The sequence below is a fragment of the Lycium ferocissimum genome, chromosome 2 (genome assembly GCF_029784015.1).
Source record: "Lycium ferocissimum isolate CSIRO_LF1 chromosome 2, AGI_CSIRO_Lferr_CH_V1, whole genome shotgun sequence".
Lineage (NCBI taxonomy): Eukaryota > Viridiplantae > Streptophyta > Magnoliopsida > Solanales > Solanaceae > Lycium > Lycium ferocissimum.
Window position 1 is genome coordinate 49,679,483 of NC_081343.1, and position 71,672 is coordinate 49,751,154.

The following is a 71,672-nucleotide window of genomic DNA, read 5'->3' on the forward strand; positions in this document are numbered from 1 at the left end:
ACATATATAATATAAAACATGAGTAAAACATGGTAAGTAGGGAGAGTATTTCATAAACCGACAACATGATATCACCACGTGGGTACGTGGGTACGGTACCTCGCGGGACCGGCGAGCCCTATACCTTGCCGGGGTATAGGGTGGTAACGTGCCTGATGGATCCATTCAGTGTAAATTAAGGAATCATCCTAACTGGGCGGAGCGATCCTTGTCCTACGGTGGCTACGTAGTTTCAGGCTATCTGAGCCTTCTCGGTAACTTGTGCAACTCCCAAAAACATGAACATGATATAGTTGGCTAAGAAGGCCGTGACTTTCGTGACATAACTTGTAAATAACTTGTAATCATGATTTCACGAAATAACTTGTAAACATGATTTCATGAAATAACTTGTATTTAGCATGTATGTATCTTGAATCATGGCATGAAGATAATTATATAATACAACTGCATGAAAACTTGTAGACATGTAGAGTATTCATGAAATAAGCATTTTTATTTAAAAAACATGCATGCAAGAACTCATGGAATACGAGATATGGGTGTTCATGGATTACGAACAAATTCTCAATAATCATATGGAGTTATTTAGAACACAATGATAGAATAATAGCAATTCATACACAATATATTCATGGACATTGACATAGGGTTGTTATGAGCATGGTGTAGAAACCCTAGTTTTTGTAAAGATTCATACTTTATGGATTAAGAGGCGTGGGGAAGAACAATGATGTTGCCACACGTAGATAGCAACTCTATATACCTGGTAATACTCCAAAACTTGAATTAAAGACTTGAACTTTGAATAAGATTTCCAAAATCTTGAATCTTGAACCTTGAGATGGGTTTTCTTGAAAACCCTAGGTTAGGAATGATGATTTCTTGTTTAGATTACAAGGATACATATTAGAATTAACTTGGAATGATTAGAATAGGCTTACCTTGGTGTTCTTGATGATGGGAGAGAATAGAAGGTCATTCTATGGCTTGGGGGTGTGAAGAATGAAGTGAAAAACCCTTAAAACGAAGTTTTAAAACTGCTGTCGGACCTATTTTACGCCCTATTTTACGGCCTGTAAAAGTTTTACGGACCTTAGATCCCACCGTAAATCAATTACAGTGATTTGGGCTTTCTTGACCAGTTTTACGGCCCAAATATAAGGCCCGTATAATTTTTACGACCCGTAGATTCCGCCGTAAATCAGCAGAATACTTTTTCAGTAAAACGGGCATAACTTTTTGTGCAAGTGTCTGTTTGACCTCCATAATATACCGTTGGAAAGTTATTCCAAAGATCTACAACTTTCAAGAAGGAAATTTTCCCAAATTCTTCACAGATTTTTTCGTATACTCATTTTAAGTGAGACATAGTGCAAGCTCACTTGAAAACACGCTCCGTAGGGTAGCTTCCAACTTTCCTTTGCTCAAGGACTCTTCCCATGTCTTGATTGGGTTTCAAACACCATTTATACACTACTCAAATTGGGTTCATTATACCCCCGTCTTACGAGTCAAATCTTAGCCCGAATGCACGAGGTGTGACACCTAATGTCAAAAGGATTACTACTTGTGCATGCTCTAATCAAGAAGAAAAAATAATTTATTTTTATTATATAGGGGTAATTTATTTTTATTAATTTAGTAGACTTCACATTGCATTATTTGGTTTCTTAATATGCGTGTTTTTTTTAATTAAGGTGACACTTATTGTGGAACGGAGGGAATAATTCAATTTAGCTCTGAAGATTAGTCAACTTGACTCTCGAAAAGCGAACAAGATAACTAATATGGGACAGAGGGAGTACTTTATTATATCTTGTAGATTCTACTCCATCGGGATAAAAAAAAGTGTCCACTTAATCTTTTTTTCTTCAGTCAAAAAAAGTATCTACTTATCAAATAAAGAAAGAATTAACCTTATTTTTTCGAATTTGCCCCTATTAAGTGCTATGTGATCAAATTCAATATCTATTTAATTAGGGGTAGTTTAGTCAAATTATCTATTTATTTTTTGTGTTGTAGGAGTTAGTATTTTCTAAGGGGTGTGCAAATAACTAAGTAGACATTCTGTTTTATGCAGAACGAGTAATATTTACAAAAAGGTCAAACGTTGTCTTATGCCATGAATAACATAAAATGATCAATATGTAAATTTAAAAGGTAAAACGTTGTCTTATGCCATGAATAACATAAAATGATCAATATGTAAATTTAATTCAGCTTTTACATTTAATCTCCTTAACCGAAAACAGAAGAGAAAAGCATCCAAGACAAAAAGAAAAAATATTTTTTCCATGTTGGTTTTGTTTTGAGATCCTACGGATATTAGACAAAGATATAGTGTGCAGCTGTCTTCATTAGAAAAAGGGGAAATATACATATTTTCCTAGTGACGGCACTTGATTCGTCACGATTATAAACAAAACAAAATATCTGTATATTGAAAAGACAACTAAAGATAGACCTTGTTATGAGAGCTTCCGAAGGGAAAATTAAATAAGAAAATAGATACTCTGAAACGAAGAGTTCTTGGAAAAGCCACAAGTTGATATCATTTACTTTCGAATTTTAGAAATTGAAATTTCCAAATGCTCATTTCTTATGATTCTTGTAATAGTCACTTTGATATGCTTATTTTCTTACTCATGCTTAGCATTTTTCAGACATGATGCATCCCCTGTTTTACCTATTTATCAAGATTCTCTATGATTCATTTTATCTGATACATTACCCTTTTTTTTTTTAGTCTTTTCTCCAAAAGACATTTCCCTTTGTAGAAACTATATATAAGTTACCATTAATAATTTGACTTATTAGGATCCACTTGATATAAAGTTTTCTTTATAAGGCGAAAAAAAGTAAAAAGACATATAAAACTCTTATCACCACTTATTTAAAAGGATAATTTTAATACTTTGCACATATTTGACTTAGGTAAAAACTTATTCGCACGCGGTGTTCACAATTCTTGTCATATTCGAGAAAACTTACCTGACCGCCTAAAGGTTTATATGTTAAATTCTTCTTTGATTTTTTAAATTCTAAATCTAATCAGACACATTCACATAAAATTAATACATTTTTTTTATATATATATTATAAGCCTTTACAGTTTAAGTAGAAGAAAATAACTCTTTATATGTAAAAGATTTTTCGGGAGATTTAACGACTAAAAACAATTTGTGTAAAAGGCTAAAAATAAGTTGACTTAAACTTTTGTAGTTGTTGTAGCACTTGATTGTCGAGAAGATAATTAAAAGTTGGAGTAACTGATTTAATCACTCCGATTTTACATTTTGACAGCTACGACCAATGATGCTTCAAAAGAAAAGCTCCATAAATGGCTATTGTTAATCACGCTAGATTAAATCAAAGTGCCCGCTAGCATTATGTGATTTTCTGTGAATTTATCTGCTCAGATTGAGGAGAAACTAAAACTTGCAAACAAGATAGACTAGCATGATCATTATAAAGTATATTATATATTTATATTTATTAACTAGTACTTAATTTTGTATTATTTTTTGCTTTTTATAAAATTGTGATAATTAAATGAAACGAATTAAATTATATCCAAACGGGAAAAGGTCTAAATTTACTTATTTATTATACAAAATATTTTAATTTTACAATTCGTTATACTTTGAGATATTTCATACTTTTGCCATTTTTTAATCATCATGTATTTCTCTTCTACTCCAACAGAGCTTTTAATATGACTTGACCAGATTCCACGTGTCAAAATATTTTCAGGAAATATGTTCAAATTCAACCCTCTAATTTAAATTGTCCCTTTAAATTACCCAATGTTAAACTTCAAGTTAGAGCTATGTTGAGGTCAATGACAAATACTAAAACAACAACAACATACATTCTGTAATTTCATAAGTGAAGTTTAATGAGATTAGTGTACGTAGGCCTTATCCCTACCTCATAGAGATAGAAAGGCGTCAATGATAAATATGATTACAATTTGCTAACAACAAAAGTATAAATAACTCAAAGTATAACTAAAAATAAATTAAAATATTGCTTATAGCAAATGAGTATCTTTGACCTTTTCCATTGCAAAAAGATGCAAGAGCAAACTCCAAAATGGAAAAATAAAAAAATAAAATACAAAAAACACATAAAGTTGATTGGGCCCCTAGTAGTTAAAAAGAGCAAAACAAAAAAAGAAAAAGAAAAATACATTTAAGACCCATTTGGATCTGCTTCCATCGTGCCTACCCCTCAAAAAATACTTTTCATTTATGTTACAGAGAGTTTTTTTCAGCCATGAGAATAAGGAAGCATGCCAAAATTTCCCCGCTCCACTATGCTTCTTCTATATTTCTCAAACAACACGGTACCGTTTTACAGACCCACGTTAATTGTCAGCTCAACCAGTCACCATGGGATGTTATTACATTTCCCTTAGATGAACAACATATTAACCAGCAAACTTTACTTGTTCCTCATCAGGTCAGTCTAATAAATCTCATTTTCTCATTATTATTCTTCCCCTTTTACCAGATCTATACAATACTCGTTTCGTTTCTTCAAAGTTCTTTCATTTTTTTGTGGCTCAGCTTTGTGGTTTAGGGTTTTAAGGAGAGTGTCTGTTAGGGTTGCTTAATGAATCTCAATCTCACCATTTTTGTCGTGTATTTAAGCTTCTTTGTTCAATTTGTTTCGTGGGTTTTCACTGTTTTGCCCTATTATCCACTTCACAGCTTGTATTCTTTTAAGAACTTTCTCGATAAAATTTCTTTTTTATTTTAATTTACTTTGCTGCAGTTGGATGGATATGATAACTACGCCGTAAATGGGACCTTTTATGATTCAGAGCAGAGGTAACTTTCGACTATTACATCAATTTTAAATACTAGTAGAATCTTTTATTTCTTTTTATATTTCAAAAAACGATAATTAGGAGATTTGAAATTTTGGCGTACCAGTTGGGTATATTATATAGATAGCTGGATTATCTGAAATGCAATTGGTTGTAATGTTGAGTTAGCATTATATTGTTTTTATGTAGCATCACGTCAATGAAGCTCGATGATAATACAGAAATGAAAGAGATGAATTATTTTAACAGTAATAATGTCGCTGATGTACCTGCTGATATCGACGATTTTAAGAAAGAGCAAGACGAAGAGATGGGGGAGCTAGGGTTGGAGAAAAATGAAGATAATAATAATGTTACAACTATGTGTTGCAAGAATGACGGGAAAGGATGGCAATGCAGTAGAGAAGCAAAAAAAGGGCATACTTTATGTGAGCACCATTTGGCTCAAGTCAAAAAGAATTACAGTAGTAGCAACTCAGCTCATTCTACTATTACTACTGCTAACAACTCCGATGCCAAAATTAACAGTACTCCAAGTTCTCGTGGCCGCCCCCATCGTCCTAAGAAATCGTCGTCTTCGGAATTCTACTATTATTCGGGTTTTGGTCCTTTATGGGGCAAGAAAAGAGGTCCATCGACCGGGAAGAATATTAATGCAGGTGAAATATACTCTAATGATAGTTACGGGGCACAATCTTCATCTTCTCAAATGGATAATGAAAGTAATTTTGACTATATTGAAGACGAGGATGATGATGATGATGAAGTTGAAAACTGTCAGACTAAAAGAGCTCGTAAGCCCATCAAAGCTAGGTCACTCAAATCTTTAATGTGAAATTCTAACAGCAATTTCTAGCTAGCTGACTAGTGTATTACCGCTTTTTGGTCGACAAGTGTTGTGATTATTTTCGTAGAAGGGTGTTAGTTTTTTTAATTAGGGTATGATAGATTATTTTGATTTCTTGTTTACTTATAAAAAAACAAAAAAAAAAAATGATTTTGGTTTGATGGTTGTAGTGTTCTACTCTAGGTGACATTAGCTTTAATTTGCTTCAGTGTAGCCTTGGCATGTGTGGCGACCGCGATGTTGATATGTAGACATCCCCTTGTGGTGAACAAATCTTTATAAGGATAGAAATGTAATTTCATATGCTCACTTGTTGTTGCAACGGATATTTCTTTTGAGTTGTATCCTTGTCAGTCTCAAAGTGTGCGGCGGTAAAATGGTAAGTATGGGTCTTCTTCGTCACGTGTATCAGGTTAATTAATACTTTACTAATAACATTTACTCCACTACTATTAAGTTACTAGAACTATTAGTTAGTACATAAAATGCTAAATGTAAAACAAAATTTTCTCGAACAATCAACTTTGCCTAACTATATAAGGTACAAGAGTTCAAAAGAATATTTTGTTTGAATTGTATGAACTAAGTTTAATTTAATTTATGTGTCCCGCCTTTTATATACCACTATAGTACTATTTGGAGTCGAGCTACATTTTTATTCTTTGACCACAGCTTTTTTCAAATATTTCTGATTATTGTATTAATGAAAACATTTGATTTGTTTGTTATTACAGTTTACTGCAAAATATAAAACCTTAAGGAATCAATGCCCAAATTCACATAATTTTTTAATAAATAATTAGACTTGTACCCGAGAACTGTAATTCCATGGAATTTAAAAATATTTTGTAATTTCTTTAGTCTAATTACATTTGAAATGATTGAGAATACTTGTGTGTAATTGGATAGACCTCGCTACGTGGACTAAATAAAAGTAAGGATAAAAATGTAATTTCAATTCAACGAAGATTTAACGTGAAGATTTAACCCTGCTCATCCACTAGTGCCGCCTCGGCATGAATCACAGAGTCAGTACAAATTAATTATAATTTCTCCATCACTTTATAGTTATAATGAATATTACATAGTACTAATTACTTAGTACTAAAGACTAAACCGAAAATTTGAGTAGGTTAATCTTTGAAATGGATATAATATTGAAAATGAATTTTAGTGGAGAAACATGATCAATAAGGAGTTCATATAGCTCGGCAAGTTCATGCATTTTTGTTTTTATTTTATTTATTTGTTTATCTATTTGATACTCATTTGGTAGGGGAAGGATATTAACAGAAAAGGGAAGCGATTGACATTAGCATTAATTAAACTGGAGTTAATATCGTTGGTAAATTTGTTCCATAATGATGAAGCCATGCAGAACCTAAATAGCAGAGATACAAAACAATCATTGTGAGCCTTTTGATTTATGATTTTCATGCAGTTAATTGACTTGCGCCTGTGATCTTTTTATGCATGTTGGCAATTGATATTATAACTGAAAGTGATCACTTACTTATAAATAAGCCCATAAGGTATCCTTGTATTCTAGCCTTATTATTTCTTCGTATAAGGAGAGTGTTCCGTTTCTATTAAATGACCTTAGAAGTTAGAACAAGAGGAAGAATAGAATTAAGTAGTATATTAGTATATGCTCCCATAGCAGGGAAATACTTACCCGACCCGTACAGGTGCTTACACCATGTAAATTTACTACTCCCTCCGTCCCAAAAAGATTGTTTTTTTTTTTACTTGACACAAACTTTAAGAAATCAAAGAAGACTTTTGAAATGTGTGGTCCAAAATAAACCTTAGATATTTGTGTGGCTGTAAAACCATCTCATAAAGTTAAATTGTTTCTAAATATAGAAAGATGACAATCTTTCTAGGACAGACTAAAAAGGAAAGGAGGACAATCTTTTTGGGACAGAGGGAGTATATTTAAGTGATTTAATGAGGTGAGATGTATGTTAATTAAATATGATTAATTAAATGCTAAAAGTCAATACACAAATACATGTCATGCATTTAATTTTTTGATTTAATGTAAACACTAGATGTGAGTAAGTTTTTGCCCCAGAGCGGGCCTTAGCACGCTTTTGACGCCTGTGATGTTGCATCTTCAAATGTAAAAGAGGTGTCGCTTTATACCAAGTTGAGCATCTTAAACAACACAATCTCACTGGGAGAAAATAAAAATATAAATCGATAAACGTCCATTGATGTATATCATATGGCGCTATCTGTTCATATATTCTGTCTGAAAGTTTTTAATAAAGACAAAAATATTAATCCTAAAAGAAAAGATAAATACTGGTAGCTTCTACGTACGTACTATCCTATATATGTTGTGTACTAGGACTATCCTTTCAAAGAAACGGAACATTGGTTTGTAATAACACAAAAATCGAAGGTGGATATGTAGTAGTATGAGATTGAAAGTAAACACTACTATTATTAATAAGTCTAGGGAAAGGATGCAGGGTAAACCATGTTTTTGTTGACATTTTCTGAATTTTCTGTTTTGACAAAAGTACGTCTTCAAAGAGTTTGAAAGTTGCGGTAGCCTAGCTCTTGTAGCTCAGTTGGTTAGAGCACCCGTTTAGTAAGCGGGAGGTCTTGAGTTCGACTCTCAACAAGAGCAAGTCCTCTTCATCCTTTACTTTTTTTTCCTTTAATATCCTTTTTCATCTACCTTCTCATTGTGGTGCATCCAGTGCATCGCGGACATGAAATTTTTAATTGCACACTAAATGATCAATAGACGCAAGAAAGTGTTTGGTTTGTGTTCTCAGCTTAGGGATGGCAACAAGGCGAGGCATGCAAGCCGGGTTCACTTAAACATATTATGCGAGCCAAAAACATGCATATTGTGGCTGCAGGCTAGTTCATGCATATGATCAATAGTAAATGTTTAATAAAATTCACAACGGTTGGGAGCGGCTGCAGGTTAGTTCATTCATCTTCTCCTCTTTTCTCTTGCCCCTTCAAGCTTAAATTGTGGATCATATTCTAGCTATGAAAATTGTACACGTTCAGATGTTACCAAACAACTCAAGCTCTTCTCTTCTTTTTGTTTTCCTCAGGTTTCTTTTAAAATAAGTGGTGATTCTAGTGAAAGACATAATTGCTCGAATTGTATTTGGAAACTGATTGCTGAATTTGGCACGTTTTGGCATTTATACAGTCTACTAGTAATGGAGCAATTAACTGATAACATCTGTTTATATACTTTGGACAAGTACTCCATTATTAGTGGTTCAACTAGAACACTAGCCTTTGTTCTGTCTCAGCAAAGTTTTAAGCACATTAATATTTAGCTTTTTAGTATTAGTGTAATACTTGCATATATGATGATGTATGTACGTTTAGTGCCAACATAATTTATAAAAAAGAAAAGGAAGGGGAGAACGAGAAGAGCAAGAAAACTTACTATTTCTTTCATAATACTTAAAAGAGGACGTCTACTTTTCATGAAATATTTCTCTTTATTACTCCCTCCGTTTCATAATAAGTGTCACCTTAATAAAAAAAAAATTGTCCCATAATAAGTGTCACCTTTTTTTTTTTTTTTTTTTGGGTAATTAAAGGAACTTTTATTAATTACCTGTATGATTTACAAAACCAGAGGAAGACAACACCATACCTGCCTCTCTCTAGAAAGAAACCTCAAAACTAGTTACCTCACTTCCATACATGGCCATACAAACACTACAAACTATAAAGAGCTAACAAAATTAAACAAAGACTGGTTTCCTCTAACTCTGATGCACAAGTTTGTCTTCAAAGAATGGAGGAGCACCTCCTCGGCTTTGCTCTTATTATGGTAGACTTTTTGGTTTCTCTCAATCCAGAGATCATAGACAGCAGCTGCAGATCCGGCTTTAAGCATTTTATGTCTCCCTTGTTTGCCCCTAGACTGATGATTAACCCATTGCCATTCTTCTCCCCAGTTAAGGATCACTCTCTGCCAGTTCAACCATTGAAGAACATCCTGCCAAACAGCTCTTGTGCAGTCACATTTGAAGAACAGGTGCTCAGCTGTTTCATCATGCACCCCACAGAAAACACACTTGCTATTTACATTCAGTCCCCATTTGATTAGTCTATCCTTGATTCTGAGCTTCTGATGTAGAGCAATCCACAGTATAAAGATCTGTTTTGGACATGCTACATTGTGACATTAAATTCCTCCACTGCACCCTGTCCACACTTTCTCTAAGCTCCTTATATGCACTAGCTATGAGAAATTTACCATTATGAATGAGATGTTGGCCAGTGCTGATACTAGTCCAATGCTTTCTCACAGTTAGAATTTTCCTGATCATCCAGCAAGCTTGTTGAGGAATCTCCATAATGCCAATGTTTTGTTGTTGTTATATAGTATGTATGGACCCACGTGATCCAGAGTTTCGCTTTGCTTTGACTGAGGGCCCAGAAAAACTTACAGATAGCTGCCTGGCTCCATATTTTAAGTTTGAGCACATTTTGCCCGCCTGCACTTTTTGGGAGACATACTTTCTCCCATGCTACTAATGCTAGTCCTCAAATATTTAAAACCAAGACATAAATTGACATACTTTCTCCAACCTATGACAAAAAATAACAAGTTAAAGTAACATCTAAATGATCTTGAAAAACCACATAGCAACTGATTCCTGTCAAAAGGATTACTACTTGTACATGCTCTAATCAAGAAAAAAAAGTAGTTTATTTTTATTATACAGGGATAATTTAATAAACTGCACATTACATTATTGGTTTCTTAATATGCATGTTTTTGGCTAATGTGATACTTATTATGGAACGAAGGGAGTACTTATTAAGCAAAAGCAGAGGAAAATGTAATAAAAAGAGGAGAAAATAACTTGCTTCATTATCTATTAGATCTGTACAATATACTCAATGAAGCAGCTGCCATCCAACTTCAGAAACATCTAAATCAATCAAAAACAATAAAATACTATATTATATAAGAGCAAATGTGAGGACTTTTGTAGTCCTCACAATAATTTCCCAATTTTTTAAAAAAAATTTAATTAATTACTTTTATGTCCTAATCTTATTTATTTAAGTCAATTTTTTTGTTTTTTGTTTTTAAAGTCTACTTTTCAAAAGCTATCGAACTAGTTGATTTTTATTCACAATAGTTTTCAAATTTTTTTAAAACTTTTTAATTAATTACTTTTAGGTTCTAATCTTATTTATTTAAGTCAATTTTTTTGTTTTTGTTTTTAAAGTCTACTTTTCAAAAGCTATCGAACCTCCCACCTCATTTTTCACGTTCTTTGAATGTGATACTTCGATATCCGCAATGGAGCCCATTAAGTACTTATTCGCACCGCAAAGCAGGGGAGCGCTTCCTCCAAAGATTTTTTTCCATATCCATATTCGAACCCCTAATCCCCGATTAAGAGAGATCCGCCGCACAAGTTAAATTATGTATTTGTCTTAAAAGTTCATTAATCGTATAGATTATTTATTTAGAACTAAATGTAAAATTAGGATACATAAGTTATAATGTCAAATTCTCGGTTCCAAATTTGATTTGAATTAAATAATTTCATCAAAATGGAAGTTAAAATATTAAAGGAGAATGAAAATTTTGCCATATAACTACCCACTTCAGAAACACTTGTACTAACACAAATTATATCTTAAAATATCTACTTTTATAATAAAAAGTACTAAGATATGCAAGAAACTTCCAATTACCCCCATCCCACTCCACAACAAATTTTAAAAAAATAGACAAGAAAGAAATGAAAACTTTTAACAAACAAAAAGATAACAATGCATCATCAATTTCGTTCTTGATTTTCAACTTGCTGTTGCTGCTGCTCATAACCTTGCCGTGTCCAAACAATATCTTTAAGAGATTCAAGCCCTGATCAAAGAATATCTTGTCGTGTCCCCTGATCTTTTTGTCACAGTTCCATCTTTTTTCTTCACATTAAAACTCTCGTTTGAAACCACTTCCTCCAGCTTTGATACTATAATAGACACTGAAGAGCGTATGCTTCTCTGCAAAGATGGAATTCTATCAGATGAAGGCCACATTTGCAATGCCCGTTTCAATACAATCAAAAAGAATTTAACCAAATATAAAAAATTTAAATACTATTTCAAGTTTTTGATCCTTGGTATCAGCCTTGATGTTAAGGGCCAATCTCAAAGAAACATCAAAGAATTCAGCCACTTTAACAAAATCATTCTCAACAGATCCCTAGATGTGAGAGCTGGGGTACCATCACCAGGAGGGGTTAGCAAATCAATCATAAAATGAGAAATTGTGTCTTCAATTTAATGATTATACTTTGTGCCCTGTAAATTTATTTACAAAAATTGTTCTTGTAAGATAATCGAAGAATCGAAAAGAAATTCACTGTGGCTAGTAATCCAAAAACACTTGACGCATGGAGAGAAAGAGAGAGAGACAAAACCTAAGCACAGCACATGTACTTGTGAGATGCTTAACACCAAAAGGCATCCAAAATCTGTTCCCCAGAATACATGTACAAGATACGTATTGCTATTGACACGGCAACTTGTTGAACAAAGTTAAATTACTCAAAACTGGTTTTAGAGATACTGGGCTCATTATTGTCAACTGTTCATGCGCTTAGCTGTATATCTGAAATAAACAACCAAGTCTAACCATTATTATTAAAAGATCAGTAGTGGGAACATAAATTCATGCCAAGAGCTCCACCATGCATTTTTCGCTAAGGAGAACATTTTACTCTCAAGAAAATTGCAACTAAGTGTTCTTTCCCCCAAGTGTGCAGATGAAAGGAATAATGAAAAGAGAGATCCCAAAGAAACGGAATGAAATACCACAGCATAAGAAAATTCACAACCGAGAGACTTGTTATTCAAAGCTTCAATTTTTTCACTGATTACCCCCAGAGTATTTTCGACATCTCCAAGACTTCAATGAATCAAATCAACATATCTACCCTAGATAAACAGATTTTGCTTTTCCAGCCAATATTGGTCTCTCCACGACCCTTTCACCTATTCATACTGCTATCACTTTTCTAAAACTTCAGACGAGATGAACACAAAGGATTTGACAAGTGCAATTGTTGTGCCCGGTACATATCAAGACCTACAACAGAAGCAGGAAATGCAAAACATCCGGGAGGGATGTTCGGTTCATGAGGAAACCGTCAGATTAATGGTGAAGTAAACCTCCTTTGGTAAGGAAAAATTGAACAACATTTGTATTCTACAAAAAGAGGCACATCAGTTAAAATCTTGACTTTGAGGACAAAAAGGAATTGCTGGTTTCTCTGCAATCAATGCAGATTATCCATATTTAAGGTTATCTCTACTTCTACACAACATGTTACAAATCATAATGAAACCGGTAGTGTTCGCATTTAGCACACATGCCGGTACATCAAAAAGGTTATTTCTGCTTCTATACAACATGTCACCAGTGGCGGAGCCAGGATTTTCATTTAGGGGGTTCAAAAATTCTAAAAGGTAAATATACGAAGAATGTCAACATCACTATAAATACATAATAAAATAATTTTAAGAAATCGAGGGTTCGAATGAACCCCCTGGAGCTAACCTGGCTCCGCCCCTGCATGTCACACATCAAAAGAAATCGACAGTGATTGGAACGAGAAGGATATCACAACTCACAAAATGAGATGAACTCACTCCAATATAAGGTAGTACAACCATGACAAAGATCACGAGCAACATGAAGCATGAAGTTCTGAAACTTCACAAATACACTTCCATAGCCCAGGTATTATCATGCCTGTTGCTTGCCATGCTCTGCTCAACTGCTTTCTCAAATCAAATATCTGCATCCAGTAGATATGACAAAATTGAGACAAGTATAAACTACGGGACCAAGTAAAAGAATGAAATTAAAGGAAGAGAATGCTGCTGGACGAGACGAATCAGAAATTATTTCAGTCTAAATTGGTAAGTGCCTCAAATAGTAAGAACACTGGCATTGAAGCATATCTGAAGAATAAATCCGAATAAAGCAATCAACTAGAGGATAGCCCCAACCAAATTAATATTATTTCTGTGCAGAGGGATTGGATAGTATAAGGGCATATGAATTATCAGATTTTGGAAGAACATATGAACAGAGTGATTCAAACTATTAAAGGAATTTAGTCAAGATCTTACAGGAACATTTAACGGTAGAAGTAACTCTTTTGACAGTGGCTTGATAAATTTACAGAACAAATTCTCGAAATCACTGTGAAATTTTAATGAATCCAAGGTATTTTCCATAAGCGCATAGTCGCAAACAAAACTATCCACTAGGCTCATTGTGCCAAAAATATCAACCTGAATGAATAAAACAATGATAGGATACACATTAGCTGAATTTCACCATAATCAAAATTCAAGAAAAGAATGAGTGCTAAGTTGCGCGGACTCTTCGTTTTGGATGCCGCACCTGTCTCGATACGGGACAGGTGCGGGAGTGGGATACGTCTCGGATACGGTCAACCAACTTCGGATAGTTTGACTGGAGTCCATGGACAAATTTGGGGGGGAAATTGAGATTTTGATTTCTCAAAATGAAAGATAAACAGTTTTAAGACATGGGTAATGGCATACCTTCAATATTATAGCCCTTTTGTCTCATATTCGTTGCTTCACATTTCAGGCCAAACAGAGAGAAACCAAGAATTCAATTGGTCGTGTTCTTTATAGCTTTATTTTTATAATTTGGAATGTTCTTAGCCGAATCCCCGCACCCGTATCCATCCCTGGATCCACACCCCCGAATCTTAAAATTTAGATTTTGCAGAATCCGACACTCCGATATGTACCCGTATCGGATACCCGCACCCGAGTCCAAACAACTGAGTGAGGGCCACAGCTGAAAAGAAAAGTTATAGAACATCGGCATGTGAACATGGATAATGCTAATGAAGGTCATGTAACACCTTCTTCTATTCCTTTCTTTTTTTTTTTTGGACAAGGAACACTTCTTCTATTTCGTTGACATAAGACATGAAAATGAATGCCATAATAGCTACTATTATGCCTCAATCACAAGCAAGGTGGGGAGATTCGGCAATGCAACCCCGTTTAATATCACTTTAGCTTCACTTTTCTTACGCATAAAAAAATGAAAATGAATACCACCAAAATTTCTGACGACAAAGATCCAGAAAGAAGAAAGATGAGTGGTGCCTGATCATTGGGATACCTAGGTTATTGGGAACAAAACAATAGCATGACCAGATGTTGAGCTATCAGCAAATCAGAGAACTGAAAGCTGAAATACACTTGAGTGGTACCTGTTGGAGCATTTCTCTGAATAGAATTGCCAAGCACCGTATTTATTTCTTCAACTAATGCTTCTAGATCCCAAGTTAAAGCTAAAAAGGGTAGAGCTAAGAACTGATACAGTAATCTCTGCTTCAACTTAACTCCAGAAAGAAGCTCCAGAGTGAAAGTCCCAAGAATGGCCTGTCAAATTCACTAACTTTAGATATTGGAGACATATATAAAACCTCGATGACACGATATCCACTGTAGTTAATGGATGGGGAAGTAATGCATTAAGTTTCATGGTGTTTTTGTTATGGTTGTCCTAAGAATCTTTCTAAAATCTGCAGATAAGTAAACAAGAAGTTGAAAAGGAAACAATAAATTAGAAAGTAGGAGAATAAAACGATGCATTCAAGATGTTCACTCCACATGCAAATATCCTCTTTTCTTCCATTAAACTACATGATGAAGATAAATATCTTGATGCCAGACGACGTTACACACTACTGAAAAATTGAGCCTAAAGCTTTATGAGTTTGAATTACTCGCAACTACCTCGTGCTTGGCTAAAAGACCAAAGAGGAGGTGTAATAGAGTAAATAAGAGGAGCAAACAAATAAAACATTAAGTACTACCAACCGACATAACAACTGTTATCATCAAGAGGGATACTTGCTTGATTGCCAGTTCATTTAAGCGACAAAATTGAACTCCAGTTGCTATTAGGTTGGACACTCTTTTAAATTTTCCTTTTCTGGTCACTGAAAAACTTCTAAGATTATGAGGTCTCTCCAAAAGACCATGTATGCCATTAATTACTTATCAGAAAAAAGACCATGTATGCCATATAAAATTCACCAAAATGTTCTTGCAGATTCATACTTGCCAGCGCTCTACCACTGTAAGTTTGAAGCTAATAAGACTAAAATTTCAGTACTGAAACCTTAACAAGACGTCGCATTGCACAAACATGAAACTGAAACTGCTAGCAAGCCTATCACAAAATCATCTCACATTGCTGATCATCAAGATCGGGTGTAAAGGATCTGTAAAAGACTTGCGGATTGAAGTTGACTAACCTTCCAAGATTCCAACAATTTCCATGAAGTCTCTGTAGCACATATTACCACATCAGAATCATCACCAATGGCGTCAGAGAGTTTAGCTGATTCCTCTGTCAAATCGGCTTTCACCTGAGAACAATCAGAACAATATTGTAGATGTATTTCAACTTTTCATAGCCCATAACAAAATAGCTAAACTGGGAATGTTGCAGTGTTCAAGTAGAACCAAATACAAATGTTGAGAATGAAATTTAGACTATTTTTTTAAAATGTAGTGTCCGGGCCAGCTTGTGCGCACCTTGAGAGAGTCCACGAGGTACCTGCTACAATAACTTAGACTTGATGTAGGCTAAAATTAGAAGGTTAAAGATATAGCTACAGCAAAAATTGAAATTTCTTATAGAAAAGGTATAAGGTTTTCATTTTATCACCAAAACTAAATCACAGATTCGACAGCTTGAGTAAAAATGACAAGACAAGACATGTAAGAAGCATAAGCAATTAAGCGGGTAAAACGTATACCTATTCATAGCTTCATTGCATCATCACTGCACGCTGAAACTATAATTACCAAAACATACTTTCAAAAAGTCCAGGTAGTATGAAGCATTACTAGGAAGATCTGGATCATTTTCATGTATCAGCCAGTAGGAAGAAGTGCTACCATATCATTGCCAGAATGAAAAAGGCTGTAACCAGGATCTTTTAGTAACCTTCTCGTTTGAATGACATCTTGTGCATTCCAAGCGCTATCCCATAAGCCAGCTGCAGAATACATACTTGCTAGAACCACATAGCTAACAGCATTCATAGGTTCGATATTGCATAAATGTCCGGCGGCTACCTTTCCAAGGTCCATATTGCCGTATATCTATATGCCCCAAGAACTGAACCCCAAAGAGAGGCACTAGGCTTTATATTCATCCTGCAAATCAAATCATATGATTCATCCAAACAGCTGCCGCGTGCAAAAATGTCTACAAGGCACGAGTAATGCTCATCTCTTGGAACAAGTTTATATTTTCTAACCATCTTACTGAAACATTCCCATCCTTCTGCAGTCAACCCATTATGGCTACAAGCAAACAGGAGAGACAAGAATGTTATATCATTTGGCTCAAAACCTTCACACTCCGTCTTCTTAAAATATGAAACTGCATCGACTCCTCGACCGTGCACACCATATGCAGAGATCATTGACGTCCATGATATTACATTTTTCTCTGTCATGTGCTGAAAAACATTGTTGGCATCTTCAATTTCTCCTGTTTTTGCGTACATCTCAACCAAAGCATTACTCATCGCCACATCAAGATTGCTCTGATATTTGATCGCAGTAGCATGTAGTTGTCTTCCCAAAGACAGTGACGCTGTATTGGCACATATGTTGATCATAGAGCATAAAATAATGCTATCAATTTCCTTATGCATCTGATGTAATTGACAAAAAAGTTCCAGGCACTCACTGCTATTTTTACCTTCACGTGCGTATCCAGTAGTAATCAATGCAGTGCATGAAATCCTGTCTTTGTTCTGCATCTTCTTGTATAGATAATTTGCATTGGCCAGGTTTCCATATTTCACATAGGCATCAACCAATGCTCCACTAATAATACTATACGACTCATAACCAAGTCGAATGATACATCCATGTATCATACTGATTTTCGCTAGTCCACCACACTTGCCACCTCCTACAGATGCTTTGAGAACACTTCCCAATGTGAAGCAATCGGGGAGTATACCTTGTCTGAACATCCAACGGAACAACAGAAATGCATCAATATTATAACCACGAAAAGCATATCCAGAAATCATGACATTCCAAGAAACCAAATCCCTCTTTGCCATTGACTCAAAAACACAAAAAGCATCCTCCATTTCTCCACACTTAGAATTAAAATCAACTAATGCACTCTGTACATACAAATTATCCACAAACCTACTTTTCTGAATGCATCCTTGTATTTGCTTTCCTAAATTCATACACGACACACTAGTGCACGCTCTCAAGACGCTTCCATAAGTAAATACGCATAGCAACAAACAAATTAAGTGCTTCTTGTGAATACCCATTCTGAGAGTACCCAGATATAAGTGCAGTCCATGAGACCACATTTCTTTCAGGCAATTTATCAAACACCTTGCGGGCAGACACCATGTCATCAGACATTGTACAGAAAATGATGAACTTGGTTCCCAAATGAACATTTGAAGGAAACCCAGCAGTTATAAGATGGGAGTGAACCAAACGACCCTGTTTACGAGCCTTTAAGTCAATGCAAAGCTGAATTATATTTGAGTAAATAATATAGTCTGCTTCGATGGGGTTGTCAAAAGCAAGTATTAGAGCTTCCCTAAGCCTTTTGGCATTGCAGAGCGACTGAATGGCTGATTTTAGAGTGGATTGAGATGTTGGGTAAAGCCAGTTTACTACATTTGTGTACGCTCTATTCATAATTCTTTTGCATGGATAGTTTTTTGAAAATTACACTGCATGTTAATTGGGGTAACAATACTACTAAAATTGATCTATATTTTCACTTCTTACAAAAAATGACCCAATTTTTTTTTCTCTCTTTCCTCCTCTGTCTCACTCTCTCTCTCGGCCTCCCTTATGTAACATGATTTTTTTCTGTTTATTTACTCGATATATGCAACAATTTCTGACTTTTTTCTGTTTGTGTTGATCCATGGCACTTGTTTTTCTCGCGGTTATAATGCTGGAAAAAAGCGAGCAAAATCCTTTTTCCTGCTTTTTAATTTTTTGGGGCTTCTTTTCAGAAATTTTATTTGATGAAACTAGGGTTCTGTTGCGGAATCCAATGTGGTTCTTTTGAGTTTTCTTTTGTTCTCCTTGATTTATTTGTTCGTTTTTGTCTGGGTTTCCGTTTGCGTGTATTATATAGAATATTTAATTTCAGCTTGTGTTTAAAGCTATATGCTTGAATTGGGAAAGATTTTTCAATGTATATGATTGTATATGTTTGTAGATGTTGGTATAAGTCATTGTATATGTTGGTAGTAATAATCTGAATATGTTTGTAATTTTTTGGTATAATTTTGTATATTGCTCTTTTGTGTATAAGTGTGTATTTTCGTGTATAATATTATATAATTATATGTACCTGTTTTTTGTATATAAGTGTATAACATTGTATAAAAATATTTTTTAGCTATATTTTTGCAATGTAAGTTTTGGATTATATTTTTGCAAGGTAAGTCAACCAAGTGTACCTTTATGAAATTTTCCCTAGTTTTTTCCTTTCCCTGCAAAAAAAATGCTGGCAGAGCAGGAAGAGATAATCGTGTGTAAGGGTAGTCCTGTAAACTTCCTGAATCTTGGTGGGTGATTTGGGTTTTCCTCCCAGGGGAAGGAAGCTATAGAAAATCCGATTTATTTTTCTCTTTATTGGCTTTCTTGTTCTTTATAATTTCGTGTAGGGATTTGGAACAGTTCTACTCTGTACTGATATGTCATTCTAGTTACGAGAAATTAGAGTTTATGCCCTGAAAAAAAAAAATTAAAAAAATAAAAGCCCAAGAACTTAGGGTTTCAACTTTAAGAGAAGCCATCTCTAGTGAGATCCGAGTAGTTCGACACTTGGGCTTAAGTTTTCCACCAAATCGAAGTAAGTAATTGTACTATTGCAGTGTCTTTTTTTTTTTAATGTTTTTCCTGATATATGATAAATTTACTTATTATTCTTATTAAAAAAAATGTAAGTTTTTGTTCATTCTTATATAATTAAGCATGCCAACTGCAAAGGCGTTAAGTTGAATGTTTAAAAGGTTCTTTGGTTGGAATGAAAATACTAATATGATTAAGAAAAATTATCAAACAGGTCGCGTGTATGAATCGAGATCATTCAGTTGCTTGAGATAGAGAACAAGAAAGAAAAAAATCATCACCAGAGAGCGAACAGTGGTAGAAGAAGAAGCGGAAGGAAGAAGAAAAGCTATAACATTTGGAATAAGTACTGGCCTTGATTGTTACTGCTAGTAGGTGGACGATTGATTAGTTGAATTGCAGCTTATGGTGCAGAAGAAGCTTCTCCAGGTGAACGAAGACGGAATCTTAGCATGTTAGGATCAAGTCGCAATCTTGACTGTAAACGCTGAAGTTTTGCAGCGATGGTTATTGCAATATCTTGTTCCATAATATTCTTTTGTGTTGAATTCTTGCATTCTTTGTTGCATCCTCTCTTTCATTTCCTCCTTTTTTTGCTGCATTATTTCATCAGTAGCATTTAAAGAGGGTCTAGAATCTCCCATTTTCCCTTTCAAGACAGTCTTGGTACCCTATGTCCATACAATCTTACACGACCTGCGCTCAGGTCGTGTCAACGGGTTGATTGCAATCTTCACGTTCTTGAGTTCCTATTCTCTCCATTTCAGCCCACAAATCAGATTTAAGGAAGAAAGCTCAAATAAATTAAACTGACTTAAAATTTAAGAACAAACAAATGACCACAACAAACTTCAGATAAGTAATTTTGTACAATTTTGCAAATCATATCTTCATATGAGGCCTTGTATACTTGACCAAGTTTTCTTCTACTTGTAGCCACAAAGATGTCCCTACTCTTTACTTGACAGAGCATTGAAACTTTCCTTCTTTTTTTTCCCAGTTACATGAAGTTGTGGCTACAAGAAGAATGAATCGGCCCAAATATGCAAGGACTCATAGGAAGATGCTATTTGCGGATTTGTACAAAATTGTTATTGAAATTTGTCGTGGTCAATTGGTTGTTCTTAAATTTTGAGTCAGTTTAATTTATTTGAGCTCTCTTCTCTTGAATCTAATTTGTAGGCTGAAATAGAGAGAATAGAAAGTGAAGATTGCATTCAATCAGTTGACGCATTTGCATCAGTCATGGGACCTGAGCATCCAGGTCGTGTAAGATTGTATGGACACGGGTTACCAAGACTGTCTTGAAAGCAAAAGTGGGAGATTTTGAACCCTCTTTAAACGCTACTGATGAAATGATTCTCCAAAAAATGGAGGAAATGGAAGAGAGGGTGCAACAAAGAATGCAGGAATTCAACGCACAAAGGATACTATGGAACAAGATATTGCAACGAACGTCATTGCAGAACTTCAGCGTCTAAACCCAAGATGACAACTTGATCCTAATATTCTAAGGTTTATTGTTCGTTCACTGGGAGAAGCTTCTTCTGCATCACAAGCTGCTAATCACGTCCATATACTGGTAGTAACAATCAAGGTCAATACTTATTCCAAATGTTACACCTTTTCTTCTTCCTTATGTTTCACCCAATTGTCCAAATAAAACAGAGAACTAACAGAATTAGGGTTTAAACTTTAACAGAAGCTTTTGGTGCCAACCACCGTAACACTCACCGATGCCATCTCTACCGGAGATCCGAGTAGCTCGACACTTGGCCTTAAGTTGTCGACCAAATCGAAGTAAGTCATTGTACAATTGCAGTGTCCTTTTTTCTTTATCTTTTTGCTGATATAAGATAAATTTACTTATTAATCTTATATAAAAAATGAAGGTTGTGTTCATTCTTATATATTATGTTCATTCTTACATAATTAAGCGTTTCCCAAATGAAAAGATGTTAAGTTGAATGTTTCAAAGGTTGTTGGTTGGATAGAAAACACTAATATGATCTCTTATAAGTTATTCAAGCAGAACTTGCAATCTTCTCTAGCTATAGGTTGAAATAGTGAAATTCTCAAATTGTCAATCTAATTAAATTGCAATTAAATTATAGAATTTGGAGTATCATTTGTGTCGGGTAGTTTTTAGGGGTTTATTATCGAGATCGTTGATCTAATGATACGATCATTGATCGTCTTCAAAATATGAAAAATCGTAGAATACAATTGTAATGTTGATGTTTAAATTCATATGTTGTGTAGGTTAGGGATGGACCCCCGTGGAGTCAAGTGGATTCAACTGAACCCACTTCATTGGTAACTGTACTGTTTATGTAGGGAAAATTTTCTTTAAACTTACTATATAGTCAGGGGCGGACCCATTAACAAAAATTGGGTGCTCCAGCACCCATTAAACTCGATCCTACGGAGTGTATAATCGTATAGAAAATATAAAGGAAACGAGATAAAAAATATAAAGGAAACAAATATAAATAGTTAATAGAGCACCCCCGAACTCAAAATCTTGGGATAGAGCACCCCCGAACTCAAAATCCTGGGTCCGCCACTGTATATAGTAAATTTGAATTCCCTTGATACAAGGGTTGGCACTGGTACAACGGTGAAGTGGGTTCAAGACCACGCTGCGGATGCGGGATCGAATGCGTTTGGCAACATCGGCGCTGCTTTTTGGTTGCTCTTGGTGTTCTGTATATGGTAGGCCATTGTCCAATCATGTTACGGAAAATCAAAAAATGGCCAACAATATTAGTTAATGTTGGGTCAACTAGCCAGCCTTTATATTGAATTTCTTTTTTCTATTTCACCTTTTATATTTTGTTTTCTTACTCAAATTCAATAAAAAAAAAAAAAAGTTCTAAAATCTATATTATTTCAAAAAAAAAAAAAAAGATTAATCATTTTATAAATGGAATTTTGGTACTCTCTTTCATAATTTAATGCTAAAAGATGCAACTATATTTGTTGAAATTTTATATAGAGTTTGTTAGTTTTTCTTAATCTTGTTAATTAATTGATAATAGTTTTGTTTAGTTTAAATCTCTTTTGTATTGTCATTTAAGATTACATTATTAACAAAAAAGATCAACTAAAGGGTATAGCTTGTTCTGCTCGATGCTACTTAGAATATTGAGGGCAATTTGCATGATTGTCCTTATTCGAGGGTGGTCTTTAATTTTTGCCCCTCAAATTGGTGGTCTTTAATTTTGCCCTTCGTTAAAACCTCTTGGTTCTGGGTTCGAACTGCCACTCAATAAAAAAAATTTTAAAAAAAGCGCAAGGTAGAGTTTGAATTCTCAAGGCTGCAAAACTCTGTCTTTTGCTACCTTCAGACAGAGTTTGACTCAAATTCTGCCTAATCAGGTAGAGTTTGACTGCAAACTTTACTTAAGGCAGAGTTTTGCCTTCATGCATAAGTCAAACTCTACCTTAAGGCAGAATTTTGCCTTCAGGCATTAGGCAAAACACTACCTAATGTAGAAGTTTGCATTAAGGCAAAAAAAACATTTTTCATCACTCAAATCTTACTCAGACGGTCAGACCAAGTGCAAAAATGAGAAGTAAAATTAGATATGACCCTCGTCATTCGATGGACAAAAAATATTCTTTAAAAAAAAATTAATGGAGAAAGAAAATGCTTCTTTTAAATGCATGTTCCTGAACTGGTAATAGTCACATTTTCCTCTTGCTTAGTAGAAAACACATAACAGAAAAGGTTAAAAGAAAATAAGCAAATCAATCAGTATTGACATTTGGACTCCTATGACGCGCCTGGAACAAAACTGCTGCTCTTATTACCTGTGCATCTGTCCTGAACGGTCTAATGAGACTTGCACGCTCCAGTTCTTCTTGGATCCATTCGTCATCATCTGTACCGGGATGTCCAACGACTATGTTGGGAATATGTTGGAGTTTGCACAAATCTGAAAGTTGAAGTCTAGCAATAAATTCTTCAGGCATTCCTCTAATCTCCAGCTTGTCAAGGTTAGTCAATGATATCAACTCTTCTGGGAGCCTCCTCAATGAGTAGCATTTGAAGATTTGCAGGCATTTGAGTCCTGCCATTGCACCTTTCCCTAGCTTCATCTCTTGCATAAACATTAGTAGATCCACCCTGAGAAACTTGAGTCCACGAAACCCATTCTCCGATATTGTTATACTATAATCTTGCAGATCAAAAGCATTAACTAGTTTTAGAGTTGACAAGTTGGTTAACTTCTCCAACACTTGGATTGAATCTGGATGGAGCTGGGTGTCCACCAAAGTCAGCTGACAAAGATTAGGTGGAAATACACAAGGATGAGCTGGCATTGAGGCTAACTCTCCCTTCAACTTAAGCTTGACAACATGAGTCAACTTAGATAAACCAGCAACCGAAGATATTTCCATGCTATCCTCTACTTCCAAGCACAAGGATTGAAGGCTCTCAAGCTCTGCAAGGGAATCACATAATTGATCCATGTCTAGGTTATCCTCACTTTCAATGAGTAAACCAACTTTTTGGAGATTAGTCATTCTTGTCAGATTTTCTTGTCATTCAATAGGCTGGGGGATTTTATGTAACCAAGCAGATGCCGTAAGTTCTCTAACTTCCACAAGACATTGGGAACTAGCACAGAATAATAACTAGACATGGGCATATCTATCTTTTCCAAGTTTTTCAAATGACTTATCGAACGGGGAAGCATCTTTATGCGTGTCTTCCATCCTATGCCTAAGTACTTCAAGGAACATAGTTTCCCGATACTCTCTGAGATAACTTTTAAACCAGGAGAGTCTATGTATAGCACTTTGAGAAGTTTGAAACTACTTGTACAAATACAATCAAGGTTAACTGGCTTAGCAGATGAATCAAATGATAGAAGGGATCTTATATATGATTTTGAATTTCCCAAATATTTGTACCTGTCGGGTGGACAGTAAAAGACATGGTGTCGAGATTCAGACAGCGATATAGATAGATCATCTGCTTTCTGATGGACCTCGAGAAAAATTTCTTCCTTTGCCTTCATAATACAAAAGTCTCGTAGGAGATCATGGAGCCGGCAACTTTTAACTTTGTCATCTGCTCTAACTAGGATTACTTGAACCAAATTTCTCCCAATGAGCTCATCAAGAAAATCCTCCGCAATGTCCTCCAATTTTTGTTCTCCCTTTTGCTGAATAAGACCATGGGCAATCCATATGTGCATGAGTTGCTTCACGGGGATGTATTTGACTTTTTGGAGAAGGCCTAAGTAGAGAAAGCAAGATTTTAAATGGGGAGGTAATTCATGATAACTCAATGCCAAGATAGCTGATACACCATAAGTTTGGCTTCCAACAAGGTATGAACTGAGGCTTCTCTGTACTCTTTGCCACTCACTTCTTTGTTTCTTCTTCCCTGCTAAGAGGCCTCCTATGACGGTAATAGCCAGTGGCAAGCCATCACATTTTTTCAGAATCTCTTTCCCTACGTCCACCAAATCCTGTGAACACTCTCTTTCCTCAGCAAATGCTTTCTTGATAAAGAGTTCCCAGCTCTCCTCCTCACTCAATACTTTAAGTTCGTATGGTGTTGTATGGGCATCTGCATGCAAAGCAACCTCCTTTCTGCGGCTGGTAAGTAGCAATCTACTTGACTTATCATTGTCGGGAAATGACCTAGCAATAATATCCCATGCTTCTGTGGTCCAGATGTCATCAAGAACAATCAGATAGCATGTTTTTTCCAAGCGCCTATGGAGCATTTCCTCCAAACCAGCCTCTGAGAGTTTGTCCATCGTATCAACTATCTTCACTTTGTCTTCTTCTGGATTTGCCAGTTGTAGAATGAGTTCCTTGATGATCTTCGTGGGTTTATAATCTTGGGATACATAAACCCATGCCCGGCTATCAAACTTTCCTCTGATTTGAGCTTGGTTATAAACTTCTTTGGCAAGAGTCGTCTTCCCAATGCCCCCCATACCAACAATTGAAGCAACATGAAGCCGTTTGTCCTCCTTCAGAAGGATTGACATGACAGAATTCACATGCTTCTCCAGACCAACAGCGTCCTTATTGGCAACCAAGGGGGAGGAGCGGCGTAGTTCACGCATCCTCTCGCGTGCTGTGCTTGACCCTTCCCCATCTCCGAGCCCTTGAATATGCCTGATGCCATATCTTTCACGGTTGTTGGATATTTCACGAATTTTGGTCTGGATCGATTCGATCGCTTTCCCTACTTTGTAAAGCCAGTATAGCTTCTTAGGATAGAAGGCACACTTGATGAAGAACCTCTGTCGTTCAAAGGACTCAACTTGGTGGATGAATATTTCAATCACATCCTCAGCATGGTAGGCAACTGCTCTGATTTCAGATACCCAATTGCGGATTCTTGCGTCCTTATCTTCCTCTTGCTTCATATCTGCATCTTTCAGGAAACACTTCCTACGGATGAGCTCATTTCGCACACCTTCGACTTCTTGTTGGACATTTTTCAGGAAAACAATTTTTCTTTGGAAAAGATCAATAAGCCGCTCTGCAACATAGGAAACTGCTGCTTCAGCCATCTTTGGTTTTATATCTCTCTTTTTTCTTTTTCTTTTTTTAATTTCTTGTTGTTTGACTCCTTATTTTTCTGAATTAATGTCTTATATAGCTATGTGCTTCTAGGAATAGATTGCTGCAGTGTGCTATAATGATACGTTACTTGATCATCTTCATAAAAAAAGGATGAAACTTTACTTGATCCGTAATCATAGCGTCTTCTTTCCCTCTACCTTGATCAACTGGTATGTTTGTTTTTTGCTTTTTTTTTTTTTTTTTTTTTTTTCTACAGTTCCAACTTCCAGATAAGGAGGAATATATTATCTCTTTTTTTTTTTTTTTGCGTTGCTTTTATCTATAAAGGGTACGAAGCCTTCATGTAACTATCCATACATAAATACTTTTAACTTCTCATATCCTTTAAACTTAGAACTGAAATCGTGTGTATACAAATTTTGGATGGAGTGTATAAATTTCGGGCATTCAATTGTTTATGTGTCAAGCGGGGGAGAATATTAGAAAACCAAAAGCGACTACAATGATTTGGCAAAGTTCCAATTATTTTAAGACATCATTTGCTGCAAACCTGAAGTAAAGAATCGAGGCCTTGTGGAAATTACCAACAACACTCTTTCTTGAGGAACTCAAACATCCATTGATTCGATTGTGTTCAACTAATTGTATTTGGAGCCAAGTCTTTCTATTGAAGATTAATGTTACCTTTTCAATTTTATCAGCGTAATCCTTTTACTACTATTTATGGAAGTTAAAGTACTACTAAAATTTCAAATTTAATTTTTTTATTAAAAAATTCTAAAGATGCAGCACCCAAGGCCAAGGGTGTAGCCGAGTAAGTTAATGAAGTGAGAGGAGAATCATGAGGTCGGCATATTTGTACAGCAGAGAATTTAATTGTTAAATGATAAATTATGCATATGGATTGGAAAAAGGAGATAGTTGTACTTTGGAGCATGAACATTTAAGGGAGAGCAAGGTAATAGTTGAAAAGGCTGAGACTTTATTAGTATTATACAACTATAGAATTTACTGTCCATATTTCTCAGAGGAAATAACAGTACAAAACTATTCTTTCAGAATGAAATTAAATTCTTATTAGATATCAAGATCCCAACAAATAATCTCATGATTACAAATATGGAAAAGAACAAGAATTAAAGTAGGGGCAAAAACAGAAACTTCAGAAAAAGACGGCAGCCATTGAAGCAATGGCACCCATTAGAAGAGAAGCAAACAAAGTGACCCTAGCATTCTCCATGGGAGGTGAAGGTGCAGGTGCTTCTGCAGCCAAGACTCCAACATTTCCAAAAGCTAACAGTATCATCATGCAAATGGTGAAAACCATAGCAAACTTCTTGGAGCCCTCCATTTTTTCTTCCTCTTCTTTTTCACTTCAAGAACTTCAATAAAAATGAGAGAAATGAACTCTTAACAATGAAAAACTAGAATGCCACTGAAAGTGACTTGTGAATGTGTTTGAAAAAGGTAACAAGGACTGGCTCTTATATCAAAAAATTTAGTGAATTTCAGAGTGTCTTATCAAAAAAATAGTATAAGAATTAGAGTATATGTATTTTAGGGTAACGGTTTGGCAAAAGTAAAAATATTGGATAATGTTAGTAAATCTAGCCTGGACCAAATTACAAAGAAATGAAGAACTTCATTTTCCAGGCTAGTTTTCGCTTGCTCGAGAGAAATGAAGGTCCTACATGTGCACCGCTACTCAAAAATAATTGGTGACAGATTTTATTTAATTAAACTAATTATTTTGGAGGGAATTATCTTAATTAACTGTGTAATTTATCCAAAAACATGAGTATAAGTTGCCAGCTTGTGTGGGTAATCATTTAGAATGGTTCGTTAAACAACCAGCACATGTTAGAGCATCAATGAGCTGATTATCATTTTCCATTATTAGGTGAATTGGGTATTTTAATCTATATTTTTCTTTCCCTAATCTTTTATTGGTATAATTTTAAAATTTTTGTTAGTCTCTTTCTGATGTATCTTCTTACGTCACCTTTATTTTGTAATCTTCTTTTTGATTAAACACATTTTCTTTTTCTTTGTACAATGAACTTAGTTTAGGTCCTTTCATGCAGGGAGTAATAGTACCATATGCAGCGTTATTAAAAGCGAACGCCTCGTCACTTAAAGGGATGAAACGACCTGAAGCAAGAGGTTCTCGTTTCATCGGTGGATTCATGCATTTCAGAAAAAAAATTTGCTTCCAACAATGATGTCCAAAGTGATCCTAAAGAGAACGATCGATTATTTGAACCTCAATTTTGCGGAGTTGGACTAATATTAACATTATTGTAAATTGGATCTAAAGTTATTTAATTCAATTGCAATGTAATTATTATAGTACCAAATTGATCATATATATTAGACTTTTTTTTTTGTACTGGTGTGGTTCCTTTTATTGCTTTTTGCTTCAAGCTCCATGGACCTTGTCACTTCTTGCTTTTAAAATAATTGACACATAAGGTAGTGATGACAATAGCCTTGATAGTTGATTATCTAGTTCGAATAAATATTACATACTAAATATTACTAGTCCACAAGCGTCTACATAATTATCTAGAGCAAAGATTTTACTCCAGTTAATTGGGTTTTTACTTTCTCTTTCGAAATAGGATGGACGAGTTTCTAAGTGAAAAAGTTTTAAGTTCGAAAAGATCTGGGATTTTAACAAGCCTATTATCGGAAAATTAGATCAGCCAAGCTAAAACAATTTTCTTCTCTATAGGACCACTAACGCAGAAATTAAGAGAAACTATATTGAAAATTTGAAAAGTTGATCAATTGATAATCTCTCAACTATTTTTGTGATCAGTACATGGCATTGAACCACTGAAGCTTCAATTAGCTTGACTTATCAAAAACTAACTTAAACTTTCTATCTAATAACAAGTGGGAACATCAGTCCAGGCTGTACCTAGAAAATAATACTCCTATTGTTCTTTTTACTTTAGACAACCCATCAACCTCAAAAAATATTTTGTTCATCATATTCTCGAATAAAATAGCTGTAAAATTGTTGGTTTCTTCTCATACTTTTCCTATATATAAAGCCATGTCTGTTGCCCTTTCAATACATACTTAATACAGTCACTTTAATCAATCTTTTTATTCATTTCTAAGAGTTCTCTTTCTCTTTCTGCTATTTTTACTGAAAATTCTTGAAAAAAACAAGAAGAAGAAATGGAAGGTATCAAGAAGCTGGCAGCTCTTTTCACCATTTGCATGATGATGCTTGTGGCTTTTGGCAATGTTGGAGGAGCAATGGCTGCCGGAGAAGAATCACCGGCACCTTCACCTTCAATGGAGAGTGCTGCCATTACTTTGTTTGTCCCTGTTTTAATGGCTGCCTTTGCTTCTCTGGCTGCTTTCTTCTTCTAATTAAATTTTTTTTTTCTTTTCGTTTTTCACCTCTCATTTTCAATTTTGTAATTTGTTACTTTCTACTTTGTTGGGAATTCTTCATCTTATGAGACAACATTATTTTTTATATGTTGATGTTTGGTGATCATAATAAAAAATAAAAAATGACATTCACATTGCTCAAACAAGATGTTAGTACAATAACTCAAAATTCCTCGCGAGCCAAACATCAACACGCGTACTTTTGGAACATAGTAATTACTGGAAATAATACCAATTGTAATTATTTTTTATCTTTTTTTTTAATTAGTGCTGTAAATTTAGTGCAAGAACTTATTACAGGGAAAAGTAGGTGACCATTTACAGACCTTTTACCCAGTTCAAATCACAACAGCATCATCATTTACACACGAGAAAGGTTGCATATGGCATATATCGAATAAACATTTTAGTGGATGGAATAAAAATTGCATGCTTACAAGTCACTGCAGTTCTATTGAACCAAAGAGCTCCTCGAATGAACGTTTAGGGACATCTGTACTAGCCACTATCTCCACGACCTTGTGATGAGATTCTGGATGGAGCAATGCCTCAACTGCAACTTCAGCTACCTGATCTCTGGATATTGAGCCTCGAAAAAGGGTGTCCTAAATTGAGGAAGAGAGCGCACAATGTTAGATGCAAAAAAGACTTCTGCTCAAACACTACAGGAAGTAATGTATAATCCATCATAATGTACCTCCGGTTGCATGATTATATTTCCTTGTGGAGGATCATTTTTTAGCCCACCGGGCCTAATAATTGTGTAGTTGATGCCAGATTTACGAATGTATTTCTCGGCTTGAAGCTTTGCTACCAATACGAGTCCCATAGCATTAAGGATTATATAAACTGGATTGAACCACTGACCCATTGCAGCCCCATTGACGAGAATTGAACTTATAAGGATGAACCTATTAATACCAAGTTTTTGGCATGCATCCACAAGGTTCACTGTGCCAATATTATCAACCTGAAAGAATAAAACAATGATAGGATACATCAGCTGGATTTCACCATATTCTAAATCACAGAAAAGCATGAGGGCTACAAGTAAGACGAAAAGTTATATGAACATGGATAATGCTAATGAAGGACATCTAACACCTCTGCTAATTCATTAACATAAGACATGAAAATGAATATAACAACCACTATGCCTCAACCCCAAGCAAGTTGGGGAGATTAGGCACTGCCATCCGTCTAATCTCACTTCAACTTCACTTTTCTTATGCATTAGACATGAAACGAACACCACCAAAATTTCTGAAGACAACGATCCAGAAACTATTATCAACAAGAGGGATACTAGCTTGAAAGCCTTCAGACACTAGAATGTCATTTAAGTGACAAAATTGAACTCCAGTTGCTAAAAGGTTGGTCACTCCTTTTACATTTTCCTCTTCTGTGCACCCGAAAAACTTTTAAGGTTATGAGGTCTCTCCAAAAGAGCGTGTCCATATTGAATTAACCAACATGTTCTTGCAGTTGCATGCTTACAAGTGCTCTTCACTGTTATTTCAAGCTAATAAGACTAAACTTTTAGTACTGAAACCCTGAAAAGACATTGCATTGCATAAAAATGAGACTGAAACTCCTACCAAGCCTATTATAAAATCATCTCACTTTGCTGATAACCAAGATCAGGTGTGAAGGATCAGTAAAAGACTATTATTTTTCGGATTGAAGTTGACTAACCTTCCAAGGTGCCAACAAATTCAACGAAGGCTGGAAACCAGTAGCACATATTACCGCATCAGAATCATCACCAATGGCATCGGCTAGTTTATCTGATCCCTCTGTCACATCAGCTTTCACCTGAGAAGAATCAGAACACCATTGAATTGCCACGATGGGTGAGGGTGGGGGGATTCTAAAACAAGTTTGTCCTTTCCAGAGAAGGTATATGTTCCCTTCACACTTTCTATTTTCCCAAAGTGGTATCCGAAGACGAGACAAGCGGTGGTGCATTAATATTTGACAAAGTCCATATCCATCAGTGCATGAATTATTTCAGCTTTTCTTAGCCTACATCAAAATAGCTAAACTAGGAATCAATAAAGCAGTGTAGTCGTTTTCAAGTAGCACCAAGTCCTACAAATGTCAAGAATGAAATTTAAGACTTTTTGTAGGCTAAAGTTAGAAGGTTAAAAATATACCTGCATCAAAAACTGAAATTTCTTATAGAAAAAACTATATTACATATTTGATTGTTTGAGTAAAAATGACAAGGCAAGACATGTAAGAAGCATAAGCCTGAGAATGTACACCTATACACTAGAATTTGAGGCTTCTAGTTTGCAAAAGAGAGGCTTTCCATGTCATAAACAGTAGTAGTTGTTCCTACATACTCTAGATCTGTTCCGAGAAAGCTATCCTATTAATGAATTGAATGAAAGTTCCCATAAAACAGAACTCTCATGGAGGCAAAATCAGAAAATTTTGTGACCTAAATCTGTGATATTAGCCAATTTAGCAGAACATATCAAAGCTGCATGCCTTTTAAAAAATAACCCCACTATAATTTTATGGAAAAATTATGAAGGGTTTCTTGCTGCTAAGCCAATGAAAAAATTGGACTATCTGAGCTCCAAGTGTTTCTTTTTCAGCTTCCACATGTACACGCATTTTAAGCAGATTTTCCTGCAAAATGTGTGTACAATTCGATAACTCCATTCTCATTAGGAATTTGGTATTTCACTTTTCATTTGTATTACTCAAACAGACGCTTAATGTAAGAAGGTCAAATTCTTGAATTACTAGTAATTAAGAACTACTTGTTATCCAGAATTTGTAAAGTTAAATCAACAACCACTTTATTGAATTTGCTGCTTGATTCTTGTTAGGGTGTGTCCTGATTTTCTTACCATATATTGATTCTACTTTTCTCTTTAAGGAAAGACAAAGTATTGCCATTTTGGTTTTGCTTTTCCTAAAAAGAAAATAAAAAATCTATCTCTCAGAGGACAAGGTTTACCTCTACATATTGAAGAATCCCTCCCATAAAACAAACAACAATAGCATCCGCAATATAGTCATCAAGGAGTCTAGTTTAGGGAGAGATTATTCTCTCATAGTTTATGCTTTTTTTTTATATTATAGTTTTATAATATGTAGGCCAATTGGCGAAATCATATTAAAGATTATGCTTTTTTAGTATACTTTTATTTGTTCCTGATTTATCGTTATTCGAAGTTTGCAAATGATAACTTCCGCATGACGCCCTGTTATTTCGATCCCAACAATTCTTAAAGTCCTTAACCTCAACTACCCAAACCCCAGGTAACAAAACTTAAAGCTGGGCCATTTTTGCATCCAATTTATAGCAAACAAGAATCATAAATTGAGGAAGGAAAAATTAAAGAGTGGAATGAAAGAGTACTCACAAATTGAAGAAGAGGGTTTGCTTCAGGTAAGATAGACTTAGCCTTGTCAACATCACGAACCCCAGCTTTAACAGCAAAACCCTTAGCCAAAAGCTGCTCAACAATCCTCTTACCTGTATTCCCAGTTGCACCTGCAACAAATATTTTCTTCTTTTCACTGATACCCGCTTCTTTTTCCTCCTTAATTTCACTTCCTTCCATCTGTAATCAAAGTGAAAAGTTAAAACACAATTATGCATTACCCACAAAGAGAAATCTTGCTGGAAAACTTGTAAGAAAAAACTGTAGAGACGTACGTTGTTGCTTTGAGATTAAGAAAAACCAGTGGTCTTGCTTGCTTGGATAACTTGCTGTTACTTGTTACAGTACAAACCAAAACTAATTTTAGTTAATTATCCGCCTCAAAAATGTTCCAGAATGCTCTCGAAAATCTCTTATTAATACAGTATGAAATACTACTGATGATAGTTAACACCAGATTTTGACTATTAACTTGACTACTTGAGTCTTATCCTTATGCACTAAATATTTTTGAAAAATATATTTTTCTAAAAAAATAAATCAGTTAAAAATAAGAAAATATTCCTAGTATAAATAAGGAAAACAAGTTTCGTGATATTCTAAACTCATTGTTTCTCAATTTTCCCTTTGCGTAAGTATTTTTCTAATGATATTGTTTCCCTTTTCACAAAATTGGCTAATTTTTACTATGATATTTATTCTCCTTTTTATTACCTTAAGTTATTTGCCTGTACTATAGTGCCATCTTTCTTTTTTTTTCTAAATTGTGATTGTAATACTTCATTAAACTAAGAAATAAGAGGTCCTTCGATTATTTTGTTACAGATAATCATGCATTTTTGAGTATCTGTATCCCACAATTTTATTTTCACTTTTTGTAAAAGTGTGATTGAATTGGGACAGCAAACAATGAAATTTCTGAATTGCAGAAATTTCTTTTTAGTTTTTGTCTTTTTGTTACTTCAAATGCTTTCATTATTTAAAGTTACTAACGAATATGTTTTTATTGCAATATAGTACGGAGTGACTTTTCTTACTCCATGAATAATGTTTGATTCTCCATATAATGATTCAGAAAAATATTCTCTGAGTTCAAACATACAGATTAATTAAAGAAAACAACAAAAAGATATTATACTATAAAAAGTTATGTATACTGAGCACTAGACTGATGCTTCAGAGGGTAAGACAGGCATGCTTTAATGAAGTTACAATTAAAATGGCTGGATCTAGGGGAGGGGGAGGGGAACTGGGAAAGGAAATTAAAAGGTGAAGATAGTAGCCTCGCTAATGAGATGAAAGTTGAGATAACCAACAAATTGAGCTTATTGTAGTTATAGTAATATTTCCCCTTTTTGGCATAATATTTTCCATCTTCCTTTGGCCATGCCTTTGATTTTTCGGTTTTGTCCCTTCAATTTAAAATAAAACCAAAAGTGGTTGACTTAATTAAGATTATTAACAAAAGTCCTAAATACGGAAGCAGATGCAATAACAGTGGAACTTGCATCCGGTCTTCAATAAGCTCTCTTTTAATCATTCACTTCCAACTTTCTTTTCTTTAACTTCCATCAAATTTGTAGTGTTAGGAAATGTTACAAGTAAATAACTATTACAAAGTTTCAGGTTTCCCTACAATATGAAAAAGCAGTGGTCAACTACAGACCTGTAACAACTGTAAAAGCACTACTTTGCAGAGAAGGATCTTGCACTATTAAGTTGTTGCATTGTGGTCTTGAGTAACAATATCTGTAAATAATGCATATATATAGACAAGAAATATCATCTTGACAAGCTAGTGCTGCTTTATGGAACCGAATAGTTCCTCCAATGAACGTTTGGGGGCATCAGTACGAGCTACTATCTCCAGAACTTTGTAATGAGATTCTGCAAGGACTAATGCCTCAACTGCTACTTCAGCCACCTGGTCTCTAGATATCGAGCCTTCGTAAAGGGTATCCTACATTTGGAAGGAGAAGCACGGATCATCTTAGAAAATCAAATTGCACGCATACATAAATAAACAATGAGTAAGCTGCATATTGCTACCTCTTGTTCCATTACAATGTTTCCTTGAGGTGGATCGTTTTTTAGCCCACCAGGCCTTATTATTGTGTAGTTGATCCCAGATCTCCGAATATATTGTTCTGCTTGGAGCTTTGCTATCAACGTCAGTCCAAAAACATTAAGAAATACATATGCTGGATTAAACAACTGGCCCATTTCAGCCCCATTGACCAGAATGGAGCTAATAAGGATGAATCTATTAACACCAATTGTTCGGCATGCTTCAACAAGGTTCACTGTGCCAAAGTTATCAACCTGAAAGAATGGGTATGCTAGGGGTTAAACAATGTAGCAGAAGGACAATGGGTCAAGATTCAGTAAAACCACCAAAACAGTAATCAATATAGTGGGAAATAAAACCAGTATTATTTCCATCATTTTCTTGTATTTTTATTTAGCATTCACATATCTCTTATTCTTTTGCCATGCCTTTCTATACTGCTTTGGATTGCTTGTTCTTATCTCTTGCACTATCTGATTGTTTCTTTTACTTCGTCGTCCTATTATCTTGTTGCTATTACTGCTTATTAGTACTGTTTATTATCACTGATGCTTTTTCATCTCTCCTTTAGCCAGGGGTATATTGGAAACAGCCTCCCTACCCATCAAAAGGCAAGGGTAAGGTCTGGGTACACTCTACCCTCCCCAGACCCCACCTGGTGGGATTATACTGGGTATGTTGTTGTTGTAACATGTCGACATCAATGACGCGGAAGAGCTACGAGTATCCGATAAATTTTGCTTCATAATTTACTAGAGTAATTAATATAACCAAGGGAAGTCGTCCGAACAATGATCTGGAAAGCAAGATATCAACAGAGGCCCTATTGGCTATAAAAGAGAAGAAGGAACAGAATAGAACTACTTGACAAATTTAAGGTAACTCGAGCAGCGGAACTGTAAAGCTGATATGTGTCTGCACTCTATACATCTTTATAGAACATTTTTCAGTCTTGCAGTTCAGTTTCTTCTTGAAAGCAAACGAGAAGCCTCTCAACATTTCTAGTGCCTTGAGCATTCAACACCTAAGCAAACATCAGAACCAATGGTTGTTCCTTTGAATCCACTAAATTTTCAGCCATTATGTTTGATGCTGCTTTGCAGAACCTCAATCACATATAATTTCCAATCCAGATAAAGGTTAGGAAAGGAAATCAATGTTGGGTGTGTGTTAATAAGTCCAACATGGAAAGTAAAAAAGAAAAAGAAGCTACTTATAAGGTGTTGGATACTCTTAGTGGTGTGAGGCCTTCTAAGGAAAACCGTGCAAACTTGTCCCAAAGCCGACAATATCACACCATGTTACAAGTGTCTTTGATTTGTTTTATCCCAACAATCAGCGTTGGTGTCTTTATTTTACAGGCAAGGAATTCTTTCATAAACCTGAAACATGAGTTGCAGGTTCAACAATACTTGTTCTTCTGACAGTAAATCCATTATGAACTCAACCTAGTAGGCCTTAACCTGCTTAATCACGCCATTCTTGATTCCTGTTTTCCAGGCGCTATAACAAGGATTCTTATGGAGCTAAGGTCTTAAAGGCGAAATTGGACCACTAAAATGTCTAAATTTAAAATTGCTTTGAGTAAATCTGAAATTAGTTTAAAGGGCAGATCAAGAATGGTATAACAGAAGACAAAAAAAAAAAAAAAAAAAAATGAACAATTAACACCAACAACCCCATCAGAGAAACAATTGTCAGTAACAGCTGACTCGCCTGGATTCCGAAAAAAGAATGAAAATGTTCTCCATAAACCAAAAAAAATGAAATCTTAATATGAAGCTGTTCGCTTCTCCATTTTCCTTTTCTGGGGTGTAGAAAAATCTTCAACGGAATAAAGTTTCCTTAACACGGAAGTGCAAAGCTACCATACTGAGCTTCAGCAGCAACTATGTTGTGGTAGCATACTCACAAAAATCTTCATTCTGAGTTTTGAAAGGATAAAAACCAACTTAGTATAATTTCTTTCAATGCCAAAAATGAGCCCATGAGTAGCACCCGTGTAAAGCATGTCATCATCTATAGCTACCATCAAATTCAGACTCTTAACAAGCCTAATCTGGACTTCTTTCATTTGTTTATTGTGTTGTGTGCGTTTGGTTAGACCGACTATGTTGTATGGGGCGGAATTAAGATCTCTCACGTTCAAAAAGATGAAAGTTGCGAGATGAGAATGTTCAGATCGATGTGTGGCCACACCATGCCGAGATTAGGAATGAGGATATTCGGGACAAGGTGGGAGTGGCCTCGGTGGAAGACAAGATGCGAGAAGCGAGATTGAGATGGTTTGAGCATGTGAAGAGAGACACGGATGCCCCGTGCGGAGGTGTGAGAGGTTGGCCATGGATGGTTTCGGACGAGGAAGGGGTAGGCGAAGAAGTATTGGGGAGAGGTAATTAGACACGATCTCTAGACTGACCTTAGATAGGAGAGTTTGGAGGAATTAGGGTAGAAGGCTAGTAGATAGTCTCGTTATCCTTAACTTAGTAGTCGCATTATCGCGGTATAATTTCCCGTTATTTCGTGCTTTAATTACTATGTTCTTTGCGTTATTTCATTTCCATATCGCTTTGAATCTCTTAGCCTTGTACGACCTCTTTTTTGCTTTTTATTGAGCCGAGGGTCTTTGTCCTACCTTGGTAGGAGCAAGGTTCTGCAGTACACTCTACCCTCCCAAACCCACGTTGTGGGATTTCACCGGGTTGTTGTTGTTGTATTGTGTGCGTTTGGTTCTTTTTTATTTTTGATCAATATGCCTATCCTTTAAATTATGTTATCATACAGATCATCCAAAAGAGTCAATCAGTATTCTGTAAAAGAGAAAAATAATCATTATATTTTAGAAACGATAAGTAAATCGTAGTTGGGCTATAAAGTTGAAAATTTATCAAGAAGATATTCTACGGCCAGGATACCAAGGTTACCATCTAACCTTCCATGGAGCCAGAAAATCCAATGAACGTCGAAAACCTGTAGCACATACTACTGCATCTGAATCAGTGCCAATGGCATCAGCTAGTCCTGCTGATCCCTCTGTGACATCTGCTTTCACCTGAAAATACCAGAATATAATTGATTTCACGTAACAATGATTCAAAAATTTATATAATGGAAGGGAACATTACACTGCATAGTTAGCTATTCGCTTACCTTCACAAGGACCAATTTGCAAAATATTTTGTTGAAAAGGTAAAATCTAATTACCTTTATACTAAATGATCATATTCTAAAAGTTTTGAAGTAATCTCCAATTTCACTCCATTTCTATTTTAATAAACTACAATAAGTACCTGAATACACCAGCCAAAACAAACTCTTTATCTGGATGGAGATTGGATGGAGTATAAGTAAGAAATCAGAAATATAAAGTCGTTACAAAGTTCTCAAAATTGAAGGACTAAAATCCAAACAAAATTTGACTCATAACCCAAAATATAGTAGGAGAAAATTAAGGCATTTTGTTTGTGCTTACCATCAAATCCTTAAAGTATCATACTTTACCTCATAATCAACTACTTATGGAGCAATTAAAATACATTAATTACCAAAAACATTAACAAGATAAAAGAGTTAAAACAAACCCACAATTTGAAGATCAGGGTTTTGACCAGGTAAGGTTGATTTAGCCTTATCAATATCAAGAACCCCAGCCTTTACAGCAAAACCCTTAGCCAAAAGCTGCTCAACAATCCTCTTTCCAGTGTTCCCAGTTGCACCTGCAACAAATATTTTCTTCTTTTCACTGTTACCCACTTCCTCTTTTCCTTCAATTTCACTTCCCTCTATCTGCAATCAACAAAATAAAGAAACCAAAATAACAAATTACCTCACATTTTCTTGGTATATCACGTAATCTTGAAAATTGAATGGAAAAATGTAATTTTTTTGTTTGGAGAAGACACTTACATTTGCTGCTTTGATAGTGAAAGACTGAACTTTGTTGTCAAAAAGAGTAACAGAGTGCCTTTTAGAAGTGAAAGTAAAGGCAGAGGTTCTAAGGAAGAAGAGACCAGTGGCAGTAGCCATGATTTTTCTAACTTGTGTTCCCCGGCAATAAGTGTAAGTTTTCAGTTGTATTGCTATTTACCTGCCATAATACATTCTCCAACTTGTTTGGTCGCATGAATCATTATCTTGTTGTCTTATTTTCTTTTCTTGCTATTTCAATAAAAGTGCTATCTTTTAATGTATTCACTTGAGAGTTTTATTATATTGGGAAAAGTACTAATTAGTCATATTTTTTTCGATATATTTCTTATCCTACAAATTTCCGTGGAAATCCTGAAAAGTATTCTTACTATATTACGTTTCATCTATACAATTGTTTAATCAGGATGGTTTGGTTTGTGAACAAGTTCTATTCAGATTGTAATATGGAAATTATAATATGATAATTAAATAATGAAAAGATCATACAATGATATATTTCTATAAGTAGTGTTTCATTAAGTGGACTAAAAATAAAATATACATGGCTATAATATAAAATTTAAATATACATTTAGTTTTACAGTAGATAAATTTGAATAAACTATAATTTTGATTTTTAACCTTAATATTATTAAAGGACTTTGGAAGAAGAGCTTTAGAGAAGACATCTCTATCATTTTGTTTTATGCCAGAATTAGTAAATTCCGAAATTGTTATCAGACATCGAGTGAGGTGCAAGAAAATATTATAATTGTGATATAAATAATCCAAAGCATACGTATAACAAAATTAAAAATTCAATCAAACGCTTGATAAAATAATTTCACATTGATTCCAAAATTATTGTCCCATATCCGTGTAACCAATAACATAAATTGGGGAGTTTCTTGCGACTGAACTTGTGATCACACAGATGTATAAAATACAAAGTAAACCTTGTAGTATTTGAAATTAGCCAACTTCATTTACTGTTCAATTATATGTGAAAGCCGATGATAATTTCTTCCATGTATTCTGCTTTTATGTAGGTTGCTCTTATAACCTTCTTGATAAGAGGCTTACATAGGCATACCTGCTAACGAGGTACATATACACCCTCACGTGAATTGCACCTTTTCAATCAAGGAGATAACGTATGGTTAAAGATAAATAAAAGGTGTTCATAACAAATTGAACGTTACATAATGCATTACCTACTTGGTTTCCTAAAACAGGATAAGTAAGATTCATATGCTTCATCAGTACATCTGAATTTCGAAGTGAGGATACATAAGAGGAATACCATCATACTACTATGAAAGACACAAGAAAAGTTTTAGCTCAACAATCAATAGTATCCCCCATATAGTTAGGCCTGGACCATCCATCAGAAAGAAGACAACTGCATTTGGAGCTCCAATTAGACTGATCTACATGAAGTAAACTACATTGGTATCACTATGTATCCACAATTGGCCTTTCTCTTGCATCATCTGCACATTAAAGCACTTACCACTATTAGCTAACCTTCAAAAACTATGGTATCCAACTGATACACATTTCACTGTTGCCAACTTGTGAAAAAAAAGGTAATCTTCACATATGTTTGAAACTTGGACACCCAAAAAGATTGTAAAGAAGGACTTGCATACCTGTAATAATTTCTCTATCTCTGCCTTTGAGTAAGGTACAGGCGCCCCACTGTTGACAACACTCTCTACATCAGCAACTGAAATTTGTTCCACATGCTGTGAGCTCCTGTGCCTACCGAGCACTGCACTGAATGCTTGCAATCTGCAAGTCCATGGATGTTAGATTCCATAATTGACATCAATTCCGGAGTACAAAGAAATGCATTCAATGATCAATTAGTTGATCACACAGACCTCTCGGGAGATATGCTGATTTCAGCTGCCGGAGTATCATCAGTTTCCATTGGTTCACTGCCACTTTACCAAGAAGAATGCAAAAGAAAACTTCAGAAACAAAAACTTCGAAGGAAACATATTGCAATAGATAAAACAAACTAACATCAGATAGATAGATCATCAAAGGAATGACATGTGAGAAAATTGCAGTCAACTGTTGTTTACTTGATGACAGAACATATCAGTTATCAGAAAACCACACACCAAAAAAATTAACATAACTGTAGCAGATAATCAAGATATCCCTAAGACTAAAAGATTTTGATAGTAGCTGAAGCATGTATATTTTAGTTAGTAACTCACCCAACTCCCCCAGCTTCATGAGGAGCTGATTCATCGCCAGCATCATGCTCAGCTCTGCGTTTACGACCTGAAGCTTTATTACCAGCATCATGGTCAGCGCTGCGATTCTTCTCCAATTCCTTTTCTCTTTCTTGCTCGCGTTCCTCCATCTCAGTCAGTTCTTGATGATATATGGCAAAATGTAGAACTTGAAGAGCAGCTTCTACATCAGTCTTCAAAACCTGCCGAAAAAGATATTGAAACAAATTTTGAGCAAAAGAAAATCCATTCAGTGCAGATAACCACGGCAAGAAAGAATTCAGAACATACTCAGTGAACCTCTAGTCCTGAGCAGTCATATATTAGAGAACTTCAATCTTTCTATATAGGACTTGTAAGCAAATAAGTTTCTCACCTGTCTTCTCAACTTCAGCTTGGCATGGGCAGTTGAGAGCCGAATAATTGTTTCCAAAGTTCTGGCAGTAATTGGAAGAGTTCCTCCCCCAGTCTATTGGAAATTCAGAAAAATCAATTCAATCACACGAAAAACGTAACAAGATAGTTATCTGGATATCAGATATAAAATACCAACCTTTGCATTTGTACTGGCACTCCTAAGCTCCGCATAAGCAGTAGCTATGTTATCAGATGCCTACAAATGGTTATCATTATAAGTATCAGGAAGGGAGCAGTACCTTGATCAAGGTTCATGTGAGATGAAGCTAAGATATGCACAAGGTTTATTAAAACTTATCTTAAAGAGGATTTCAAAATTTTTATTAGGGTGTTCAAACTTACTGTTTTTACTTAAAGAACCCCTTAGGGATCTTCGTATGTTTACTTTTTAATTTTAAATTCCAAAGGCATAAAAAAATTAATCCTGCACGGTGAAGCAATGATGCTATCATGAAATTGCACAAGTTATGCTAGATTACCTCATCAGTCAGCTCGGGATGGATCCTGTTTTTTGCATAATGAATGTATGTCTTAAGAAACTGAATGGTCAGCGTATCCTTTTTACGCCGAGTTGAATTTCTACCATGTAGCATCCTATTATACTTAACATAGACCGGCATTTCGTCCTTGTCATTTTGTTCTTCATGCCTTGAATTGTCATCTAACGCCGAGCCACCTAAAAGGTGAAATAGCTTCATTTTCATTCACAGACAAAAGGAGAACGCAATGCATGGAGATTTTCAAACATAACTGCCAACCTACCTCCATCTATTTGAGAACGATACCGGTGCATGCGCAAAACATGCTCAGAAATTTGACGATCTACCCCAGGATCCATTTGATCCAGAACAATAAACAACAAATCAAAACGAGAGAGCAGGGAGTCAGGTAGTCCAATGTTCTTCGTTGGAGTTAATGATCGGTCATACTGTCAAGAACCGAGATTGTATAGAAAAGTTAAACGATACATATCTTAAGGCTAATACACAGTTAGATGGACCTGTTTTGAACAACTTACCGAACCATATATGGGATTAGCAGCTGCAACTACACTGCATCGAGCATTCAAGGATGCATGGATTCCTGCTTTAGCAATGGTTACAGTCTGCTGCTCCATAACTTCATGTATAGCAACTCGATCTTGATCATTCATTTTATCGAACTCATCGATGCAAACAACACCTCTGTCAGCAAGTACCATGGCACCAGCTTCTAGCCTTCTTTCTCCTATTTCCAAGTACATATTTGTCAGTTTACTCCACATACAAGTAGATTCTGCTTTTGAAAAACTAAAACATTTACCTGTTTCTTGATCAGAAGTAACTGCAGCGGTCAAACCAACTCCGGAAGAACCACGACCGGTAGTTGATATTGCTAATGGAGCAATATTCATAATTGCTCTCAGCAGCTGAGACTTGGCAACAGATGGATCACCAACCATCATCATATTTATATCACTATAAACAGTAAAAATGGTTGCTGTGAGGACTCAAGAATCAATCTCATATAAAAGATAATACCAAAAAGTACGACAGTTGTCTGAAGCAACTGAACAGAAAAAATGCTGGAATTCACATGGTCAAGCAGTAATGCCTGCAATGGTGCTAAGGACAAAAAGGGTCCTTCACCAAAGGCAAAAGAGCTTATCTTACCCTCTTAAGTGAGTTCCATTTTTCAAGTTCTTTTCGATTCCACCGAGCATGAGCAGAACTACTGCTTTCTTTATCCACAAATGCCCATATATAGATGGCGCCAGTGAATTAGCAAGAAGATCAAAAGTATCATCTCTAACAGAAATATTCTTGATGTCTTTCAGGACTTTCTCTGTGTAGTTTGGCGCATTTGCAGACTTGTTCAGGAGAGACACATTGTTAGCAATGAGGATGGTTCTGCACAACAAAATCAATGGACAGGATTAATACAGAAAACCAACATTTAACTATTCTAAGGGCAACAAAGCAATATTTTACTTTAAACACACTACCTGAATACCCCATTCATGCTTCCTTGGCTTTTACTAGGAAGAGCTTTGTATACCCCAACAACTGCTACACGGTCTCCAGGCTTGCATGAATCAACAAGATCATCCTCCACGACTATATCCACTGTTCTAGGAAGTTGACCAGGAGCAGAATTTTCAGGCACCTCTTGCATTGATAAAGTTTGATGATCTTTGTATGTGCATAACCCATACTCTGTGACTAGCAAATTGCCATTATCATCCTGCAACATAATCATTCTTTGTAAAATTTCATTTTGCTAAACAAAAAGAAAAGGCCAAACCAAAACCTAAATCAATTCATCTTTACCCGTGTCGGGTACACAGAACCAGTTGGCAGACCAACATTCGACGTGATATCTCTATATTCACGGGCCGTGAATTTCTCAGTTGTTGGGCAAAAGTGGACACTCTTTACAACCTTTGGCCTCACAAGAGAACCTATAGATGTTGAAAGTAGCAGCTCTCATTAATAAATTTAATCAAAAGAGTCAATTACTAAGTGGCATCCAAGCTAAGGACTCAATGTAAAACAAGAAAATGATTTAAAGCTCAAATTTTTCAGTTGATTATGCCTAGCGTCAGTGTAACTCGCGTCTCTCTTTGACAAGAGAATAAACAACATGAAATAACGAAGAACACGTGTTTTTATATTAGTACATACTTTAGATTGCAAATATAAGCAGGATAAATCACGTAGAAATGGATGCTGATAATGAAACAGATCAAAAGAAGAAGCACAGTCAATAATGATATTGGGCATACTTTATTATGTTTTAATATCAATGCTCTATACTTTTATCGTCCTTTGATGTGCTTTTGAGTTTGAATATGCCCAACCTTAATCATTTAATTTGGTGATGTAGGAAGCTAAAGGATTAAAATGGTTCAATTTTGGATTAAAAAAATGCACAATGAAGTTCCACACACTTGTGCTATGCTTGGTCATGGCACGAGTATGTGTGCTCCAGGAAGAAGGACGCTTGCAAATTATTGGCCTTGCAGTCCATTTAGAAGAAAAAGAGCAAATACAGCACAGAAGAAACAAGGGCCACACTCCAGTTGCGCTATAGCACCAGTATGGCAACATTCTGATAAGCACAAGTCCAGTTATTTATCTACACTTGTGCTAACAACTTAATGTCCATGATTCAATAAATTGGAATAGAAAGTATGAGAAGTATGGCAGATCAAAATAAATTTCTACCAAATGCGAGAATTCATAAGCATTTTTGTTTTCATGTCTCACTAGAAGACAGGCAATCTTTTCCCAGTTTCATACCAGCAAACTGCACACTAGTTACCGGTAAGAAAGAAATCAAGACATTTTGAGGATACTACCAGTTCCATTCAGAAAATCAGGATGGATTGTCTTAGTTTGTTCTTTTTTTGGTGTAAACAGAATTTGTGGGGGGATATAGGAGAATTTGTAGATTTAATTGGCAATGTATAAGTGTTTAGCTTTTGAATAGAGGCACTGACTTTTTGCTGTAAGTATGATTCTGTAAAGTTCTTAACTAAACATTTTTTAGGTGTTTTGATGAGAACTAAACATTTTTTAGGTGTTAAGTTATGGTTAATACAAATGGTTACCTTTGACTAAAAAAAACTGCACACTAGTTACTGAAAGTCTGAAACTACCAGACATCTAAAACGAGCTTCAGACATGATGCATTTTTCTGATAAAAATGAACATAGTAATCACCAATAGAAATGGATAAAATAGGTATCTCCTGTCCAGTCCAGCTATTTAGAAATCAATTATCGTTCTTACTTAATAAGTTGAACCATCTAATAATAGAACCACAGTCCTAGAATGTGCAGTGTTCATCATCCCGTTATTAGCAACTGATACTGATATAGACATGGCCCACTACAAGCAACCAACTACTTAATCAACTTAACTTTATTCACTAGACATATACATATGAACCTCTGTAGAATGGACATGAAATGTTTCAGAGGTCATTTCAAATGGAAACTTGCCACTAACATACAGCTGTCGAACACATCAGTTATATCATCACACCCAAACCTTTGTGGCACAGTGTAAAACAACTATCACACCAGGTAAATGGTTCCCCATTTTCATTGTTTTTACCATTATAAAAGCATTTTTTTTAAGTATTTATCAATGTTTTCACCAGACCCTAATCACCAATACTTGCAATACCAGATGACTCAGAAATGTATTAGGCCTTCCTACTGACTGATTAACTTCAACTCCTATGGAGCGAAAAACAAATTCACTGATCGTACTCCATTGGCTCATTAACTTCAACTCCTATGGAGCGAATCTAAGGCACATAATTGATACCACAGTACATATGATTAATTTAGAATCTGTACTTTATGCTGGAATAATACCACAGAGTCAAAATAAATACGAGCTAAAAACGAGCAGTATAAGCAGATTAGAAAGGCGTACACTTGGTGACAATTCCTTCAACACAGACCATGGAACCAATAAAACGGGACAACAGCTCTCTTGGAGTTACTCTCCTCGAAACAAAAGGACCAGTAAACCCAACCAACACTTGCTCGCCTTCTTTAAGGTACTTGGGATTATGGGTCCGGATCATATCTGTTAAAGCATCAACCAACGGTTGCATATACTCACTTGGATTCTGAAGAAGCCTACACAATTCAAGAAAAAGAACAAATTGACAAACTGGACCAGCAATATCAATAACCCCAGGTAGACTTCAAATACTCAAAAATATTACTCCCTCCATTTCAATCTGTTTGTCTTACTTTCCTTTTAAGTCCGTTTTAAAAAAATGCCTCTTTACTTTTTTGGCAACTTTTTAATTTCAACTTTGCACATGGCATGTTTAAGACTACAAGATTAAAGGGAATTTTCATACATTCTACATATCCTTAGTTAACAACCACATGATTCAAAAGTTTTATTTACTTTGTTAAACTTCGTACCCAAGTCAAAACAAGACACACAAATTGAAACGGAAGGAATACTAAAACTCTTTGTTTTTTTTCCTGACATTTTTCCCTCAAATTGAACCTGAAAGAGAAACTGGGGAAAAAAAAAAAAGCCTAGGTAGTACATAGTTCAATTTTAAAACACAAATAAAACGAGTGAAATGAAAAAATAAAAAACCTGCGAGCTAAATCAGAGCCTTGTGTGTCATTGTAGAAATCAGAGAGATCCATAATGACACGACGCCTATTGTTGTTTATGATAGAATCAAATTCCTTCTTCAGCTCCGTGTCCAACTCCTGCAAATGTAAAAACAAACAAATTAAATAAATAACGCAAAGTATATAAAGTAGAAAAGGAGGATTAGGTCTTACAGTTTGTTCAAAGAACTTGAGGAAAGTTCGCTTGTGCGAAGCCCTAACCTCGTCGCTTAGATCCATCGCTTAGTTTGTTTGTGTGTGACAGAGAAAGAGAGAGAGAGAATTGTGAGTGGTGAAGGTAGAGATTTGGGGGTTTAGACTCTATTTTTTGGAGTTAGGGTTCGGATTTTGGCGGGAAATTAGGGGTTGAGTTTGGCGGGAAGGAGAGCGCATTTGGACACGAGGAGAGTCTATCTGCCTTTTTATAGTATTTCTTTTACCTCCTTTTTTTTTTTCACTTTATCCCTCCAAAAGAATGAGTGTATTATTACTACTCCCTCCGTCCCAATCCAAGTATCTTAGGTGTCGTTTGGCCATAAATATCAAAAACTTTTTCATTTTTTTTGGAATTTTTGAAGTTGAAGTTATGTTTGTAGTAGTTTTTAAATCTTAAATTAAAAATGTAGTGTAAAAAAGTGAAAAAAATTTAAAAAACAAGTTTTTCTTGTTTTTGGTAATCGAATACAACTTGAATAATTTTTATGACCAAACGCTAAAAAAAAAAGTAAAAAAAGTGAAAAAAAATTCCGGTAAAAAGTGAATATTTTTATGGCCAAACGCCCACTTAGTTTGATTGATTTTTAAATTTTGTGATCTTAAATTAAAGATGTGTGTAGTTCTTTAAAACGTGTGGTCTTAAACTTATCATGTAGAATGTTAACTTACTAATATAGAAAGAAATACTCTTTTTGGGACAAACTAAAAAAAAAACTAAAACACTCGATATTGGGACAAAGGGAGTATTTTAGAGTACTGTTTGAAAAATAAAAATAAAAAATCACAAGTATTTTAATGTAAACAATTTTGATTCATAGTAGTTTTATGCTTAATAATATAATACTATTTAACTTAAAAAAAGATATTGATGTTTTTTTTATGAATTAAAAGATTTGTTTATCGTTAGATTTGATTATGCAATTCTTTTTAGAACAAGAGAAAAAAAAGACGAGGACAAGTAAGATTGAAATATAATGTAAATAACTTTGATTCATAGTAGTTAGATATATATTCGTTCTTTTGACTTTGGTTGATATATTTTGTGTGTCAATTGTCTTTTATTGATTAATTCTATTTAATATATATAAAAAAGATACATGTTTTGCACTATATATATATATATATATATATATATATATATATATATATATACTATATGAATATAAATTGTAGTATCCAAAATTTATTATATTAGTGTTTGCCTGGCAAAAATTTTAGAACTTTGAATTTTAAGAGGTGTAAAATATTATATTGTTAATGTATGTAGTCTAAACAATATTTATTATTTTTTTATCAAATTTTGATTTTAATTCTAATTTTTTTTTGTTTAAAATGAAACAAAGTAAAAGATTTTCTATTTGAGGACTACTATTTTTTTAAGTAAGCTCATTTTAATTGTCATGTTGTCTTTTTTGCACAATTAGAAAATAATTTGACTAATTTACCTTATTAATTATTTGATCTCCATTTAATATTATTTTTTCTTTTATGACATTAGTCTCTTTTCACATTTATTAGAGTAAGAATTTTTTATCTTATTTTAAAATATAAATATTTTAAGTATAATATAAGAAAAGAAAGGAAATTGTATGATTTGGCTACTTAACCTTTTGAAAAAATAATTTCATTTCTTTCCACTCGTATCAACGCATGTGCAGCAATGGATACACAATTATTGACTTAATGGGGATACTAATTCTGTAATATTATTTGATTTTTTAATATGGGGTGCGCGTTTTTTTTTTTTGACATTCCTTGTTTTTTAATATGGTCTACCTTTTTTTTTTTTTTTTTTTTTTTACATGAGTTTACAGATGGGGGGTTCACTTTTTTTTTTTTTAATATTGCTTGATGTTTTTAGTATGGGGCCCATCTTATTTTTAATTTTTTTTTTTTGTAAGAGAGACTGACGACGAAGCATGGGTTAATATGGAATATGATTTTTTTTTTTTTTTTTTACGCTGAGTTTGGAGATGGTGGGGTCCATTTTTTTTTTAATATTGCTTGGTGTTTTTAGTATGGGGCCCATCTTATTTTTAATTTTTTTTTTTATAAGAGAGACTGACGACGAAGCATGGGTTAATATGGGGTCTACTTTTTTTTATTTTTTATATTGCTTGATTTTTTTAATATAGGATCTACTTTTTTTTTTTTTTAACATGAGTTTGGAGATGGTGGGCCCATTTTTTTTTTAATATTCTTTGGTGCTTTTTAGTATGGGGCCATCTTACCTTTGGTTAGACTTTTTTTTTTTTGTTTTTATATATTTTTTTAATATGGGATCTACTTTTTTTTTTTTTTTTATATGAGTTTTTGATTGATATATTTTGTCCTTCTATGTCAATTGTCTTTTATTGATTAAAAGTGAAATGAAATGGTTTAATAAGGCATAAAAACGCTTCTCAAATCCTAGAAAAGTAACTTTTACTTCAAATTAACTCACACATATTTGATCTAAGTAAATATTGACATGATCCAACATACTTATTGATTCGATCTGTTTTAAACCGTCTAAAACAAAATTCAACCTGCTCACTGACCTGAGTATGATGTTATTCACCAAGTCTAATATGAAGAACCGAATCTGTATTTATTAGTCCAGCTCTTCAACAACTAAACTATTGGTTGATGAAAGGTACGACTTTCGAATTTAGATTTGGTAACCTATCCATATTGAATGGCTGTCCCTCATAAATACTCATAGATGAGTCAAGTTGAAAAGGACGACAACGCCCATCTATTTGGTAAGGCTGGCTAAACAATCAACCTATTACTGGGAGAAAGTACAGTAAATGAAAGTAGTTGCTTATACAACTTGCAGACCACTTGTACATGGCTGTTGATCCAACTTACAGGGTGTCATCAAGTGTGTGTGTACAATGGGAATTAATCATTTTTTAATATTTGGTTGAGATTAAGTCAATTTTTTAATTTTAACTTCATATCACGGCTTTAACGAACACTTAAGCATCATCAAGACACTATCCAATTTGCTAATATTATTATCAATCTACACTCCAACCAAATCTCGACTCAAATGGAAAATTAATCAGATGCCATGACACAGAGCTATTAACCCGAAAAGACCATAGCATCTTTCAAAGCTCTTGCACAATTTCAAAACTGATGGCATTGCTGTCTAACCAAACTGTGAAGGTCCAAGCTAATTTAAAGAGTGAAATAACATGGGAAAAATAAAAATGTTCATTGCTAAGAACTAAAACCCAAGAATTGTTCATACATAAAAGAATTGACAACTTTTCATCTCTCGTTGTGCCTAGCAAGTTGCCACACGGAGATGAAACAGCCACTGTATCACAGTAATCCCCTATATTACCACAGAAGATTGCTCTAACTAAAGTGACCTCAATTAAGGCTTGAATGCAGAAAATGCGACGACAGAGTTGTGACCACCAAAACCAAAGGAATTTGAGATTCCTGCATATGAAAGAAAATGATGTTTTTTTTCTGTTATTTCTGAGAAATGTTTATTTGTAAGAAAATATGATGTCATAATTTAAAGTGTATCTTACCAACATTCACTTCATGCTGTTGTTTTTGGTTTGGAACAGTATCAAACTCCACTGAAGGCTCACGATTCTGCAATATTCATTACAATTAGAGATTTGCAAATAAAGAATGAGCATAACACCAACATTTGATATGCAAGTTTGAAAACATAGAAGAAGCACGCACAAATTGGTTAATGGAAGGATGCACCCAGCCGGTTGTAATAGCTTTAATTGTTGCGATAGCTTCCAGACCACCAGCAGCACCGAGGCAGTGCCCTATCATAGACTGGAACAATATGGAAAACAGATTGAAAGATCAACAAACTGCCAAACACACTCATAAATTCAAATAAATGAAGAGATGCATAACAATGTAGACATAATTACCTTGGTTGCGTTCATTTTGATTCCTGAGGTGTTCTTGAAAACCTTCTTAACAGCATTTACCTCGGCTAGATCACCAACAATGGTGGAAGTTGCATGAGCATTGATGTAGTTAACCTAAAAGGAAAAAGAGAAGATCAACTCAGTAATCAAACTCAACTTTAACTTTTTTCAAAATCTACCCAATAGATTCTATACCCCTCACCAAAGACTATAACACATCATCGAAAGCTGAATTTTCCAAGTACCCACCTAAACTAAGTTTACTGTATAACCAACGTAAATAGACAATTTCCCTTTGGTTGTTTCGTCATTGACAACAACGATGACGATGCACAATCCAAATTACTGGCAGCCGGCAATACGAATTATCAATATCCCGTTCTACTTCAACATTGTAAAAAGGACTACTGATTTTCAATATTTTCAATTTCACGAATATCAAAGAGTACTACACGAAAGGATTCTATCGAAATGCAAATGTGGGACTTTGTTAATTCATCAACAGAATGGTTGGAGAAGAATGAAGAAGGTGTATATCTACCTTATATTTCTCCATTCTCATTAATGGAGTTCCATAGAAAGATGGTAAAGAATAAACAAGAACTGTGAGACAAGAGTCTGGATTTCCTTGCAGCAAAATGAGGGCAACAGAGCTGCAGCGTTCACAGACAGCATGCTGATTCCAAAGAATTGCTGTATCTTAGGGCATTCTCTCTAGTGGCTTCAAGCAGTGTTAGTGTCATGGCTCAAGATCAACAGATTAAATTGTGGGTTCAGAAGTGGGAACAGATTGCCTTGCGTGCGACTTGTAAAGATAAACCAACTGAAACCAGGAAGCTCTAAAATACAAAAGAGATAAGTGTTGTGGATATATATCTGGAGGCAAACAGATTTTGATAGAGTACTCTAACCTGCCCACAGATTTAGTGTCCCTCTGGCACCATGCCAGCTTGGGTGAGGAAAATTGAGCAATTGCAAAGGTGCTTTTGTAAGATTAAAAGGAAGCATAGAGAAACGTTCACCTTCTTGTAAGGAAAGAATGTACCACAGTGAGGTGAGAAGGTTGGTATGAGGAATGCTAAAGTTTCCAACAGCTCTACTTATGGTTGACAGTAGAAATACAGGGAAATGGAGGTAGATTCGAAAAGAAAAATGATTGGGCATAAATAATGGGAAGCTCGGGGGAATGGTAAAAGATTCTCTGTGCCTTTTGAAACACCTTCATAGAAGGGGCGGCTTAGTATCTAGGATGAATTCTACAAGCATTTTAGGTGAACATATGCTTTGATGACTAAAATTGAATAGTAACCTTTTCTTAACTCTTAAGAAGGAAGGTCTTTATCTAAAAAAGAGGGAGGGGAGTAATCTTTACTTGGAATCTGATAGTTAGAATAAACTTCATATGGGAGGTAGCCTTTTTCCTCAAAGAAACAATGGGGCATGGACGGAAGAGTCCATTGGCATAATATCAACATAGAATAGACTCTGATACTACAAGTAGTTGTTTTTGAACTCTTAAAGAAAGAAAATTCACTTGTTGTACAACTTCTCCCATTTAAACTAAAAAAAAAAGGTCTTAAAACCAGGCCCATGTGCCATGATAAAGAATCTCTTTCATGTCAACAGTGTACTATCTCCATGGTAAATTTTCTCCAACAACAGAAGAATTCTGAGAAGCAAAAGTATGAGATGGCGGATCTTGGGTTTGGTATCCCCAAGATAACATTTTGATAAGTTCCCAAACTTTTAACGGGAAACATCTAGATCAATTTGCTCTTTCCAGCATTTCTTTTACCCCTCTCTTTGACTATTGAATAGACAATGAGAGTATAACCTACAATTGATTGGAGAGAGAAGCAAATACCTCTTCTGGTGACACTCCAGCATCTTCAAGGCTGCTAAGAATACATGAAGAAACACCAAGACCATCAGCTCGGGGATCAGTCATGTGATAAGCATCACAATTAACTGCACCACCCAAATACTCTGCAATTATTGGTGCTCCTCTTTTCATTGCATGCTCCAAACTTTCCATCACCTGCCAAGCATCGTCATTCAGTCTTCATAATAACTTTCCAAATGTTGAGTAGATTGTACGAAACTGACATAAATATCTAGTGCTTAATCAAAATTATGCAGTCTACCGTGCAGTGAAAGAAAGCCCAGCTATTGATGGATAGCAGTTTATTGCATATTTAGTATGGAAAAAACTACACTGGACCACATATAACTTGCTCAAAGTAGCTTAGATCCACTTTCTATGACGAAAATATGATAATCACTTCAATGAAGCTTACCAAGACTCCAGCTCCCTCACCCATAACAAATCCATCTCTTTCTTTGTCCCACGGTCTGGAAGCAGTTTGTGGATCATCATTCCTTTGAGACAAAGCTCTGCATGCCACAAAACCTCCTAATCCAATAGGTATTATGGCAGCTTCAGTTCCACCAGCAAGCATCAGATCAGCTTCACCTCTTCGAATATGATTGGCAGCAGCATAAAAACAGTAATTGGAGGTAGCACAAGCAGTTGAGATTGAGTAGTTTGGTCCCATAAAACCAAGATCAATACCAAGCAAAGCAGAACCCATGTTTGTTATGGCATATGGTATAAAAAATGGAGTAATTTTCCTGTGACCCTTTTCAATCAGGTTCTGAACGCCATCTGAGAAAACCTGAAGACCACCCATTCCTGTTCCTACCAGAACACCTGCTCGTTCCTTATTAATCTGCAGGAAGATTATAAGTAAATAACCTAGAGTCATGTACTGCTGAAAAGAAACAAATCAAGAAAAGATTGAAGGCTGAACAAGTAGTTATACTAAATATTCACATAAATTCTTTTCAAATGCACTATGACACATTTGTTTAGTGGACAACAATAGTTTTGATTGTTTCTGGAAATCCAAAATCCGCTTGCAGGACTCAGACTATTACACAATTAGGGTCTCTAAACAGACGGGGGCAAATTTATGTACTAAATTTGGGGCACATGAACCGATGGTCTCTCCGTAAAACTAGATATTTTATGCATATATTTTCTAAAATCGGTATGATACTATGGCATCCATGCTACAAAAAGGTTAAATGGTGCACTTGGTTGAAGGTTAAGTTATTTACCTAGAGGACTAGGAATCAATTAATGCATTGTTCCTTCAATTTTTCTCTAGTGGTGCACCCAGTGGCGGAGCCAAGATTTTCACTAAAGGGTTCAAAATATGAAGAAATAAATACATGAAGAAGCCAAAGGAAAAAATTAACCAGGTATGAACAGTGTAATTCTCCGCCTAAGGGGGTTTGGATGACCACCTAGGCCCTTCTTGGCTCCGACACATGCACCCATATTCTAGAAATCCTAGATTCGTCTATGTTAAAACAGTACACTTTCATGCAAGCCCAATTCCAGCAAATTCATTATATCCCACAAAAACACAAAATCTGACAAATTTAACCAAATCCAAAAATCACAAAAATGAAAAAGACCTTACTTTTCCTAGTTTATCACCACCAAGATCTGCATTTTCCAAAGCTTTTTTCCCAGCAACAATGGAATACCTAAGACAATCATCAAGTCTCCTATCATTCTTTCCATCAATATACCCTTCAGATGAAAACCCACGAATTTGTCCGCCAAATCTTGTTGGAAACTTAGAAGCATCAAAACGATCAATTAATGAAATCCCACTTTCACCAGCCAAAAGTTTCTCATAGTAAGCATCCACATCATTACCAAACACAGAAACAAGACCCATCCCAGTTATAACAACTCTTTTCTTTGGGTCTTTCTCTCTTTTTGGAGCAGAAATTGTTGATGCAGAAGCTGATATAAAAGGCATTTTTTTAACACCCAATGGCCTGACATTGGTGAGTTGAGGGATGTTTTTTCGAAGTGGATTAAGTGGAGATGAGTGGAAAGATGGAGATTGGATTGCTTCCATTTTTTAGTTTGAGGTGGCTGAGATGGAAGAAGAAAGAAGAGAAGTAGAGAGCGTTTTCGATGTGAACGATGTGATTTAAGGAATTTCAAGAACTACAGGAGTGTGTGTTGTGCTTATGTAGTGTGTCACAACTCACAAACAGACAAAGTCACAACTAAAATACACCAATATGTGTGTAAATAGAGAAGTTGGAAAAGAAAAAATTAAGGAGGGTTCATGTTTTGGTGAGAACGGTCTAATGGTAGTTAACTAGAAATTAGCTAGAATCACTTTATTTGAAATTTTAAAGTTTGTTGAAGAGAAAATAACGAATATTTGATTGTTTGAGTGTATAGAAAGTGAAAATAAGATTTTAGGTGTTTTCAAAATTTTTGAAATTTATATGGCTAAACGCTGATTTCAAAATAAATTGAAAAAAATTCCGAAAAAAAAGTAAAAAATTCTGATGGCCAAACGGGCTCATATACTCTAATATTGTAAAAATGGGTCTAATGTAATTAACTAGAACATACCCATATAATGATTACGCATAAAAAGGGTAAATTACATATACATACATATTAAGAAGAAATATTTACGAAACGTGACGATAATTTTCTATTTACAAAACACCACATTACAAACCCCATAACAAACATACTTTTAAGAAAAAAAAATCAAAAAAAATATTTTTTTCGCTGAAAAATTTATGTATGAAATGTGTATATCTTAACCTGAGCTTAAAAAGTTCGCTCTTAAATTTGTATATCTCGTTATAAAAAACCTCAAAATTTTATGTATGAAATTTAAAATAATATTTTCATATATCAAGTTCATGTTAGATTTTTCTAAAATTAATACAACTACAATGACATTGTATACAACTTTGATATAGCATTCAAGACCTAAAATAATCGCTTAAATTTTTGTGTATGAAATATGTATATCTTGCTCAAGGCTTAAAAAATTCGATCAAATTTTGTGTATGAAAAAAGTATGAAATGTGTATATCTCGATCAAGGCTTAAACATTAAGCTCAAAATTTTATGTATGGAAAAAAAAATCTCAAGACTTAGAATTCCATTCACATTTTGTGTATGAAAAACTATATTAAAAATACTCATACTAAAATTTGAGGTAGCAAAAAAAAAAAAAAAAAAAAAATTGGTATAAAATGTAATTAACTAAGAAAAACTATTATCACATTTCAAATAATATATATACATATAGATTTATTAAAAAGACGTCTATCTAAATCTGGAGACTTGAAGAAGTCCCAATATAAGCATATTTCCAAGTAAATTTGGAGACTTGAAGACCGATATGTAGCCGTCTATATAGTTCTAGGAAAACTTAGTAGGCGTTGAATAATTTGATTGATAAATATACTGTGTATGCCAGTATACGAAATGTACACCAAAAAGAAATTCAACTTTTTAATGAGCAATACCAAATAGGTCCTGGGGTAAATTTAGTTTATCTAAATTACAGTCATCTCTTAATTACAACATTGCTACTATCAATATAATTTATAAAGGTGTTTTTCTTTTTCAGGAAGTAAATAAATTATACGTGCAAGGACCTTTGGGGGCATTCTCCTATTTTCAATAAAAATTATGTCAAATATTACCGAAAGTCTATGGTATGATGTATAAATTGACACATCTAGTCTAGCCTATGAATTTTTAGACCGGATTTCTTAACTTAACGATTTCCAAATTAAAAACCTCTAGTTGGTCAACATATGTGTTCTATATATTACATATTTTTCACTTGTGCCGTAGATTACTCATTAAGTTATGATCAAATAAAATCACGGCGCGTTATTATCGTATTTATTAATCTATATTCAGAATGAATCTTTGAAAGTTGCTTATGTATCATTGTTGTTGAAGTCGTTATCACAACCTCTCGACACTTCCTCGTCCAAAATTACCATGAAACCCTACAAAAATGCTTCTCAAGCTTCATCTTTCATTTAATAGCTAAAGTTTCACGTTTGTTGTCCTTTTTTCTTTTTCTCTCCTTTTTCAACACACACCACAACCACCACCGCTGTTCATTTCTTACTACCCAGCGGCAACACCACCACCAGCCGCTATTCTTACCACCAGCCACTATTCTTCTCCAAATTTTATATTCAATCAAACTAGGAAAAAAGTGGTATAAGAAAAATATCAAAAATTACAAGTGGTATGAAAAAGCTAAAGGAATTGAGGAAGTGTTTTTTTGTTTTTTAATTTGTGAGGAGAAGAAAAATCAAACTCATACCTATTATGTGAAAATCTCTCACAATATCATTACACTATAAAGCCTTGGTGGTGCAGAAGGGATTGATAAAAGAAATTGATGCTCTTGTTTATGCTTTTAAAAATAACTAGTTTCAGCGTATGTGTGTTGCACGTATGTACTGTGTCAATCGATATATACGTCAATTGACCCATTATTCATAGTCGCAAGGATTAAGAGAGACCTATGTATCAAGAGTTAAGCATACTTTAAAGTCCACTAGAACTTCCTATCTAGTTTGGCATAAAATAAGGAAAGATTTGATACCCCAAATTTTGATCGATCTCAAAATCCTAATAAATAAATAAAACAATTGAATAACAATTTTGTTCAATGTGATTATTATCCTTGAAGGTTACAAAAGGCAAACAACATTTCAAAGTACTTCGTGCTTTTTAATTATGTAATATTTATCTAACCCAATGAAAATGCTTGTGCATTCTTAGTTTGGCCATCAATTTTCAAATCATGGTTTGAAAGTCATGGCATGGTTTCAAACCCCAAATCATCCAAAAAGCATGGTTTGGGGTTTGAAAAGACTTTTTTAAATACAAAATTTAACCCATATGTTTATATTTTTGTAAAAAAGATCCATAAGTTGGTAAATATTTTTAATAATTAATCAATCATTTACAATCTCATTAACTTACCAACCTTTATTTATGTCTACCAACCTTTAATTTATGTGAAGATTATATTAAATAGTAGTTACATTCTATTCACGCTTTTATTGAAGTAAAGTTTGATTAATTGAGTGCATTTTTTTAGAAAAGCCTTCTAGTAGTGTACTAATTTTGTTATAAACTATGATTTGCTCATTTGGTAAGATTGTATAAGAATTGAGAATGTTTTGATAGGCATTTTAGAGTTTTTATGTCCATAAGAGAAAATACAACTTAAAATATCCAAATTATATGTCCAAACATGGTTTGAAACCATGTCCAAATAGGGCCTTAGTTTAAATATATGCATGCTTAAAAAAATTCTTCAACCATTTAGCGGCTTGATCGGAATTAGTGAAACTGCAGATACTTTGATTTTGTTTTCTTTGACAGGTAACAAATACGTTGATTATCAATACATCATATACTCTTCTTTACTTTGACATTTTTTCGTGTAAATTATAATCTGTAAATAATTCAAATTTTTGATTATGAATTTCATTAGGAACTTTCTCATTAAAGAAGTCTATGTAATTATTCTCCTGATGTGAAGTAAGCACTTTGTCGTTATATATTACATACTGAATGGGTAAACCTGTGCATGACTTCGGCAAATTAGTCCAAAATAAGAATCAAGTTTCACCTCAAGATTCAATCAATCAGAATTAAAATATAAATTTGGCCCTGATCTCCAAACAACAATTGCATCATTCTGCACCACTTACTAATCTACATGTAACAATTCCATTCTCTACTATCAAAGTCTAGAAACTTTAGTGGATGCAGAATGGAAGAGACTTTAAAATAAATTCCAATCTTAGGTTAATACAGATTTTGGTGCTAGAGGAGTCAACTCCAATATTCAATAATAGAAACCAATGTCAATACATCCTACTCTGACAAAGGGAATGCCAAAGTCTGCCAAACTCAGGAATAAAACTCCAATGTCCTGAACGCAAAAATTGTAACAACCAAATAAAAGGGAAGTACAAAACCATACTTGGAGGAAAAAAGATCGTCGGAGATGATTTTATGGCAACTCTTCGTGAGCAACTCTCGAAGTGTTCTCTTCGGCAGAGTGTGAAACGGAGCTTTGCGGACAACAAATGTGTTCGTCCATTTATTTGTTTTTCAATTCAAAGAAGAGTTTCATTTTTTTCTCACAAAATATGAGCAACTTTAAAGAAGAGTTTCAATTTTTTTCTTACAAAATATGAGCAACTTGAGTCAGCATAGCAATTATAAGTATAAAATATAGGGCAAAAATCTTGAATTAATAAGAAATTTAATTGATATGAGATTGAATGTTTAAACAATTTTCGATTACGGACCACATGATCCAAATAACTTGTAGAAATACAAAATTTGTAAATAAATCAATTTTAAACTAATAATCGTATACGAAACATCGTTAATAAAAATCACAATAGATAACTTTTTAATCTGCAATTATCTATTATAAATACACAAATATTTATTTATAACTACATAACTTCAAGAGCAGAACAATGACTGCAAAGTTTACGTATAATCATATATGAGACATTATAAGCAAAAATCACAACTGACAGTCTTTCAATTTGTAATACATGCACGGACGCCTATTATTACATCACTTCAAGAATAGATTAAAAGTTAAAAAGTTTACCTCAGATTGAAAATTTACCTACAGAAACTATTATAGAATATTTATTTAGATGTTAATACAACCACCCGTAACAAATTAACAATAAGAAAATGGATGAAGATGAGTTTGGTTTTCGACTTTACCTTCTTCTTAAAGCAATTTCAGGTCTGACCTTGATAACAATCAATAAAAAATAATCTCTACTTATGTGTAATAACTCATAGATAATCTTAAAAGTTATTAATTAAAAGAAATAAAGAAAGACATAAATATGAATAAGAAGACAAATGAATCAAAACCAAAATAAGAACTAAGAAGACAGAGAAAAAGAGATGAATCCGTATGTTTTATTGCAAGGATTTACTTATAATTAAATTGTAAGTGATATGATTATGTAAATAGTTTTATACCTTCATTGTATTAACCTCAAACTCTTAAACGGCTAGTTGAACATAAAAGAGAAAAAAACATTAGATCCAAGATTCTGAATAATGCATGCACCTCACTTATCAACCTCTTTCATGCACTGTTGTTGAAGTATGTTACTTATCAGTAATCAATCTACAATTAAAGTATTTGATAGCAGATTGAAAATAGAAAATTATTTTTGTTTAGTTAAGGTACCCTCACATTAATTGTGCGTTAAAATTTGTTTAGTTTGCAGAGGCATTATACATGGCCATTTTATTAGAGTTAGGTACAAGATTATAGTTAACTGGATCAAAAAGGAAAAGTGGTTGAAACTTAGAAACATTATAATAACATTCTCTTAATAGTTACGCGGACTCAACAGTGATATTGTCCTCTTTGGGCCTAGGCCTGCACGGTTTTAAAACGCGTCACTAGGAGGTAAGGCATACTTACTTATATACCTAGCACCTCTTCTGTGTTGTGCGGATGCGAGACTTTCCTCCTAAGCTGGGGTGTCACATACACCCCCTATTGGACTCAGCGTCCTCGCTGAGGTTTGCCCCACCGCATGGGATTTGCATTGAGGTTTGCCCCGCCTAACCGGGATTTGCCTAAACTCAGTTGAACTCTAGCCCGCCATTGATAAGATTGACACAGTAGTGGCTCTGATACCATCTGTAACAGCCCAGTCCACTAGTGATATTGTCCGCTTTGGGCCTAGGCCTGCATGGCTTTAAAACACGTCACTAGGAGGTAAGATATGTTTACTTATATACCTAACACCTCTCCTGTGTTATGCCGATGCGAGACTTTCCTCCTAACTTGGGGTGTCACATATTCATCCCTTGATGTTTAGAGTTACGGTTTTGAATTGAAACACTAATTGCATGCTGATTCATTCAATAAATATCTATAACAATAGATGATTGAAGAAAATATTGTGGTCTAAAAATTAATTAACATAGTCGTCCTTACCGACATAGTCAAATTATGAGTTTTATCCCAAATACATACATTTTAAGAATCAAAATAACGACTTTAACATGTCAAGTTTCAAAAATGTACCATATTACTATCTCCGAACAGCGCCAAATCCGTTGGTCTCTGCAAACCTATAATTAAACATAGTTTTTTCAATTGTAAGAAAAATTTCGAGCCTAAGGCGGAAAGATTTCTTTTGATAGCTACCCGAAGAATTAAAAAAAAAAAAAAAAAAAGGACAAAAGACAAAAGATTAGAGAATTCTTGAAATACAAATATGTTTATATAAATTTGAACGCATGAGAAAAGTATACAGTAATTAACATTAACAATGGTCTTACACCTACACGCAATAAGTTGATAAATGAATTAACCAACCAGGAAACAAAACCCTAGTATCCACGAGGAATAAAATATTGAGAATTTGGGATATTAATGGACGTTTTAAACCTTCTTTATTAGGGATAATAAATTCCTACTTATTCTATTGTTATATTTTTCCTTTTGAACCTACGCCAATTTTGACTTCTCCTTTTAATAGGGATATTAAATATTAAATAGTATAATAAGTTTTCTACTTGTTCTCCCATTAATTCAATTTTTTCCTTTTTTATATTAACCTACGCCAATTTTGTTCCTATTAAACGACTTGTTTTTCTTTTTCCTTTTTTGTCATGCGAATTTTTTGTTGACTAAAAAAACTTATAATAATTTGAGGAAAATAGTAAATGATAATTTTGTCTATTGTAGAGTCGTTTAATGAATGACAAAAAGTTCAATCAACATTTTTAAGGCCCTTCGTGTTTTTAAATTTATGTCTTTTCTTTTTTAGTTTTCTTTTTCTAATTTCAGTAAAAAAAAAAATTAAAAAATACACTCACACATCTTATCAGCGTGATATATAGCCATGCGCTTAGGCCAAACCAACTAAATCGACCCCACACAGGCATGGTCAAATGTGAGACTCATTTATTTTGCATGTTTTTACTTATTAGAGGTGCTTAGTTGAAAAAAAGTTTAATTAGAGGGGACCCCTTTAATTTACTTTTACCGTGCAAGTTAAGAGAGAAACTCACTATTAGAACACATAATAATGGAGGCTACGAGGTATTTAGGTTATCCTACTTGAATGCGCTCTTTTTTTTTCTTTATTCCTCCTCTTTCAGTTTCAGCAGGATTAACATTATTTTTACTTGCTTTGAAGTGACTTAGTTAAACATTAATCGGTGATGGAAGTATTTTATCATAAAAGCAAGTCCCACATATCTAGAGAAAGATTTTTCTTTCAGGTCATGGTCCACCTAATTTAGGGGTTCCTCATTGAAAATGCCATGTTACAAAATAAAGGCTGAAATGAATAGCAACCTAACCTTCCAATTCATAGCTCATACTAAACCAAGATTCAGAGGATTTTGCTTAGTTGGCCACTTTTTTAACAAATATAAAGTTGCTACAAATCACATTGTATAAGTGCACAACTATTTAAATGTAGTAATAAAAAACAAGTAATGAGAAAATTACAATTAATAGTATTGATATAGGAAAAAAAAACTTTTCACCTTTTTGAAAGAAAAAAAATGAATTAGCTCGAAGAATTTCTTGGCCAAATCACCAAGATTTCTTTGGAAAAATTAAAAAAGTTCTTGGTAGTTTATTCTTTTTCTCTTTCTGTCACAATAAAAATTACATAAACGTAAAAGCAAATTTAAAACAAGACATAAAAGTAAACAAGGTAAAAAAAGAAAGAAAAAGAAGGAAGACTCTGTAGTCTGTATTGGAAAAAAAGGAAAGAGAAAAGCCAATAAATAAAATATAAAAATAGGGAAAAAGAATCTGTAATGGAGAAAAAAGAGTAAAACATTTACTTCAAGCAGAAAAAGTTAATGAGTTTATTAAAAAACATTTGCCTACCTTAGGTATCGAACCCTGCTGCACCTAACATAAAATCCTCGCTTTCAATCTACCCTCCCAACCAAAGCACCCACCAAGCTTTTAGCTCAGTGGGTGCTGCTGATTTATATAACCATATTTTTCAAAGTTTCTATGGAGATATCAATAGTTTACTTCGGGGTTAATGGATGCTCGACCACCGATAAATTATATGTGTGTCCGCCCCTGAGTAAAACATTACTCTAATGCACCATCATTCATATTGAATGATTTAGTTAGTCAAGACAACAGTAAAAGAACCTCATTTCTTGTTTCAATAATTAATAGGCTGAATGCTGATGAACATATTAATTATAAATAATGAAGATAATTACTCCCCCGTCTCAATTATTTGTCACTTTTTTGTTTTGCACGCCCTTAAGAAATACGGGGTATTTGACTAGCCTTACTCTTAGTTATATCTAAATTATAATCTCTATCTATTAAATGGTTAATCTATTTGTGTATCATCTCCAATAATGATAAAATTCTACTAATGGTAAATTGAGAAAAATAATTAATCGTGTCTTGAACTTCTAAAACGATAAATAATTTGAGATAGCTATTTTAATAACCACGATAGATAATTTGAGATGGAGGGAGTACTATACATTAAACTCTCAAAATGAACTTTACCAACATATTAAGAGAGTAAATTTCACTTAACCCCCTTAACCTTTTAGGTTTAGAAAACAATACCCGCTTCCTCTTTTGAAAGGGACACTAGACTCCCTCAATCTTAAATCAGCGGTCAGAAATAAATTAGATCATTGCATGTATATCTAAAATATCAAAAATGACCTTCAATTATGATTAACTATTATATAATTTCCTATAAAATGAAAAGAATAACTAAAAGTACCCGATGTACTGTATAAAAATGAGTAATTTCATTTAATTTACCTAAAATTTGAGGTAAAGGAATAATACGATATGCATTCATCTTTTGCATGAAATAAAAAATCACTTAAATTAACATTTTTAGACAATTTCAAAATTTCGATATATTATATCACCTACAAATTATATTATCATTCAAAACTATTACTTTTTGTTTTCGAGATAACTACCAATGAAATATTTTTAAAAAATTAATTACACCTTTAAATATGTGAAATTGACATGAAAATAATAAATGTGTTAAAGAAAATTGACTAGTTGATATATTTGGCCGCTCAGCCAAAATAATTATAATCGCTAGCTAAATATATAAAAATACACACTAATTATGTATAAATATGTATATTACATATTAGACAAAAAATATACATTTGTTGATCATTATTTTGCAGGAAGACTATACAGTATAAAATTTTCTAAATGGATAAATTGGCTAATTTCTTTAAATTATTGTCACCTCTTGTCAGAATTACAACGCTGCTTCTATCAATATAATTTACAAAAGTTTTATTTTCAAGAAGAAAATAAATTGCACATGCAAGGGACCTTTGCGGGCATGTAAATTTGCTTCTCCTCTTTTCAATAAAATTTATGTCATTACAAGCAAGTTTACCAAAAGTATAAGGCTTTATATTAATTGACACCCATGATTTTTTAGACTCGATTTCTTAATTAAAAAACTCTAGTTGGTCATAATATATGTTCTAATTTACATCACATATTTTTCACTTGTACAGATGCAGATCTCACGTTAAGTCATCAAATAAAACTAGGACATGTTATTATCATATTTACTAGTCTAAGTGTACGCGCTTTGCGCGTGACCAAAGCACGTATCTCATTTGACAATAAACACTATCGAAAATAATTGGACTTAACTAAGAACTTCGTCGTTAACCATCGCACGTATCTCATTTGACAATAAACACTATCGAAAATAATTGGACTTAGCTACGAACTTCGTCGTTAACCATCGCCATATTGTTCGTAGCTAAGAATAGTTTTTGTTAATTCATTACTAATCCATCGGCAAAGATGATTAACGATGAATATTACTTTTAAACTTTCCGTCGCTAATTCATGTTTATTTAGTAGTGAAATAACTTAATATATAAAATAATATTGAGAGTTTTCATTCGTTAGAATAAGTGTTAGAAAAAAAAAAAGACAATTCAATTAGAATATATTTTATTTTCTACTATGTCAAATTCGTTCTTTAACTTGAAATCTGTTTTTTAGGTAGAGAAATCAAAGGATTTATATTAGACTTCTAAATAATAGGACTTCAACACCTAGTCCAAATTGGGAAAAATTTTAATAGGTAAAATTTTAGTTGATCTCAAAGTCCTACAGATTAGTTAAATAATTAAATAACTATTTTGTCCACTGAAAAATATCATTCTGCATACACGCTTGTGTACCACACGTGGATGAGCATCTTTAAAATATAAAAAGTCGCTCAAACCCTATAAGAATAATTAAAAAAAAAAAAAAAAGTAATTGATTGTAATGCTTATTTTAACTTGCGTTATATAGGAATTTGAAGTCAAATGTTGCTTCAATTTTCTCTCAACTGGAAGGTCACATTAAATAGGAACCAAACTCCTCGCGATTACATAGAGACCAAACTTTTGAACAAATTATAAAACAAATTAAAAAAAAAAACATATACGGACTACACATAGCAGACAGAGAATAATTACAAAGCAATTGGAATTGACAATTTCATGAAAATTCAAAGTAATAACTAAATTCTTTCGGCCATCATAGAAAGAGTCTAGCTCCACTCCACTTTAGTTTGAGGCAATATGGTCTTACATATCATGTTAAATTTAAAACCAACAGCTACTCTTCGAAATCAATAGTGACCTAGATGAAGTCGGTAAAAGGCATTAGATATTTTTATGAAAAAACAAATAAAATAAAATAAATAAATAAATAACATTCGAAGCTTAAAAAATTGCATTATTTAGTGTTTAACGCTATAATTGATGAAACAATATTTTCCTTCTCTGTAATGTTTAACTAAAAAGTTTTTAAGAAATAACAAACATACCAACAAATTATTTTTTTTGTAAATGAACTTACCTTTTATCAGTATCTATCATCAGAGACATGATATGAATCGGTTTGTACGTCCAAATTAAACCACGCTAAAGCACATGTTTACCAAGGAAAAAAAAATATTTTTGAAAGTGCTATGCAATTAAAATCAGGATTTTAAAACATAGGTTCATCTCAAAATAGATAAAATATGCATGATTTGTTAACCTATAACTTATCCACTTAAGAATGATCAGGGTTTTCGATATCACTTACAACTTTCAGTGAGATACCAAATAAGAACAACTTATCTTTGAAGTATCAATGGCTTCCAAGTACCTAAAATTTTCTATCCCTTATCAGTACGAAGATGAATTAAAGAGATGTATTCAATAATTTATAAAAAATTAAAGAGATGTATTCAACAAAATTAACTGGAAGAAAAAACGCATGAAATTATCAAAAGATGAGAACCAATTGCCAATTGTTGATTTTTAGCTATGCTTACACGATTAGAGCAATTGATAATAGACAAATCATCTTACACTTACGTCATAAAATTCCGAAAGTCGTAAATTGTGACTTCTACAACAAGCTACGCACAAACATGCCAACACAAGTTCTCAAAGTATTGATTTGGAGCCATTACAATCTACACAAATCTTAAGGCGTTCTTCAGTTCTGACTAGTTTATTAGTTTAATAATATTATTATTTTTAAGTTACATTGAAATTTTGTAAAAAAGGACACGGGCTATGAAAAGGAAAGAAAAGATGGACTCCTTTTTTAGATTTATACATGCGAATGACTATAGGATTTAATAACCAAAATTTAGTTGGTATTGAAGTTCTAAATATTAGGAGAATAATTAAATGTATATGTATAAATAAATGTTAGATAAATTATTAATTTACATATTTATATTTAATGTGAAAAATTGTAAAAGATAATTTTGTTTATTATAGAATCTTTTAATGAAGGACAGAAAGTTTAATCAAGCCATTCGTGCTTTTAATATAGTATAGATAGATATAAATTAATCTAAAACCAAAATAAACCCTTGAAAGTTGCCCATGTAGCGCCGTTGTCGTTGCCACCGTTGTCATCACATTTCGGCACTCCCTCTCGTCTCAAATTACCATGAAAACCAACAAATATGTCTATCAAGCCTCCATTCCTATTTAGAGAAAAGACTATTTTCTTTTTTTTTTTTTTTGCAATTTTTCCTCCTCCATCTTATTAGTTTAGATTATATTAAAAAGCCTAAAAGTCCTATCTCTAATTAAACTGATTATTAAATACATATTCATGATTATGCTTTTTCATCTTCTTCATCCGTTTTTTCATCATCTCTTCCGTTCATGAGTCAACAGTTAGTTAAAAAATAAGCTTAATAATTAATTCATATTAATGTTTATACGATATTTTAGTCTTCTTCCATTGGATGATATATTAAATTTTCCATTCATATTTTATTTTCCAGTTTTTAAATTAACTCTTTCCTTTTCTTTCTTATTCTTTTTTTCTCCTCTCTTTCCCTCTCTATATCTCTTCTTCGTATGATAAAGTATATGTATTTTCTATCCTGTTTGATTTGTTTTTTATTTTTTTTTGATTATCTTTTTCTAGATAAATTGAAGAATTTGTTTGAGTTTTACATATAAGTTCATTTTTTACTTTGTATGGTAATGCCATTGAATTCAACAAAATAAGATTGAACGTTAATGCCATTGAAGAACAAAAATAAGAGGGAAACTAATGCCAACGTTTTGGTTGAACACTAATAGCCGACGTTTTGGTTGAACACTTCTTTGAGTACTATAATTATATTTATGCAACATTTCCTTCAAATTTATTTATTACCACTAAGAAAGAATATAGTATCTACCTCAATATGATTATTTGTTGGTAATTATATACTCTAATTTTAATTCTTAATTATTTAAACATTAGCTTACTTATTTTTCATTATCTAAATGTATTTAATTATTAGCATATTAATTTCTTTGTAAATGTATTGATGTCTTTCACAATATATTGAGCGTTATTCCAGAGATTGATCTTCGTTATAACATTCTTTTTGTAAGCACGCAAAGCAAAAGACTCAATTGGAATTGATGCAATACAAGGATGCCTTTTGTTTTGTGATTGGGGAAGAAGGAGAGGGAGAGGAGGGTGAGTGGGGGCGGAGGGACGGAGGCATCATTACAACGACACAAAAATGAAGAAATTGCACGTTGTCCTTGCAAATGGGATGGTCTTTAATTTTGATTTGAAGAGCCTAAAAAGGGTTACGGAAGAAATGAGGTTGCTAATAATAATAATAATAATGGGTGAAAAAAAATGACGTTTTGGAGAGAAGTATATGATGTTGGGTATAGTTTGATGTTGTTGATTTATGGATTGTGGAGTGAAGGAGAAGTGATGGTGATGAAGCTCACAATGCATCTTTAATGGAGGAAACTTGAATTTGCCATTAAAGTGAAGATCTGCAATGGATGGATGTGGAAAAGAAAAGAAAATACGGAAAGAAGGAAGAAGAAAGGAGAAACTAAAGAAATAATAAAATAAAATTTGAGGAATTAAAAAAAAAAAATTAATGTTTACCAACAACATTAACTCGGACGAAGAGTGGTGAACAATTTTTTTTTTTGTTGGTATGGGCCACGTAAGGTTCAAAATAATTCGCGTATAAGTTATTTAGGGTGGTAAATAATTATCGGTTACGTTTAGCCTTTGAGATTCTCAATGCAAGTGAATTTTTGTCTAGCTACTAGTTACCATGAAAACCAACAAATATGTCTATCAAGCTTCATCTTTTATTTAATGTTTGAAGTTTCACCTTTGCTGTCCTATTTTTTTTTTTCCCCTTTTCAATAACACACCACTGCCATTACTATTCGGCCCTTACTACCCAATGCCATAACACCACCACCACTATTCTTCTCCAAAATTTATTTTCAATTAGACTAAGAAAAAGGTGAAAAAGAAAAAATATCAAATATTACTGGTGGTACCAAAAAGCTAAAGGAATGGAGGACGAATTTTTTGTTTCTTTTTAATTCGCGAGGAGAAGAAGAATCGAGCTCATGCCTATTATGTGAAGATCTCTCACAATATCACTAGACTATATATATAGTCTTGTTCGTCCAAAAGGGATTGATAAAAGGAATTGAGGTTCTCGTTTTTTTTTTTGTTTTTTTTTTAAAAAAATAATAATATCTTGTCTCTTCTTTTTTACTTTTCTTTTTCTAATTTCAGTATATATATATATATATATATACACTACAATCACGTTACAAGCATGATGGACATGAACTTTGGCCAAACTAAACTAAATCAGCCCCATACAGGCATAGTCAAACATTTACAATTTTAAAAGACTAGTTGAAGATCTTGGTGCACCAAAGTTACGTGCTCATTGAAAATGCCATTATTACATAATAAAGGCTGATATGGGTAGCAACCTAACCTTCAAGTCTAGATATCTCATATAGTAAAAAGATGACCAATATTAAGATTTGAATGGTTAGTTATTATTGAAGACAATTAGACAAAGGTCAATAGGTTTAAATACCATTTTAATAAATAAAATAACCTACTTTTGTTTCAATTAATACGTTGATGAACATATTAATTATTTTAGATAATGGAAATAAGCATATATATATATATATATATATATATATATATATATATATATATATATATATATATAAAACTCAAAGGGTTTTCACAAATATTTTGGGTGAGGCACAAAGCAGTAAAGGCTATCCAATGCACCTAATAGCCTTATCCAACTTCTCACAACTTCATAAAACTTGGATATTCTTTTAATTTTTTCAGTTATTTTTCTTCAAAAGTATTTTTTTTTTTTCAAAAAATGTTTATTTTAAAAAAAGTGAGGTGTTTGATCAAATTTTGGGAGCAGAAAGCAGTAAAGCACTTTTTCATAAGTTAAAAAAATAGACTTTTCCTCAAAACTTTTCACACTTTTCAAAAAATCGGATATTCTTATAAAAGTAACTTTTAAATTAATTGAGACTTCTCACAAAAAAAATAGAGTTCGATTTTAGAATTATAAAATCCAAAAGATATGAGACTTTAAAGACGAAAAGAAATACTGACGAGGTTGTAATTAATCACAATATTCTACATCTTTTTGACCTCAAATATAATGGTGAAACGTTGTCCATATTTGAACGTTGAAAATTTAATTTGATAAAAGATAAATTAAATAAATTTTACTCCTATTAATACAACATATATAGAGAGATTTAAGGGGGTTTAGCTATTAGCACTACATGTTGTTATTAGCACGTAAACTCCTTAAGAAAATTTTCCAACCAAACACCCATCTGAACATTCCATATGCATTTATAGAGACAGAGTAAGTAGTTGATTGACGATCTCTATTTTCTGTCATACCTAACTCGACAAAGTCGGAGAGTTTATCTAATTTAAGTTATTTAATAATTGGTTGGCTTTTAGATGCATATGGAATTTGTGTGTTTGGAAAAGTTGCTGTTGCATAACTTCTTGGATAGATGCTAATTAATCTATAGGACAAAACTTACTTAAGGCAAGAATGTAATATTTTCTTCATTTTGATATTGAGTTCTATTTAATTTTATACTATTGTTAGGAAAAGATTTAGACATATATCGTTCAATATTTTATTAGAGAAAGATGGTGGTCATATACTGTTATTTTCAATTTTGGAGATAGTAATAATAGAAAGAAAAGTGATTTTTGAGAACTGTAAAAGTAGGACTAATTTAATTTTTGTGAAGTACTACTTCGATATATTTTAAAATTAACGGTTTAAGAGACTATGGACATTATATTAGCAAAATAAAGACGATAAATTAAACAAAATATATTACATCTTTTTAAACTTTATTATGGTTCGTGAATCTATTAACATTTTTCATACCTTGCATCTTTTAGCTCAATTATGACCACCAATTATCTATTTAACATACATCTTCATTTTTTTTATTTTTTTTTTAAAAAAAGGATTTGTGATAATTGAAGTTTCCCTTATTTTGTTACTCGTCCCAAGTAAAACCTGCCATAAGTGGTAACTCATAACGATAAAAATAAATGAACTTATTGAAGTGAAAAAAGTAATGAAGCTTAGAGAGAGAAAGATAGCAATTAGCATCTACTCGGATCTCTTATGAGATAGTGTAATTCAAGCTATGTATACAAAATCTAGAAACGTACATATAAATTAAATGACATTAATAAATTTTCTAAGTGCATCAGTTAGTCCAGTTCGACCTACAACATGCATTCAAACATTGACATTACAGTGAAACTAATTTGCTGCCAATTCTTCTAAACCCAAATTATAATAAACTTCTGCCAAAACTTAAATAAAACAATTTTCAAATAAAAACCCAAACACAAAAATGTTTGATCCGATTTTTATATATAATATGTGATTTGTGTATAAAATATGTATTTATACTGTATAGAAATTGTATAAAATATGAATCACTAAGGTATGTATCATTTTTGTATATAATATGTATCATTTGTGTGTATAATGTGTATCAGCACACTGCAACTGCCCTGTATAAAATATAAAATTGTATCATTTTTGTATATAATATGTATCATTTTTTTATATACAGGTATATATAATTCATATGTATATAATATTATATATATCTTGTATAGAAATATATACGTATAAAAAATGTATAATTATCATTGTGGTATATAATATGAATCACTATTGTATATGTAAAAAAAATAAAAAATCATATCATTATTGCATAATATGTGTATAATAAATGTATAATTAACGTATAATTTATGTAAAATAAATGTATGATCCCGGCATATGTATATAAGATGTATAATTCTTGTATATAAAGTGTATATATAATTTAACATATGTATATGCAGTGACTGCGACTTGTGCTTACAAAAAGTCTTCTTTTTTCAATCCAGATGAACACATGCCATTATTTTGGGGCCATTTTTTGGCA

The 71,672-nt window shown here is 33.6% G+C and overlaps 6 protein-coding genes, 1 long non-coding RNA gene, 1 other non-coding gene and 1 pseudogene across 11 annotated transcripts in view; 3 read left to right on the plus strand and 6 right to left on the minus strand.

The window, feature by feature from the left end:
- LOC132042637 (uncharacterized) overlaps positions 1–6,028 on the plus strand; it is a 38,834-nt gene extending 32,806 nt beyond the window's left edge. Inside the window, exons 1-3 of one of the 2 annotated variants that reach the window (XM_059433176.1) lie at positions 3,947–4,467; positions 4,783–4,838; positions 5,027–6,026. In XM_059433176.1, the coding sequence (XP_059289159.1) occupies positions 4,282–4,467; positions 4,783–4,838; positions 5,027–5,672 (888 nt within the window). In that variant the 5' untranslated portion in view covers positions 3,947–4,281 and the 3' untranslated portion in view covers positions 5,673–6,026. Of the gene's footprint in view, positions 1–3,946; positions 4,468–4,782; positions 4,839–5,026 lie in introns of those variants that run through there. The other variant, XM_059433183.1, reaches the window with a different exon arrangement.
- A 2,223-nt stretch (positions 6,029–8,251) lies between these two features.
- On the plus strand, positions 8,252–8,325 carry TRNAT-AGU (transfer RNA threonine (anticodon AGU)). The gene has a single exon. It is a non-coding gene; the product is annotated as a tRNA-Thr (tRNA).
- Positions 8,326–12,200: 3,875 nt separating this feature from the next.
- On the minus strand, positions 12,201–19,106 carry LOC132042658 (pentatricopeptide repeat-containing protein At3g20730-like; annotated as a pseudogene).
- Positions 19,107–19,221: 115 nt separating this feature from the next.
- Positions 19,222–22,459, plus strand: LOC132042668 (uncharacterized). 2 transcript variants are annotated; one of them, XR_009411538.1, is made up of 4 exons: positions 19,222–19,641; positions 19,855–21,440; positions 21,903–21,956; positions 22,242–22,459. It is a non-coding gene; the product is annotated as an uncharacterized LOC132042668 (long non-coding RNA). The 2 variants fall into 2 exon arrangements; XR_009411539.1 differs by lacking the exon at positions 22,242–22,459 and having other exon boundaries at positions 19,224–19,641; positions 21,903–22,007.
- An 817-nt stretch (positions 22,460–23,276) lies between these two features.
- Positions 23,277–26,411, minus strand: LOC132042678 (putative disease resistance protein At1g50180). Its single transcript, XM_059433207.1, is given in 2 exon segments — positions 23,277–24,191; positions 24,194–26,411. Coding segments are annotated over 2 exon segments (2,793 nt in total). The 5' UTR covers positions 26,189–26,411; the 3' UTR covers positions 23,277–23,393.
- Positions 26,412–29,853: 3,442 nt separating this feature from the next.
- LOC132042686 (uncharacterized protein At2g34460, chloroplastic-like) lies at positions 29,854–33,460 on the minus strand. 2 transcript variants are annotated; one of them, XM_059433212.1, is made up of 5 exons: positions 33,292–33,449; positions 32,996–33,196; positions 31,308–31,427; positions 30,310–30,582; positions 29,854–30,217 (listed from the first exon to the last, which is right to left on the minus strand). In XM_059433212.1, the coding sequence occupies exons 2-5, from the start codon at positions 33,194–33,196 to the stop codon at positions 30,053–30,055; spliced, it is 759 nt and encodes a 252-aa protein (XP_059289195.1). In that variant the 5' UTR covers positions 33,292–33,449; the 3' UTR covers positions 29,854–30,052. The 2 variants fall into 2 exon arrangements, with proteins under 2 accessions (XP_059289195.1, XP_059289199.1); XM_059433216.1 differs by lacking the exon at positions 31,308–31,427 and having other exon boundaries at positions 33,292–33,460.
- A 1,072-nt stretch (positions 33,461–34,532) lies between these two features.
- On the minus strand, positions 34,533–39,214 carry LOC132042704 (uncharacterized protein At2g34460, chloroplastic-like). The gene is made up of 5 exons (XM_059433231.1): positions 38,991–39,214; positions 38,670–38,870; positions 38,017–38,136; positions 35,066–35,338; positions 34,533–34,976 (listed from the first exon to the last, which is right to left on the minus strand). Exons 1-5 carry the CDS (start codon positions 39,108–39,110, stop codon positions 34,812–34,814), a joined length of 879 nt encoding a protein of 292 aa, XP_059289214.1. The 5' UTR covers positions 39,111–39,214; the 3' UTR covers positions 34,533–34,811.
- A 920-nt stretch (positions 39,215–40,134) lies between these two features.
- Positions 40,135–47,166, minus strand: LOC132042696 (DNA replication licensing factor MCM3 homolog 2). Its single transcript, XM_059433224.1, has 16 exons — positions 46,971–47,166; positions 46,777–46,895; positions 46,087–46,295; positions 43,969–44,099; positions 43,644–43,882; positions 43,312–43,548; positions 42,962–43,116; positions 42,678–42,886; positions 42,422–42,587; positions 42,139–42,335; positions 41,796–41,855; positions 41,619–41,711; positions 41,225–41,445; positions 40,880–40,942; positions 40,646–40,787; positions 40,135–40,486 (listed from the first exon to the last, which is right to left on the minus strand). The coding sequence occupies exons 1-16, from the start codon at positions 47,034–47,036 to the stop codon at positions 40,424–40,426; spliced, it is 2,370 nt and encodes a 789-aa protein (XP_059289207.1). The 5' UTR covers positions 47,037–47,166; the 3' UTR covers positions 40,135–40,423.
- A 2,959-nt stretch (positions 47,167–50,125) lies between these two features.
- LOC132042708 (3-oxoacyl-[acyl-carrier-protein] synthase I, chloroplastic) lies at positions 50,126–54,972 on the minus strand. Its single transcript, XM_059433242.1, has 7 exons — positions 54,400–54,972; positions 53,209–53,640; positions 52,776–52,949; positions 50,912–51,025; positions 50,709–50,810; positions 50,546–50,612; positions 50,126–50,450 (listed from the first exon to the last, which is right to left on the minus strand). The coding sequence occupies exons 1-7, from the start codon at positions 54,847–54,849 to the stop codon at positions 50,383–50,385; spliced, it is 1,407 nt and encodes a 468-aa protein (XP_059289225.1). The 5' UTR covers positions 54,850–54,972; the 3' UTR covers positions 50,126–50,382.
- Between the last annotated feature and the right edge of the window lie 16,700 nt (positions 54,973–71,672).

Coding starts and splice junctions, on each gene's coding strand:
- LOC132042686 (XM_059433212.1), bottom strand. CDS start 33,196: ATGGAAGGAAGTGAAATTAAGGAGGAAAAAGAAGCGGGTATCAGTGAA. Junction 30,583..31,307: donor ATTTGTTGGCACCTTGGAAG/GTTAGTCAACTT, acceptor TTATTCTTTCAG/GTTGATAATATTGGCACAGT. Junction 30,218..30,309: donor ATATAATCATGCAACCGGAG/GTACATTATGAT, acceptor TCCTCAATTTAG/GACACCCTTTTTCGAGGCTC.
- LOC132042704 (XM_059433231.1), bottom strand. CDS start 39,110: ATGGCTACTGCCACTGGTCTCTTCTTCCTTAGAACCTCTGCCTTTACT. Junction 38,871..38,990: donor TCACTATCAAAGCAGCAAAT/GTAAGTGTCTTC, acceptor TGTTGATTGCAG/ATAGAGGGAAGTGAAATTGA. Junction 34,977..35,065: donor ACATTGTAATGGAACAAGAG/GTAGCAATATGC, acceptor TTCCAAATGTAG/GATACCCTTTACGAAGGCTC.
- LOC132042696 (XM_059433224.1), bottom strand. CDS start 47,036: ATGGATCTAAGCGACGAGGTTAGGGCTTCGCACAAGCGAACTTTCCTC. Junction 42,588..42,677: donor CTAATCCCATATATGGTTCG/GTAAGTTGTTCA, acceptor GGTTCTTGACAG/TATGACCGATCATTAACTCC. Junction 40,943..41,224: donor CATGAAGCTGGGGGAGTTGG/GTGAGTTACTAA, acceptor TTCTTGGTAAAG/TGGCAGTGAACCAATGGAAA.
- LOC132042708 (XM_059433242.1), bottom strand. CDS start 54,849: ATGGAAGCAATCCAATCTCCATCTTTCCACTCATCTCCACTTAATCCA. Junction 52,950..53,208: donor GTGAGGGAGCTGGAGTCTTG/GTAAGCTTCATT, acceptor GATGCTTGGCAG/GTGATGGAAAGTTTGGAGCA. Junction 50,451..50,545: donor ACAGCATGAAGTGAATGTTG/GTAAGATACACT, acceptor TTTCATATGCAG/GAATCTCAAATTCCTTTGGT.